Source organism: Lathyrus oleraceus, chromosome 3, assembly GCF_024323335.1.
Source record: "Lathyrus oleraceus cultivar Zhongwan6 chromosome 3, CAAS_Psat_ZW6_1.0, whole genome shotgun sequence".
Lineage (NCBI taxonomy): Eukaryota > Viridiplantae > Streptophyta > Magnoliopsida > Fabales > Fabaceae > Lathyrus > Lathyrus oleraceus.
The window spans coordinates 433155025-433227113 of record NC_066581.1 but is presented as its reverse complement, the minus strand read 5'-3'; the positions used below and the strand labels follow the sequence as shown (position 1 = coordinate 433227113).

General features: G+C 36.2%; 1 protein-coding gene and 1 non-coding gene across 2 annotated transcripts; one reads left to right on the top strand and one right to left on the bottom strand.

Annotated features, from left to right (window-relative positions):
* Positions 1 to 1084: 1084 nt before the first annotated feature.
* On the bottom strand, positions 1085 to 1190 carry LOC127133988 (small nucleolar RNA R71). The gene has a single exon (XR_007807773.1). It is a non-coding gene; the product is annotated as a small nucleolar RNA R71 (small nucleolar RNA).
* Positions 1191 to 20295: 19105 nt separating this feature from the next.
* LOC127128063 (proteasome subunit beta type-7-B) lies at positions 20296 to 33004 on the top strand. Its single transcript, XM_051057315.1, has 9 exons — positions 20296 to 20483; positions 20758 to 20918; positions 21350 to 21491; positions 21671 to 21767; positions 21848 to 21917; positions 22020 to 22124; positions 23358 to 23456; positions 23547 to 23634; positions 32824 to 33004. Exons 2-9 carry the CDS (start codon positions 20778 to 20780, stop codon positions 32895 to 32897), a joined length of 816 nt encoding a protein of 271 aa, XP_050913272.1. The 5' UTR covers positions 20296 to 20483; positions 20758 to 20777; the 3' UTR covers positions 32898 to 33004.
* Positions 33005 to 72089: the final 39085 nt, after the last annotated feature.

Below are 72089 nucleotides of genomic sequence, written 5' to 3'. Positions count from 1 at the left end.
TATACAAAGTAATTCAACGACAATAACACTTATGGTTCCACTTCTAACCATAAACAACATGCAATATATCATTCACAGTAGTCCCCACTTCTGAACTACCCACCTTAACACAAACAATTATAATTGCATCCACATCATATAATTATATTTGTAACATCACAAATCATAAATATAATCATAATTCACCATTTATAATCATGCAAATTAATTCAATTATTATTTAATCATCATAATAATTCACCTTATTCAATTAAATTCATCAAGTACACCAAAACAACGGCAAAACATCAACCGTACAAGGAAAAGACACGCTAAATTGAATCATACACAACACACTTCAATAACTCACCCTTACATGGACACCACCATGAAACTCAACATTAATTATTAAAAATTCATGTAAAATAATCAACAACACATCACTCAACATCTAACAGTGTTAATCAGTACCTAACAGACATGTCGATCTTTTTATTACTATAATATTTTCGTGCACTTGCAGACGTGATGAGTTTTTGGCACCGTTGTAAGGGACCATTAGTCAATATCGTGATTTCGTTGCTTCTACGTATAGACTAAGGCATTTACTTTTTTTATCCCCCCTCTTTCGGTTGTATGGCAAGTACCCACTCACCTGGGGACGAGTTAGACCAACCGATTGAAGAAATGAAGCGTTTTATCCAAATAAGACGTTGATTATAACAACTTCGCATCCAATTTACCATCCTTATGGCTGGAAACATTGAGCATCCTCTTAAGGACCATGCCATCCCATCCCATAACGAGCCTCATTCGAGCATTTCTCCCCCAAATATTCAAATTTATAACTTTGAGCTCAAACCCTCTCTTTTGCAAATCGTGCAACAAAATCAGTTCTCCGGAAGCACTACGGAGGACCTGAATCAACATCTTTATGTGTTTCTTCAGTATGCTGACACGCTAAAGAGTAATGACGTCAATCCTAAAGCCATTCAATTATGGATTTTTTCCTTGGCTACAATGCCTCCCAGCTAATTCTATTACTACATGGAATGAGCTTAAGAAGGTTTTCCTTGCCCGATATTTGTTACCGTCTAAAACGGCAATTTTAAGAAACCAAATCACTTATTTTAGACAAGTTAGTAGAGAATCTCTCATTGAAGCATGGGAAAGGTACAAAGAGGTGATGGACTTTTCCTGCATCATGGCCTAGAGCATTGGCTAATTATTCATGCTTTCTATAATGGTCTCCTCTATAACACGAGGATTACAATTGATGTTGCGGAAGGAGGGGCTCTGACGGACAAACCATTCTCTGAGTCCTCAACTTATTTAGAACATGGCCCAAAATCATTACCAATGGGGTAGAGAGTGCACCCATGTTAAAAAGTCTCAAACGAAAGGCGGTATGTATAAATTGAAAGGCCTAGATCATGTTTATACTAAGGTAGATGTCATTACACAGAAGATTGAGAACCTAACCATTACTCCTGCAGTTATCATAGCTGCAATGAATCCTCTCTATGTGATTTGTGGAGTCCAAGGACACATCACATCTGACTGTCAATTATTGTCTGAAGCTTTTCATGACCAGGAAAATTATGCGTATGGTAACCCCTACTCTAACACATATAATCCTGGATGTCAAATTTCATCTATAAGAACAACAATGCTCTTTTTGCACCAAGACCACTTCTTACTACTCCCCCTGACTTTCAGAATAATAAAGGAGCCCATGTATCTCCTTCTGCACCTAAGAAGTCTAATCTGGAGCTCATGATGCAGAATTTTATCATGTCTCAGACCCAACAAAACAAGAATTTTATGAACCAAAACGTTCATGCTAATGAGTTGATCAAATTATTGGCGAATAAGGTGGCGTCATGGTGTAGCGGTAAAAGTTTTGAGATTAAGTTATTGATTAACTTAACTCGCAAAGCAAGAGTCGCCATCGTGCTTTTATTATTTCCAAAGGAGAAGGGAAAAAGTACGAACAAAACCCAATGAAGTTTTAAAAGAAAACTAATAAAAAGAGATAAGGGTTTGGGGGTTAGTTAAGCAAAGGGAAGGTATTATCACCCTAAACACCCATGGTACTCCATGGGAACATCTTTGAAAATATGTACATTTTAATTTAAAAAGGTATTGTTTGCAAAAGATTAGAGAGATGGAAAAAGAAATATTTATTTTTTATTTTTTTGTGTTTGCCAAGACTTTAAGAGTCTCATGCCTACGTACCAATAAAGCATAACGGATGATCAAAACCTCGTATTCCATGGTAAAAATAACAAAGGTGTTTATTTTTATTCATTTTTAATGAAAATATATTTTGTCGTTTTAAGGAGAATACTCAACTAGTCACCCACAAGTATGAGAACTTTGCATCACCATGAGAAGGGCTTCAACTTGGATAAAGATAAACAAGTATGCCACTAGCTTTTTTAGATGGAAAAGATTTATCATCAATGCTATGGGGATAGGAGAATCATATCTTAACTATGGAAATAACTCACGTCTAAACTTTGAGGGGGAAAAGATTTAAAAGGAAAAGTGCACAAAGGGCACAAAATGATTTGAATGGGTTATGCATTTTTTAATTCTTTTGAAATTGGTTTGAATATGCTTAAGATGGATTAACATTTATTAAGAAAATGTTTTAAAAAATCACTTGACAAAATTCAAGGTTTATTGAGAAAATGGTTCAAGTTTAAAAATAAGAAGGTTTTGGAAAAGAGAGAAGATTTTGAAAATTAAAGAAGAAGAGAAGAAGAAGAGACTATCCTAAAGCATGAAGTAAAAGTTAGGAAGGAAAGATCTAACCAAGAGATAATAAGATTTATGACATAATTCTAGAAAGAATTCACTCCTTTGGATTAAGCCTCAAGACAGTCAAATAAGCAAAGAATAATTATGCATAAGATGAAATCAAAATAACCAAGCCAAGTCTTCACAAAGAAGTCTAAAGTCAAAGGTATCATATGAATCCCAAGGTCTCAAAGCATAAGCTCCCAAAGCAAAGGTCAAGATCATAATTCTAAGTCCATAACTACACAATAATGCTAAAGATAGTAACTACAAGCCCATGAATCAAGAGAATAAGTTCTTTTTAAGTTTTTTCTTTATTAATGTCTTTTACAAGGAAATGAAAGTCCAAGTGGACAAAGAACAAATAACATAAGTACAAATAATATGATATGAGATGTCAAAAAATAAAGCATAAAGTAAATGACATTACAATAAAAAGCATAAGATAAATGACATTAAAGTAAATTCAATGCAAAGATATGTTATTAAATGTTAGTGATCAAAAAGGTTTAGTCATTTTTTGGAGAACACTCAACTATTCATCCACAAGTATGAAAATATGAACCTCTACATTACTTATGAGAAGGGCTCCAACTTGGATAAAATCAACAAGTATGCCACTAGCTCTCATAAATGAAAAGGAGATAATATTTTCACATAATACCATGAGGAGTAGGAGACTTACAATCTCACTTATAGAAATGACTTGCTTTCGGGACAAATTTAGTGCTATATTAAGCAATCGTAATTGGACTTATGTAGAAGTCACAATTATATGAGGCCGGTCAATAATAATGTTTGTGTTAATACATGCTAGAGACATGATATGTAAATCATTCTCCTAAAGTCATGTCACACAAAAAGAAAAGAGGATGGATCAAGCACAAAGACTATGAGCATGGTCCATTACTTCAATCCATACTTCATAGTGATTATGACAAACTTATGCATCAATCCAAAGTACCATAAATGACCCATGATCAATTAGGAGGTAGATTTACAATGATGAAAGTTCATCAAGTACCAATCCATACATCATGAACAAAATGGACACAAATCATCCAATTGATCAAGGAAAAAAAAGAAAGGGATGAAAAACAAGGGGACAAGAGAAATCATACCCAAATTAGATCAAGGGTTTTATCAAATCATCATTAAAATAAATCATCCATTTTGGTGGATTAGGGTTTTCACCCCCATCAACACCCAAGATCCATTGAGTTTGATGAGACCTATAATTAAAACAACCATGATCCAAGGCCAACAGAAATCCACAAAGGTTAAACAAATATAAAATTAAATTAAATGAAATAAAAATGCAACAAAAGTAATTTTAAAATGAATTTTAAAATAGAAATAAAGTGAAAAATCCATAAAGTCCTTCAAAACACCAAATAAATGGCCAAAAAAATTATGGAAGGTTCGAAATAAAATAAGAAGCATATAATAAACTTTTCCGACTTTTAAAATGCAATAAAGTATTTTTAAACAAATTAAAACAAAGGAGAAAAGAGAAATTCCACGAAAAATAGAAAATCAATAAAATAAAATGTTAAAAAAATGAAAATTAGATGAAGAAAAATAAAAGAGAAATTTAGAAATTATTTGTATGCATATGTGTTTTTTTATACAAATGATATTTGCAATAAATAGAGTGGATGGATGAGAAAAGAATTCATTAATTATATTTTTGTGTTTGACAAGATCTTCGGGCTTGTGCCTACATACCAACATAAAAATGAGGAATCAAAACCTCGTAGTTCGTGGTATCAATTTTAAAATGAGTGAGTTGTTTTTTAACAAAATTTAAGTTTAACAAAGGCACAAGAGGCCTAAAAAGGTTTAGATGAGTGTTAGTTATTTTTGACTTTTGAAATTTTAAGTCAAGTATAGTTAATATCATTTACAAGTTTGTTTAAGAAAAAGAGTTTGAAAATGCAATGGCATAAGGCCAAAGTTTCTAATTTGCAATATGGTCAAAGTTTGAAAGAAAAAAAAATAAAGAAGATTTTTAAAAAAGAGGGAGAGATTTTGAAATTAAAGAAATGGGGAGGAGATGAAAAGACTAATGCTAAGCACAAATTTAAAAGTTGAGAGTTGAAAAGATCTGACCAATGGGCTGCAATCCAATAGACAAAAATGTCATATAGAAACCCAAATTTCCCTTGGACTTTAGAATCAAGCAATATCAATACACAAATAGCAAGATGAAGAGTAAGACATCAAATAAAGATATCCACATCCAAGCTTATCAACTCCATGATCTTCTTCAAAATTCTCCATGTATCAGATGACTTCAAAGATAAGCATTAGACACATGTTCAAAATAACAGCTTCAATATGATCATGTTGCAGATGAACTCAAATGGATCTTCAGTATTTGTATCAGATGAATGTTCACTTCATAAGCACTTGGTTTCATGAAAGTTGGCATTAGTCAAGTCCTTTGCATAGGGAGTGTTGCCTAATTCTAAGTCCAATGTCTCAAATCAAATCCAACAGTCCACACAAAATGTCTTTTAGGGTTTTTGTTCTTATTATGTACATTAAGACCAAAAGACCACAAACAAAAGCAAGTATATACAAACATAATATATTCACAAATTATGGCTCAAATGAGAATAGTGAAAATGACATTAAAGTAAACAAATTGAATGGTATGAATAATGACAAATGAATAAAGCTTGAAATTAAAGTGCATAAGAGTAAATGGCTTGAAATTAAATGTTAATTGTTAGTGGATTAAAAGTTAGTATTGCTTTTGCTTTTGTTTTGTTTAAGTCATTCTTTGGAGAATACTCAACCCACTATTCACAAGCACGGATCCTTGAACTAAGACATCTTCCAAAGGAAGGTAAAAAGGCCAAGTTTCCATACAATACCATGAAAGAGGGGAGACTTACAATCTCACTTACTAGAATGATATGTCTTTTATGTCACAAATTTAGTGTTATGTTAAGCAATTATAACTGGACTTATGAAGAAGTCACAACTATTTGAGGTCGGGCAATAGAAATATTGGTGTTAATGCATGTTAGAGACATAGTATAATGAACTATGCTCCTAAAACATACCACACACAAAAAATATGCAAAAGGGTGGATCTAATCTCATCCATACTCATGTTGATTTTGCAATCAACTAGCCTTAGGATCTAGAGATATCATAGGTCCATGACATGAATGAATAAAGAAGGGGAATGAGATGAATAGGGAGGGGAAATGGAATCAACACAAATTGGTCAAAGGAGGACTTTTATCAAATTAAGATCATTCATTCGTTTTGGAAGATGAAATGTACATTTCATCAATCCCCTAAATCCAATGATCTTAACTCAACAAAGTCAAATCAACCTTGACCAAGACCCAACAACACAAGTCAAACTCAACAAGTTAAAATTAGAAGCTTAACACAATTTATTTGACATTTAAGTAATTAAAATCAACTAAAATATGCATTAAATTAAATTATGGTTTATCAAATTCCTAAAACCTCATCAAAACACCAAAAAAATGACCATGACATTTATCATAGGTCAAACAAGGTCAAAGGACGTTGGAGAAAAAATTTCATAATTTTTGGAAACTTAAAACTATTTTTAAACAATTAAAAATAATCACAAAATCAATTAAATCATGAAAAATATTAATAATGATCTAAAAAATAATTTTAATTCAGAAAATGAAAGAGGAATTTATTTAAATTTTTTTGTTGAAACTCTCATATTTTTTGGATCAATATTAAAATTAATATGAATTAATGAAAATAAAACAAATAAAAGGAAAATTAGAAAATTAGAAAAAACATGGACCACTTGATCTCCCTCATTAATTGAGGTGGCATATCAAGTGGTCACGAACGCGCAATCTACCATGGACTTGAGTCAGTGCACCACAACAGTGGTAATTCAAACCAACGCTTAAGATTAAATCATTTCAAATGGATCCTGAGGACTGCCAACTCACCACCGGAGCCAAAGCTCTGGTCTCCTTCTCCGGTGAGCCTCACCGGACTGGTTCAGTTATAACCATCACCAAAATTAAAAAAAAGGACATGATTTTAAAGTAAAAATGGCATTGAGCTCGAATCTGGCCTCAATTCATCCTAACTCCAAGTATATTGAGAGATACAAGGAGTTGAAATTTGAGGTGCACGATCTGAGTTGCTTCGATTTGATCTCAAAGCAGCTCAATCTTGTTAGCCTACATTGGTAGGACTTCAGACAACCAAATATCCAAGAGAATTATGGAGAATTGAGTGAGAATCAAAGAGATGAAATTTTCTGGGAAATACCTTTAATGCAGGTCTGAATTCGATTGTTCTTGCTCTTGCTTGTGCTTGATCTTGCTCAAGATGCTTGCAGGAGTAGACTAGAATGATCAAAAGGCTTTGGATCCTTGGAGATTTGAATCTCAAAACAATGAGATTCAAACTCAATTTCAAATGGAAATTATCAAGGTTGTCCTCTCAAATGGAAGGGTTTGAATGCTTGGGATCAAAGTTGGCGTGCAGGGTCCTCAATTCTGAACTAGAGGTCTCTATTTATAGCCAACTCAATTGATATTTGCACACTTGAACATGGAATCCAAAAATAGAAATGTGTGATGCATGGGTGCATGGGTGTATACAGGCCCATGAAATCACTTCATCTGATCCATAATTGATTATAAGCAAGGCTGAGGTCATGTTGGAATGCTAGGCAAATGTGCATGGAAGTTTGAAGTTCAATCTTGCCAAATGATGATGCAATGTTCAATCCATGTGCAGCCCATTCAAATATTGTCCAAAATTGATGAAATTGAACTTTTTGGAAAGGTTAGATAAAGAGGAACAACTTTCATGTTGAACACTATTTCATTTGAAGCTTGTATCATGATGAATTTTGAGGTGGAAGTTTGGAAAATTAAACATATAAAAATATTCTAAGTGTCAAGCCATATGTTCACTTATTCCACCTTGGCTAACTTTTTATGTGAGCTTTAAATGAGAAACATTCCTTCATCAAAGTTGTATCTCTCTCAAAGTCCTTCAAAATGGTCACAAATTTGACCTTATTTGGATTTAATATGAAGGAGTTAGGCATTTCTGAAGTTAAGGAAAATCACTTATTCAATGGCATTGGTCCAAAATGACCTATAATGTATCCTCATATCACATGCTCATAAAAGTTGAATTAGATCTTCCTCCAAACATCAAAGTTTAAGTATACATATTGAATTTGATTGTGAAACTTGGAAATATTTCATCTCATAAAAATTGAGCAAGTTATGGTCTTGGTAAGTTGACCTCCAAATTAGGGTTTAGACAAAATAACCTATAATCTTTCACCATAAAAAATGACTTTCTAAGCAAACTTAGCTCTAGATCTCAACATAAAAGTTGTTTGGAATGTCATTTAAAGTAACTTTTATCTTGGAATAATTTTCATATGACAAATATGATAGGAGATAGGGTCTAGGGAACCCCATATTTGATCAGTTGACTTCCTCTGGTCAACCACCATGAACCAACTTGCTAGCTTGCAATTCTCTTGACTTTTGGGACTCATGGGAGATCATATATGCATAATATGATGAAATTTGAAGTATCCCTTTAAATATTTGATCAATTGTTGAAGAAGTTTGTTGAAGAAGTTACACAAGATACCTAGATGAACTAGGGTTTCCAAGGTAAACCAATTCCAAACTCTTGATGATTTCTGGATCAAAATAACACGTGGAGATCATGGGGATCCATATATGATGCCTATAGCCATTTGAAACCAATTCTTGATTAAGCTCCTTGCAATGAGGGTCTTATACCCTAGATATGAGCTTGATAGATCAAAGATGAGCATGTGCCTTACCTACAAAAGAGTTAAACAAATGCAAAGACATATTTTTAGTATTTTGGTTAGTAAAAATGATAAAAATACAAAGTATGATACAATCAAATGGTGCTTGGTGATCTCTCATAATACAAACCCAATGAATGAGGGGTAAGGAGGATGTCAAGGTGTGATCCCAATGCTAATGCATATGATGAGATAGCATGAGGGATCTTAGAGTCAAAATTGGGGTCTTACACATGTGCAACGTGTGCTGCAGCACAGGGCCTCACATGTTAGAAGGCCCCAAAATTTGAAAATTTCAATTTTTTATTATAAATATTAATAAAAATAAATAAAATATTATTAAAAAACTCAATAACTGAAAAAAATGTTATAATAAAAATTTAATACATACAAAAATTAAGATTGATCAAAACTTAAAATAATTATAATTACATTTATTTTTAATTAATACATAATTCTATTTTTGATTTTTTTTTAATTATTATAATTATATTTTTTAAAAAGTTTGAGCCTATTTTTGAAATTAGAACGGGGCCTCCAATATGATTGGGCCGACCCTGATGACTATACCACCCTCCTATCTTAGATTGCACTCAAGTTCGGGTTAGAACTTATCTCATCACACAGAGATCACCAAGCACAACAGACATAATATATCACACAAACAATATACACAAACAAACATAAAATATACAAATATACACACCAAAAAGTAGGCTAAACCCACTGAGGACTAATCCCTAGCAGAGTCGCCACTTAATTTCTAAAGTGATAAATTCATGACCATCAAGCTATGGATAAACCTGACGTCAATAAAACCAGAGTCGCCACTGCGCTTTTATTGTTTCCAAAGGAAAAGGGCAAAAGTACGAACAAAACCCAAAGATAAGAAGTTTTCAAATCAAAACTAATAAAATGCCAGAGATTACAGGTAAGGGGTTGGTCACACAGAGAGAAGACGTTAACACCCAAAGTATCATAGGTACTCCTATGGAGCCTTTTTTGTGTGCAAGTATTTTGGTCAAAATGATGTTTGATAAAAATATAGAGTGAGGGGATGAGAAAAGAATTCATTAATTACAATTTTGTGTTTGACAAAACCTTCGGTCTTATGCCTACGTACCAACATAAAAATGAGGGATCAAAACCCCGTAGTTCGTGGTAAAAATTTCAAAGAAGTTATTGGATTGATTTTAATAAAAGATTTTAATGAAAAGGGCTCAAAAATGGCCAAAAGATTTGAATGAAGTGGTTAATTATTTTTGTCTTTTCGAAATTAAGGTCAATATGATTAAGTTTATTCACAAGTTTGATTTAAGAAAAAATTTGAAAATTCATTGGCATAAGGCATAAGTTTTTACTCATTTAAAACATGTCTAAGTTTGAAATCACAAGCAAAGAAAATTTTTAAAAGAGGGAGAGATTTTGAAATTAAAGAAGTGGGAGAAGATGAAAAGGCTACCCTAGACAAAAATTAAAAGTTAAGAGTTGAAAAAATCTGACCAATGGAGAGCGATCCACAAGACAAGAATGTCATGTAGAAACCCATTTCCTTTGGACTTTTGCATAGACAATAAGCATAAGCAACATCCATGCAATCAATATGAAGATCAAGGCATCACATAAAGATGGCCATAACATCCATGCAAGCATTCCAAAAGCAAGCATTATTAAATATCTTCAAATATATCAGATGAAATACTCTTTGGCAAACTCTCAGAAATAATCATCAGACATAGACAATAATAATAGTGTAGAAATCAAGCACAGAGACAAAGTGACAGATAATCCCTAAAGTAGAAATCCCAAGGCTTGCATCAGATGAAAGGCACTGTCAAGGATGACTCTGTTTCAAATAGTGGCATTTGCCAAGTCCTTTAAATCATAGGGAATATTGCCTACTTCTAAGTCCAAGAGTTCATATCAAGTCCAACAGTCCACCAACATATTTTTTAAATTTTTTTTGTTTATTAAGTATTTTAAGGTCCTAAGACCACAACTAGAACAAAAATTACAAGCAACCAATATATGCAATCACAAGATATGGCTCAAATGAGCAAAGTGAAAATAACTGAAACATAAACATCTTGCATTAAATGTAAATAACAATGAATGATAAAAGTACTTGAATTTAAATGGCATTAAGTAAATGACTTGAAAGTAAAGTAATTTTAATAAGTATCCATCCATTCACAAGTATGAAGACATGAACTACGACATCATCCATGAGAAGGTCTCCAACTTGGATAAATCAACAAGTATGCCACTAGCTCTCATGAATGGAAAAAAGGTCAAGTCTTTATACAATACCATGAAGAATGGGAGACTTATAATCTCACTTACTAGAATGCTATGCCTTGTGAGACAAATTTAGCTTTATGTTAAGCAATCGTAATTGGACTTATGTAGAAGTCACAATTATCTGAGGCCAAGAAATAAAGATATTGGTGCTAATGCATGTTAGAGACTTTGTACAAAGAACCAAGCTCCTAAAATATACCACACATAAAAATAAAGATGGGATAAACCTATCTCAATCCAGCTCATGTTGATTCATCTGACACAAGGTCATTGATGAATCAACTAGCATTTGGACATTAGAGAAATCATTGGTCAATGATGGATTGGGGAAGAAGAGGGATGAAAATAAATAGGGGAGGGGAATAGAAACCCAAATTTATCATAGGAGAAAATTTATCTGATCAATACTATCCATTCATCTTGGGGGATGAAATGTACATTTCATCAACCCCCTAAATCCAATAGTATTGATCGAATGGAAGTTAAAATCAACCATGATCAAGGCCAAACAGAAAGTCAAACATCACAAAGTCAATCAAATGGCTCAACAATATTTTTAAACAATTAAACTATTAAAAATCAATTGTAAAATGAACTAAAATATATTTTTAAATGGACAAAACCTCAAATCCCTTCAAATCACCAAATAAATGGCTAAGAGATTTATCCTAGGTCAAACATGGTCAAAGGACCCTAGACAAAAAAAATAGAATTTTTGCAAAGTCAGAAGTATTTAAAAATATTTAAAAACAAGTCCAAAATCATTTAACTCACAAAAAATATCAAAATTAATCCAAAAAAATGATTTTAATTCAAAATATGGAAGAGGAAAATATTTAAAGGTTTTTGGTGAAAGTTCCATATTTTTTGGATTAAAAATGAATTTATTATGAATTAAATAATATAAAAGGATTAAACATAAAATCAGAAATTAAAATAAAATAAGAAAAAACAAGGGCCATAAGATCTTCCTCATTAGTTGAGGTGGCAGATTTGATGGCCACGCGTGTGCAATCTACCACGCGCTTCAGTCAATACGTTGCAAACATGGTAATACAAATCAAGGGCCAAGATTATAACGTGGGACAAGGATCAGATGGTCTAGGATGTTCCAGTGCAGCACCAGAGCCCTAGCTCCGGTCATCTTCTCCGGGGGACCTCACCAGACTGGTCCACCATGAACTTTAACCAAAATGAAAAGTGAGTATACTATTTTAAAGAGAAAATCACTAGGAATCCAAATCTGACCTCTAAATTCTCTAATTCCAAGTATATTGAAAGATACGTGGAATTGAAATTTGAGGAGTATGACTTGAGTTGCTTCGATTTAACCTCAAAGCAACTCAATCTTGTTGCCTACATTGGTAGGACTTCAGCCAACCAAAAATCAAGTGGAATGATGAAGAACTGAGGGATAATCGAAGAAGAAAAGTTTCACAAAATTCACCTTCTGTTTGCAGTGATGAAGCTAGATCTCGATCTCAATTTGCTTGGGCTTGCTTCCACTAACTTGCAGGAGATGATTTGGATGCAAAAAAGGCTTGAACCCTTGGAGTTTCAATCCCAAAACAGAAGGGGAATTAAAACTCGATTTCAAGAGAAATCCTCAAGGTGTTCTATCAATGGAGGATAGAAGTGTTTGCAGGTCAAAGCTTGTGCCAAGGGTCCTTGATTCTGAGCAGAATGAGTTGCATTTATAGACTTTTCAATTGATTTTCACACACTTCCATTCAAATGCCAAAAATAGCAACTCTAGTGTGCATGATTGCATAAATGTGTGATAGGCCCAAAGAATTATTAGAAAAGGTCCAAAATCATGCATGAGTGATGCTGAAGCCTTGACATGAGACCATGCAATGTGGAATTAAAATTGGTCATGAGAAACTTCCAAATAGGGCCATACAATGCAACCATGTGAAAGTCCTTCAAACTTATTCCAAATGCCATGATCTTGGACTCTTTGGAAAGGTAAAATGAAAAGGAACAACTTTTAGGCTGAAAAGTTTTCCATTTAGAGCTTGGATCATGATGAATTTTGAGATGGAAGTTGGAGAAATCAAACATAGTTGAAAATTTTCTAAGTATAAAGTCAAATGACCACTTTTTCCACCTTGAATAACTTTTGCTATGAGCTTCAAATGAAAATGGATCCTTCATAAAAGTTGTAGTTATTTCAATCCTCTTCAATTTTCTCATAAATATGACACCATTTGAATCTTTCATAAGGAAGTTATGGATTTTAGAAGTTGAGGAAAATTGTTTATTCAATGATGATGGCCCAAAATGACCTATAATGTTTCCTCTTGAAACCTACCCTTGCAAGTAGATTTTGATATTTCTCAAAGAATAAAAGTTGGAGAAGACATATTGAGGTTGAACATTACACTTAGATGGCCTTCATATCACAAACAATGAGCAATTTATGGTCCTTGGAATTTGACCTCCTATCTAGGGCACAAACAAAATGACCTATAATCTTTCACCATCAAAAATGAATTTCCAAGTAAAAATAGATCTTGATGACAGCATGAAAGTTGTTTGTAATATAATAAAGAGTAACTTTTATCTTTTAATTATTTTTATATGACAAAAATTGTAGGAGATAGGGTCTAGGGTACCCTAGTTTTGACCAGTTGATTTTCTTTAGTCAACCTCTTTAAACCAACTTGCAAACTTGAAGTTATCTTGATATTTTGGGCTTATAGAGGATCATATATGCTTATGATGAAGTAAAATGAAGTACAATGAAGTATCCCTTTATATATTTAACTAATTGTTGAGGAAACTTGTTGAGGAAGTCACATAAGATACCCAGATGAATTAGGGCTTCCAAGGAAAACAAACTTCAAACTCTTATGAATTCTTGATCAAATTAACAAATAAAGAACATGGGGATCCATATATGATGTTTACAACCATGGTGAACCTTTGTTTGATTGATATCTTGCATTGAGGGTCTCAAACCCTATACGTGAGCTTGATGAGGCACAAGTGAACATACACACACCTACAAAAGAAACAAAGCTACACATAGACATATTTTTGGTATTTTGGTTAGTAAACAAAATAAAGATAAAGTATGATACAATCAAATGTGCTTGGTGATCTCTCTCAGTGCAAACTCAATGAAGCAGGGACGAGGAGGATACCAAGGTGTGATCCCAAAACTAATGCAAATGATGAGATAACACGAGGAATTTTATGGTCAAAATTGGGATCTTACAAAGAGGTAAAAGAATTTAAAAAAAAACTAAAGGAAATAAAATAAAGAACAAAAATAAATAAATAAAGCAATAATAAATAAATAAATTTCTAAACAACCAAGTTTTTCAAATATATTTATAAAATAACCACTATTTCAAGTTATTTACCAATATAATAAGCCTTCTAAAAACATGCTCCAGTTGAAATGGTGCATGCATGTTGCCATTGAACTAAGGCGCCAATTGGAATGACGCATGTATGTAGATGAAGTCAATGCAATTGGCGTATGTTTTATGACATGAAGATCATGCGCCATTGCATGTCGCACATGCTTTGAATATTACTTTTTTTAATAAAATTTTTATGTTATATTTATATAAAATTGAAATAAATAGGTAAAATAAAAATAATTAATAATATTATGATATAAAGCTAAAATACATAACAATTGACAAGAAAATCAATGACCCGTCCAATTGAAAGGCCCCCTATTCCATATCCGGGTGCATTAGCCTGCCTTTGAGGTCTCCTACGATTTTCCTGAGGTGTTTGGGGTCTTTGAGTGGTGACATAATGCAATGATGACTGGTGTGAAGGTCTGGTGGAAGGTCCAACGGTATTTGACAAATTTGTCATCATTTCTCCCCAACAGCTGAGGGTGTTGCCACCAACGGTGCTATCGTAATTGAGTTCAGTGCCATATTGTCGTAGTTGGATCGTTGTGGTTGGGTTGATCGTGGACGATATGGTTTCCCGAATTAGGGCATTGAATCATTTTGGAAACGAAACAATAGTTTTTATGGTGTAAGAAAGTCAAACAATGGTTGGGTGTTGTGGTGATGAGATGTTTGAGTGTTCATAAGTGGGGGGCTATGGCGGGATGATGTTGAATCGTATGAATCATCGGCCTATAGACAAATGTGGTGGTCGCATATGTTTGTTGGTGGTAAGGGTTTAGTTCCTGGTTTTAAGTTTGAGTGTGTGGTATGAATTGGTTGCGAGGTTGGGTGTTTGGTGGTTGTGTGTATATGGTATGGTGATGATGTGAGGTTGGTCGTTGGGTTTGAGTGGGTTGACACTGTTCTTGGATTTGGTAAGGGTGTGAGGTTGGTTGTTGGACGGAGATTTGTTGTTGGGCGTATGATGACGAAACTCGTTGGCGTGGATCAATCAAATACCTTGGCTCATACACAAACTGTGGCGTTGTAACTGACTTAAACCAAACCATATAATGTTGAGTTGATCTAGCACCACATATGATTGGTTCGTTTAAGATGTGTTGACGTCAATTCCTCCAATGACGACACATCTCTTTTACGAAGTCTCTCCAATCAGAATAACCCCATTGACCATCAACTCTTTTGTTAATTCCAATCTCCCAAACACGTCGGAGGTTCTAGAATTTGTTATTTCATGCCAAACTGCAGTTTCACACGGTCACTCTAGTGCATCTCCACAATAGTGAACTAGATGGTTGGTGTTTTTGCTGTCTAAATTGCAATATCATCGTGTTTTTGCTGTCCAAACTGGTGCATCTTTTGTGAATATAAGGACACATATATGAAGACATTTTAAAGAAAAATGGAAGGGAAATGAAGAAAAATGGAAGGAGATAGTAAGAAGATATGTGAAAAATTATAGGAGGATGAAATTATATTTATAGATGGAGTGCATGAGCAGTAGCCACATGCATTGGCGCATCCACTGAGTGAAATATGCATGCGCCATTGCATGTGGCGTATAAGACATGCATGCCCCACTCCTAATGGCGACATGGACATGCATGCGCCAATACAAATGTCGTCTATGTACAATAGTTTCATTGCATGCACCAATGCAAATGACGCATTTGTTAATTTTTTTTGGAAAAGTAGTTATATTGATAAATATTTTGAAACAATGGTTATTTTGGAAATATATTTGAAAAACTTGTTTATTTTAAAAAAAATTCAAGATATAGTGTTGATTATATTAATGTAAGATTTAAAAGAGAAAAATTAAATGAAACAAAGAAAAAATTTAGTGAAATGAGAAAAATTAATGAATTATTTTTGAATAAGCCAATATAAATATTAATATATATATTTTTAAAATTTATAATTATGCGGGCCTAACAGACTATCCACGCACGGTCCATACGAGTTAGCCCTAATAGATAACAAGTTTTTGAAAATTTTACTTTATACCCCAACATTTATCTTTATACCCCTACATTTTATAAAAAATACCAATTTTATCCTTATATATTTTTAAATAATTTATTATTTTATTATTTTATTATTTAAATTTTATTTAAATTTTATTTTATTTTTCACATATTTTTTAACTTTTTTTTATGTACCGGAAGACTTTACAAAAGAGTTCCGGTACACAAAAATTAACTACCGGAACTCTTTTTTACAAAGTCTTCCGGTATACAAAAAAAAGTCAAAAAATATTTGAAAAATGAGTACCAGAACTCTTTTGCAAAGTCTTCCGGTTCACAAAAATTGACTACCGGAACTCTTTTGCAAAGTCTTCCGGTACACACAAAAACGTTAAAAAAATATTTGAAAATGACTACCGGAACTCTTTTGTAAAGTCTTCCGGTACATAAAATTTGACTACCGGAACTCTTTTGGAAAGTCTTCCGGTACACAAAAAAAATGTTAAAAAAATATTTGAAAAATGACTACCGGAACTCTTTTGCAAAGTCTTCCGGTACACAAAAATTGACTACCGAAACTCTTTTGCAAAGTCTTCCGGTACATAAAAAAATGTTAAAAAAATACTTGAAAAATGGCTACCGAAACTCTTTTGCAAAGTCTTCCGGTACACAAAAATAAAATTTTAAAAATATTTAAAAAATAAAATAATAAATTAATTAAAAATATATAAGGATAAAATTGGTATTTTTTATAAAAGATAGGGGTGGAAGGATAAATGTAGGGGTATAAGGTAAAATTTTCCAAGTTTTTTTTAGCACTAAGTTAAAAAAGTCCTGAAAAATATGAACTATAATTTGAAAATTTTACCTTGTACCCCTACAATTAACCCCATACCCCTACAAAAATTTAAAAATTTCCATTTTACCCTTAATTGGTTTTAATCAATTTATCATTTTATTTTGGAATTTTTACCAATATACCCCAGTTTTTCAATTAATTTCCCAAAATAACCCACATTTCAAAAAAATTCCCAATCTACCCCACATGCAGAAGGGAGGCGCCAATTGGATTGGCGCCCCCTCTTAAAAATTACAAGGAGGCGCCAATTGGATTGGCTAGGGCACCTGCCCTAGCCAATCCAATTGGCGCCTATGTGTTATTTTTAAGAGGGGGCGCCAATCCAATTGGCGCCTCCCTTAAAAAAGCCTCAAATGAAAAAACTTCCAACATGAAAGTTGTAGATCTTTTCAAGACAATGAATTTGGATATAAATTTTGCATCATTTGGATTTTTTTTGAGAAAGTTATGGGCAGTTGAAGTTGGACTTCTGAGTTTTTTAACTGTTATCTGAGTCATAATGTTTTGTATTATTGCATGTGTTTCTTTTAGGAATATGAATTTTTGTCCAACATAACAAGTGAAGTAGACATCCTAAATTTTCCAATGCACTTGGTCCCACCTCAAAATAATTAAAAATGAGTGAGTTATGTCCCTGCGAACTTGACCCAAAATTAGGGTTTCTTTCAAAACAAGTGTATGTGAATTTTGCCAAAAGGGACCAACTTCAAGCCCTTAAGTTTGAATGATAGAAGCCTCAAATGACAAAACCTTCAACATAAAAGTTGTAGATCTTTTCAAGATAATGAATTTGGACTAAAGTTTTGCATCATTTGCAATTTTAATGAGAAAGGTTTGGGCACCTGAACTTGGACTCTTTGACATTTTATCTGTTATCTGACCTATAATGTTTTGTATTATTGCATGTGTTTGTGTTAGAGTTATGAATTTTTGTCCAACATAACAAGTGAAGTATACATCCTAAATTTTCCAATGCACTTGGTCCCACCTCAAAATAATTAAAAATGAGTGAGTTATGTCCCTGCGAACTTGACCCAAAATTAGGGTTTCTTTCAAAACAAGTGTATGTGAATTTTGCCAAAAGGGACCAACTTCAAGCCCTTCAACATAACAATAACAAGTCCTTGAATTAGGGTTTCTGACCTATAAATTTTTGTTTTATGATATGTGTTTATTTTAGAATTATGAAAGAAAGTTAATGTTTGGAGAATACACAAAGATAAATTTGACATAATACGAATTGATATTAATAAAATTTGGATTTTACACAATGAATCCTAATGGTGATGACCGGGATCACCTAACCGACCTCCGGTCCCACATCCCCTAGCTACCCTAACCCTTGGCCCTAACCCACGTTGACGATTCTGCACCGGTGTTTGTTCATCTGATGGTCCAGGAGCGTCATTACCGCCTACAGGAGAAGATCCGTTGAGGTATTCAGCCACAGTATCTCAGAAATGACTTGCATGCTTGACACGGTATCTCAGACTAGCTTCAATGTGAGACACTGATACCATCTACTTAAGTGTCTTACTATCACATTCATCTGCACTTGCAAAATACTTTTCATCTCCAAAATAGTTTTCATCTTCAGTCACATTCCTCTGCACTTGCAAAATACTTTTCATCTCCAAAATACTTTTCATCTTCACTCACATTCATCTGCACTTGCAAAATACTTTTCATCTCCAAAATGTCATCTTCATCATTATACATTATCAACGTTCACTGCAACGGTGAAACTTTTGAGTCTGAGCTTCATGGTTTTTGTTTTAGAAACACTGATACCATTAGAGTTTCGATGAAGAGAAATGCAACCTTTTTGCATTTCAAAAAAAGAATACAATCCGCTATTAGTCCAAATTCATTATCTTGAAAAGATCTACAACTTTTATGTTGAAGGTTTTGTCATTTGAGGCTTCTATCATTCAAACTTAAGGGCTTGAAGTTGGTCCCTTTTGGCAAAATTCACATACACTTGTTTTGAAAGAAACCCTAATTTTGGATCAAGTTCGCAGGGACCTAACTCACTCATTTTTAATTATTTTGAGGTGGGACCAAGTGCATTGGAAAATTTAAGATGTCTACTTCAAATGTTATGTTGGACAAAAATTCATATTCCTAAAAGAAACACATGCAATAATACAAAACATTATGACTCAGATAACAGTTAAAAAACTCAGAAGTCCAACTTCAACTGCCCATAACTTTCTCAAAAAAAATCCAAATGTTGCAAAATTTATATCCAAATTCATTGTCTTGAAAAGATCTACAACTTTCATGTTGGAAGTTTCTTCATTTGAGGCTTTTTTAAGGGAGGCGCCAATTGGATTGGCGCCCCCTCTTAAAAATAACACATAGGCGCCAATTGGATTGGCTAGGGCAGGTGCCCTAGCCAATCCAATTGGCGCCTCCTTGTAATTTTTAAGAGGGGGCGCCAATCCAATTGGCGCCTCCCTTCTGCATGTGGGGTAGATTGGGAATTTTTTTGAAATGTGGGTTATTTTGGGAAATTAATTGAATAACTGGGGTATATTGGTAAAAATTCCTTTTATTTTTACCATTCAGTTGAAAATTGCAAAAATTACACTTTCACACCCCTCGCACCGGAACTCTTGCAAAAAGACTTCCGGTATGTATTTTTCCAAACCGGAAGACTTTAGGAAAGACTTCCGGAACACAAAAAAAGCAAACCGGAACACTTAAGGAAAGAGTTCCGGTTCAGATAAAAAAAAAATTCAAAAAAATTTGCAAACCGGAACACTTAAGGAAAGAGTTCCGGTTCAGATAAAAAAAAATTCAAAAAAATTTGCATACCGGAACTCTTTGGAGAAGTGTTCCGGTATGCATTATGTGTGTTCCGGAAGTCTTTCCTAAAGTCTTCCGGTATGTTTTTTTTTTTAATTTTTTTTTTTTTTTTTAATTTTTTTTTTTTTACAGAAATGAGGGTATTTTGGTAAAAAAAAATTTAATGTAGGGGTATGGATACAATTGTAGGGGTATAGGGTAAAATTTTCCTATAATTTTAAGACGAAAACCCTATAAATTTTTGGATCGGGCGGACCAACCCATATAGGTTAGCCCATTTTGATATCTAAATGTGGTGCTTGTTCTTTACTGTGAAATTATTTTGTTTGAAAAATACATATTTCTATTAATTGTGGTGAGGAAAAAAAATCTCAATAATACACTCGAGGTATAAAAATTACTACATATTCAAGTATTTTTTACACACGCTAACTAGTCTTGAGAAATACGAAAACCAACTAGTATCATATACTCCTAGTAACTCTTGAACCAAGTTCGATAGTCCAATCAGCTTATCGGATTCTTTCACATCTTCATTTCCTCCGGTAAGCCCTCTCTCTTGCTCTATCCTCTGTAAAACCCTTTCCCTATTCGGTTTCCGCTTCGGATCCTGTTTCTACATTTTCAATTGTTAGATCTCAAACCCTAATTTATGTATTGCATACTGATTGTGAAGCATTTGAAAATGTAGTTTGAAGTTTGCTAATTGAAAACCCCTTTGCGGCCTTTTGTTGTTTGGTGACGTTAATTTTTTTTAGCATTTGTTTGATTTTGTTAACTATTATTATTATTATCTTTTTGGCATCACTTTATTTCCAGGTTCAATTCGTATATAGAGTATGACTAAGTCATTGGATCTTCCTCCTAAGGGAGGTTTCAGTTTCGATCTCTGCAGAAGAAATGATATGCTTGAAAAGAAGGGTCTCAAACCCCCTTCTTATTTGAAGACTGGAACCACTATTGTTGGTTTAGTTTTTCAGGTCTGAATAATAATAATAATTAATGGTTTTAATTTCTGTTTTATGTTTTTTATGTTGTTTTCTCAAGTATTTGTTTTTACTCATTTGCTTGAATCTTTATCTTGAGTTCTGTCCTTATTGGATTGATGGATCCAAAAGCTGAATGTGAAATTTAGTCTTAGATTAGACTCTAGAGTGACTTGAAATATGCTGTGCTATTGTGAAATTTCACAATAGCTTTTTGAACTCGATTACTAGCTGTGAAATTTAGTCTTAGATTAGACTCTAGAGTGACTTGAATGTGAAATTTGAATTGTACCATTTGACATCTATACTCTTCATGAATTTCCTTGGAACTGTCACCCATTCCACATGCTTTGTTGTAACTGTGCATTTATTTTAATTTATATAGTTTTTGAATGTTGATGTTTCTCACAATAAATTTGCTTCAGGATGGTATCATTCTTGGAGCAGATACCAGGGCAACCGAAGGACCCATTGTTGCTGATAAGAATTGTGAGAAAATTCATTATATGGCTCCTAACATATATTGTTGTGGAGCAGGCACTGCTGCTGATACAGAGGCAGTAACAGGTATCTTTAATAATGCACACATCTTGTTGCCCATTTTTTTGCATTCCGTATGAAATTTTGCATATGGTTAGTCTTTCTGTTTCATCTTTTTTGTTTTTGAAAACTCGGTATCGGGTCTCGGTTTCATCTTGTTAACATAGTAGTAAAACCATTGAAATAAGATGTGTTATTTATTGCAGACATGGTTAGCTCACAGCTGCAACTACATCGCTATCATACCGGTAGAGAATCAAGGGTTGTTACTGCACTAACTCTTCTTAAGAGACACCTTTTCAAGTTGAGTTTCAGAACTTCTGTTTTAAGTGATTTTACTCCTTGTATTGACCACTAAATCTGACTCTTCAAAATATGTGCAGTTATCAAGGTCATGTCTCAGCTGCATTAGTTCTTGGCGGAGTTGACATCACCGGACCACATTTACATACTGTTAGTTCATTTTTTAAATTTAAACTTTCCTTTAATATTTAAAATTTTATTATTTGGAATTCATAACTGGATTTCTCATCTATTTATGTTCATCTTTTGCAGATCTATCCACATGGGTCAACTGACACCCTTCCATTTGCTACAATGGGATCTGGTTCACTAGCTGCAATGTCTGTATTTGAGTCTAAATACAAGGAAAGCTTGAGCGTAAGTAAACATATTAAGGAAAAAAATATGCCTGCTTCAGTTTTGCTCTAAAATAATAGCTATATTGCAAACAACCGTGTGCTGTTAAAAAAACAAGCTCCCATCCAATTCAAAATTTTTATTGTGTAACAACCAAACCTAAATACCAAAAATCAAACAAACTGAAAAATTGAAAATTCCCAAAATCAAGAAGTTTTTTTTGGTAACGATTTGGATCAATTTTTTGTTCCTATGATGCAAACCAGTCCAATCCAAACCTAAAAATTAATAAATTATACTATTGATACCATGCTTTTTTGATACCCAGAATTATCATACTAAATGAGTGGTCATAATGTATTACCTACCATGCTTTTTTGTTTTGTTTTTTATGGTCTTAAAAATAAGTTGTCCTAAAAAATAGTAAGCAAAATACTTTAGACCATAGTCAAAACTGAAAACAATCCAATCCTAACTGAAATAATTGGGGTCATATTTTATCATATTTAATTTTAAAATCAAACTAATTTTATGTTCTAATAACAAAATCAAAGGGATTGTATCAGTTATTTCCTCTCCTCTTAACCAGTCCAATCCAATTTGCAACTATCCTTGCTTCCAATAATTAGATGAAGAAAAATCAATGATGAAAAGAAACAGATAAGTGGGCGTGTAAAATTAGTGGAGATTGGTAGTAGTCTCCTTGGCAGTTTTGTTTTTGTTGTATATGTAGACTATATGGAAGGACACCCTTTAATATTCTGTCAAATTTTGTTGTATTTACATTCATTTTTAATTGGATGAAATGAAACTAATATCAGTAGTGTCTATATATAGAGGTGTACTCTAAACTTGAATATAAACAAAATAAAACTGTACTTTACTGGATGTAATTATAAGCAAAATTTAACTAGACCTATTTAATGTCATTATTCCAAAATTATCCTTTACATAATTCAAGACAAGTAAAATGTGAGATGCCTCTACATCAAGTACCATTAAGGGTAGTTTAAGAGATGCATTTCATTATTTTTTGTAAACGAATTTAAGATAATTAAATCAAACTTGACTAACATAACATCCTTAATCTGTGTGTAGGTAGTTTAGTTTTGCTTCTGATTTAGTCCAGAAGGAATACACTGTAATTGTTGTAAATTGTAATTGATGCTGATGGTGTTTGCAACTTCAATCATGTCTTGATTTTACAACTCGATAGAAAATTTCATTTGCTTTGAACATTTTGATCTGGTGCAGAGGGATGAAGGAGTTAAGATAGTTGTTGAGGCAATATGTGCTGGTATATTTAATGACTTGGGAAGTGGAAGTAATGTTGATGTTTGTGTGATAACCAAGGTTAGTTCCTTGGTGCCAAATCCTACATGTTGTTTGAAGGGATGCATATAAGTCTAATTTATGTACTTATTATTCATTAATGCTGCGCAGGGACATAAGGAATATCTAAGGAATCACCTCCAGCCAAATCCCCGTACTTTTGTCAATCCAAATGGCTTTACCTTCTCCAAAAAGACTGGTTTGTTTCAGACTAACTTATTTTACATTTGAGACGGCCATAGCATGATAGAGACAGTCGTCAATATTGAGAGTGAATATAGTGTGACACTATATATGTGTCTTATGGTACATAGTGTTTTCAAATAGCCACACTATGAAAATTGCAACACCATCCAAGTTTTGCTATTCCAGTTTCTGCCAGCTGATGTAGTGACAAATAGCTGAAAAAAAGAGAACTTTAAGATTTCTAAAAATAATAAAAATGAAATATCTGCATGCGTGCCAAACATAAAAAATTACTCTATTCACCATAATACATAAATGTAACGCCATTAACTTTTGAATGTATTAGATTAAATATGTTGTAACTTACTAGTTAACATATAATTTTAAATAATTTCTTTTAAGAAAATTATCTTATCAATATTTTCTTCTGTAACAATCCCTTTATAAATTTTAAAAAATAATATAATTGAAAAAATAATCTGAATGAGAATGGAGTAATTTCTTAGATAGATGAAAATAGGGGGTAGTATTAGTTAACATATAATTTTAAATAATTTCTTGTAAGAAAATAATCTTATCAATATTTTCTTCTGTAACAATACCTTTATAAATTTAAAAACATAATATAATTGAAAAAATAATCTGAATGAGAATGGAGTAATTTCTTTGATAGATGAAAATAGGGGGTAGTATTGGAAAGCACAATGACTTTCACCAAGACACAATTTGCACAACTTGCTAATTGAAAGGAGAGGAGAGGAGGGGAAGAAACTTCTAGGCCATAGAGAGAACTAGAAAGCAAAAGTGGGAGTGGGATAAAAATAAGAAGTGACACATGTGATGCTGCCAACGAAGGAGTAACACTTCAGAGAAGCAAAGAGTTGAGGGAATTTTTTTTTTGGGTACCAAAAAAGGGGAAGCTTTTGGAAATCCAGAAAAAAAATTAAGGGCTTGAGAGAATAATCTTGCAAAATAAAGTAAGAGGGTTGTGATGTGGTGTACTGAAGGAGGAGACGATGAATATTATTGAGTATCTATAAATTGTAATAGGGAAAAAGCTCCAGTATGCAATTTTACAAGTTCAACCAAATAGACATATGAGAAGACTTGCTTGCTGTAGATAAAAATAGAAGAGATGGATCACATAACTCACAGTTACTAGATGTGAATCTGAGTGAGTAGAGAACTTTTCAGCCTTTTTAAAACAGGCATTGAGAGCTTGTGTCAGGCCATAAAGTGGCTTGTGAAATCAGCATACCGAACTTTTATTTGCTGCTTTAGACCATTGGGGCTGCTCCATTTATACTCTCATCCATTTAAAACACCATTTAGTAAAGTGTTATTCACATCATTTGGCTTAGAGGCCAACTGTGAGAAAGAGAGCTGAAGTGTGAGGATGATTCCTAGGCTTAATAAATACAAGAGAAATTTTCTGTGTGATCAAACCTTGTCTGTTGGTGAAACCCTTTTGCTACTTTGCAGGTTTTGTACTTAATTATCTCCCATGTTTGTCCTCTACTTAAACAAAGTCACATCTCTTGCTATTTTTCATCTAATAATATCTGTATCGTTTTCATCTCCCAAGCTCTCATCATCCAAAAAATACTTAGCTTTTTAGTCTAGTATCAAGAGACAACTTTGCCAATTCAAGAAGTCCACCATCATCATCAAGCAATAACTTTTTTGCATATGAAGAACCATTTTGTTCCTACATTTTGGGGCATGTGTCATGTCAGCGATGAGGATTCAACACATAATTATTATTGTGGGAAGGGAACTGATGTATTGTTGAGTAGAAGAAAGTGGAAAAAGAGCAAACTTATGGTACTGAGATAATCTATCAGTATTGGAAGGTGATGGGTTTCCTGATCTATACACATAGGCTCAGTTATCCAGGGCCCACTTAGAGGGATAGAGAGTGAGTTAGTTATAATATGGAGCTGGGTTCTAGGAATTCGGCTAGAGAGAAGGGAATATATTTGTGGCCGAGTATAGTGAGAGTAGATCAGATGGAGAGAAGTTAAACAATTAGAGGAAGAGGAAGATCTAGAAAGACTATAAGAGAAGTTATTAAGAAAGATCTCGAGATTAACGCTTTGAATAGAAATATGTCCCTGATAGAACATTATAGCGAAAGTTGATCCATGTAGCTGACCCTAGTTAGCGAGAGTATAGTGAGAGTTATTGAATTAGGAGAGACTAAGAGACATTTAGGTTAAACCGCGTGTTTTAAAAGCACTACGGAGACTTTATTATATATAGAGAGATTACAACTAATTACATGATATAGTCGATGTGGGACTATTCTATATACAAATATTCTAACACTATGTATTTACAAATATCAACACTCCCCCTCAAGCTTGAGCATATAAGTCAAATGCACCAAGCTTGTTACATATATAATTAGTTCGGGGACTTCTCAGAGATTTTGTAAACACATCTGCCAATTGATCATTAGAATTGACAAAGCTTGTGACGATGTCACCTGACTCGATCTTCTCTCTAACAAAGTGACAGTCTATCTCAATATGTTTGGTCCTCTCATGGAAGACTGGATTTGAAGCAATGTGCAATGCAGCTTGATTATCACAAATAAGTGTCATTGGTCTTGCTTCTTCAATTTGAAGTTCCTTGAGCAACTGCTTTAACCAAATAAGTTCACATGTTGCCATTGCCATGGCCCTATACTCTGCCTCGGCGCTTGATCTTGCAACTACGTTTTGTTTCTTACTTTTCCAGGATATAAGGTTTCCTCCAACAAATACACAATACCCAGAGGTGGATCGTCTATCAATGGGTGACCCTGCCCAATCAGCATCAGAGTATCCAATTATCTGAGTATGTCCTTTATCTTCATACACTAAACCTTTTCCTGGAGCACATTTGATGTATCTCAGAATCCGGATAACAGCATCCATGTGTTCTTGACAAGGGGAATTTAAGAACTGACTTACCACACTAACCGCAAAAGAAATGTCTGGACGTGTGACTGTGAGATAATTCAACTTTCCAACCAATCTCCTATACCTTCCTGAGTCAGATAGAGGCTCCCCCTGATTGGGTAGTAGTTTGACACTTGGATCCATAGGAGTATCAGCTGGTTTGGCATTCAACAAACCTGTTTCTTCCAAAATATCCATAGCATATTTCCGCTGAGAAATCACCAAACCATCTTTAGATTGGGCTACCTCAATACCCAAGAAATAGCGGAGTTTACCAAGGTCTTTTGTCTGAAATTGATTCGAGAGATGTTGTTTTAACTGGAGTATACCCTGCTGATCACTACCGGTTATGACAATATCATCTACGTACACAATAAGATAAATACACCCTTGGGCTGAGTGACGAAAAAAAACAGAATGGTCAGCTTCACTACGGACCATACCAAACTGTTGTACTACAGCGCTGAATCTGCCGAACCAAGCTCTCGGAGATTGCTTAAGACCATAAAGAGACCTGTGTAACCTACACACCATATTCAATGACTCCCCTGAGCAACAAATCCAGGTGGTTGCTCCATATATACTTCCTCTTCAAGATCACCATGTAAAAAGGCATTTTTGATGTCAAGTTGATGAAGAGGCCAATGCCGAATGGCTGCAATGGCTAGAAGAAGTCTAACAGATGCCATCTTGGCTACAGGCGAGAAGGTATCACTATAATCCAATCCAAAAATCTGAGTGTATCCTTTGGCTACCAAGCGAGCTTTAAATCGATCAATCTTACCATCTGGACCAACCTTCACTGTATAAAGCCAACGACAACCTACTAAAGATTTCCCAGGGGGTAGAGGAACCAGTTCCCAGGTACCACTGCTTTGAAGAGCACACATTTCATCAATCATTGCTTGCCTCCACTCAGGGTGAGATAATGCTTCACCTAGAGTTTTAGGAATAGAAACAGAAGACAAAGAAGACAAACAAGTATACTGCAAAGGAGAAAGACGATGATAACATAAATCAATATAATGTGGAGACGGATTTCGTGTTTGACGTATACCTTTTCGAAGGGCAATCGGAAGATCGGACTCAGGTTGCAGGATCGGATCCGGTGATGGCGGAGGCGTCGGAGGAGAGTCTGCAACGACCTCAGGGACAGGTATGACCTCAGGGACGGGGACGACAGACGTTGGGCGACGACGCTGATATGTTTGAAGTGGTCGAGACGTAGGGGGGTCAGGAGCCATAGACTGGTGGGGGATAATGGTAGGCGGGACATTAATAACTGCCGGAAAAGGTGTGGAAGTACTTTCTTGAAGAGGTTCCGGAGATACTGGATTGGACCCGAAATATGGAACAGACTCGAAGAAGGTAACATCGGCCGATATGAGGTATCGTTGTAGAGTATGAGAATAACAACGATAACCCTTTTGGGAACGATGATAACCAAGGAAGACACACTTTAGTGATCGAGCTGCTAGTTTATCAAGACCAGGGGAGAGATTGTGTACAAAACACGTTGACCCGAATACTCGAGGAGGAATTGGGTGGAGAGGAGAATTTGGAAACAGGATTGAATGAGGGATTTTATTATTAAGGACAGATGAGGGCATGCGATTTATGAGGTAACATACTGTGAGCACCGCATCCCCCCAAAAACGGAGAGGAACATTACCATGGATTAGTAGGGTCCAAGTGGTTTCTACAAGATGCCGATTTTTGCGTTCGGCTACCCCGTTTTGTTGGGGTGTATGAGGGCAAGATGTTTGGTGCAAAATACCATTGGATGACATAAAAGTTTGAATCTGTTGGGATAAATATTCACGTGCATTGTCACTTCTTAAGGTACGAATAGACAAACCAAATTGGGTTCTTATTTCTCGATAAAATTGTTCAAAAATAGAAAAAAATTCAGATCTGTTCTTCATTAAAAATAACCATGTGCAACGTGAAAAATCATCAATAAAAGTTACAAAATATCTAGACTCAAAAGTCGACACGGTACGCGAGGGACCCCAAACATCGGAGTGAACTAAAGCAAAAGGGGACGCAACCCGTTTATTGACTCGATCAGGAAAGTGACTACGAGTATGTTTCCCTAACTGACAAGACTCACAATGTAAAGTGGACAATTTAGATAGACTAGGCACCAACTTTTGTAGCTTGGGAAGACCTGGATGACCTAACTGTGCATGTATAATGAGTGGAGAATCTGTGGTGGAGCATGTGGTAGATGACATACAGAAGTAGTAGATGCCCTGAGACTCACATCCGACGCCAATCGTCTGTCCCGAACTCCGATCCTGCAGAGTAACATTACTATTAGTAAAGGTGATAGAACAATTTAGAGAACGAGTTAAACGACTGACTGACAGTAAATTAAATGGGCAATTAGGTACATATAGGACAGAAGTCACAGAGAGAGACGGTAAAATTTGAACAGTACCAATCCCTTGGGATCGGGTTTGAGAACCATTTGCGGAAGTTATACTCGGTAAGAAACCAGAGGTAGAGAGGGAAGAAAAAAGACCTTTATTACCGGTAACATGATCAGACGCACCAGAATCGAGGACCCAAGGACCAATAGGAGATGATTGAGAGAAGCAAACAGATGAATTACCAGTGTGTGCAACCGAAGCCGTGGAACCAGAGGTCTGATTATTCTGACACCACTTGAGAAAATCCTCGTAGCTTGGCGTAGGGCTCTGAAGAGAAGGTAAAGTTTGCATAGTATCTGGATTATCAATTTGAGCTGCATTTACCTGGCGTGGAGGTCTGCCATGTAACTTCCAGCAACGGTCGATAGTATGTCCAAGCCGGTTACAATGGTCACACTTGGGACGAGGTTTGGAGTTGGATGACCCTCCTCGAAGGCGATTCTGATTGTTGCCAAGAGATGCAAGGGCAGCAGTGTCACCTGGTGTCGGAGCAACAATAGATGGAGGGGAAACCGGACCAAATGCATGAGGTGTAGCCAAGCGCAACAGGTGTTCACTAACTGCATCGTAGTTAGGAACAATAGTACCTGATAAAATCTGATTACGAACGGACTCGAGTTCTGGTGGTAGTCCCTTAAGTGCCATGACCATGAAAAATTTACTTTGTTGTTCGGAATGAGCTGTTGCATCTTTTGCATAAGGCATGAGAGTTTCGAAACTCGCTTTCAAGGCATCAAACTTACTCAGATAGGCTTGCATATCCATATTTTGCAACTTCAGTGTGTCGAGTTTGAGGATGACGCTGTATAGACAATGAACGTCGTTGGAGAAGACTTTCTTAGCCTTTTCCCAAACCTCATTGCAAGTGGAGAAGGCTTGATACTGCGCTTGGAGGTTGGGTGCGATGGAAAACCATAACACAGTACAGAGAGAGGCATCCGTTTTCTTCCATTTAGCGAGTTTTGCGTCGGCAACATCAACCAATTTTGTGGTTAGGTGATCTTCATATCCCTGACCATGAAACCACATATCGACAGCACGAGCCCATACGTTGTAGTTGGCTGATCCGGTTAGTTTTTCACATGGGATAAGCGGAACTTTAGTAAACGAGATGGAATCAACATCTCCCATGGTTTAAAGAAACAAAATCGGGGTTGTGGAGACCAGATCTGTGAGCGATGGAGGGAGCCGAGTGGGGCGGCTGGGAAAACCGGCCGGATCGGGCAGCAAGGTGGTTTTACCCTAGAAAACCGGAGAAGTTAGAGGCAAAACCGGAGAAGTTAGAGACAAACCGGAGTGATGACACGATTTGAGAAAAAAAAATTATCACCGGAAGACAGTGGGTCAACCGGGTAAAGCACGACAAAAAGTTGTCTCTTAGTAGGCTCTAGATACCATATTGAATTAGGAGAGACTAAGAGACATTTAGGTTAAACCGCGTGTTTTAAAAGCACTACGGAGACTTTATTATATATAGAGAGATTACAACTAATTACATGATATAGTCGATGTGGGACTATTCTATATACAAATATTCTAACACTATGTATTTACAAATATCAACAAGAGTAGATCAGATGGAGAGAAGTTAAACAATTAGAGGAAGAGGAAGATCTAGAAAGACTATAAGAGAAGTTATTAAGAAAGATCTCAAGATTAACGATTTGAATAGAAATATTTCCCTGATAGAACATTATAGCGAAAGTTGATCCATGTAGCTGACCCTAGTTAGTGAGATAAAGCTTGGTGGTTGTTGTTGTTGTAGAGTATAGTGAGAGTCATACTGGTTAATTGTGAAGAGTTAGGAGAATTGTTTCTCTGGTAGGGGCCTGAAGCTCTACACTATCCTTGCTGTAAGAGCCGTTGTGTTCCTTAATTCCATATACACTCATCCATCTAAAACACCATTAGGAATATTCAATCCATTTGGCTTTGAGGTCAACTGCAAGAAATAGAGCTGAAGTGAGGATGATTCTAACAGCAGTAGGTTTAAGTTGAGGGGAATTTTTGTGTATTTAAACCTTGGCTGTTGGTAATTGTTACTAAGCAGCCTTTGTACTTGTTTTTCTTCATTATTTGTCCTATTTAAAAGAAGTCACGGCTCTTTGCTATTAATCATCTTATACTGACTGTATCATTTTCATCTCCCACATTCTCATTCTCTCAAACCACTTATATTCTAATATGTATAGTATCTCAAACCACTCTGCCAATTCAACTAGTCCACCATCACCATCAGTGTAGTCAAGATCGAATACTGGGTCTCAAGATCTTACGATCTTACGTGCTAAAGTTGCCTTTTAGTGCTACGATTTGAGAAAAAACTTTTTTCGTGCAATTTGTGGTCAAGATCGAGTGCTAGGTCTAAAGATCTTACGATCTTACTTGCTGAAGTTGCCTTTTATATAACTATCATAATATGAAAATACATGATATCTTAGATGATTAGACTTGTATGTTAGACTTATGTTTTTTGAGCTACTTATTTTGAACAAAGTCTTTTGAACTTAAATTATAGAATGATAATTATGAGTTATTAATTAAATTGGTTGAATTTTGTGATTTATAGGTTATTTTGTCCATGTATTATAATTTTCATGTTTTTGTGTCTATATGTATGTTAAATTACCATTTTACCCTTCCGTAAGATCTTAAATACCGTGCTATGATCCTAGTTTTAGGATCTTTCACGGACCGTCCAATCCTACTTAAGATCGAGCAAATTGTGCACATCTCATTTAGTATATACTAATATACTGCAATTCCACTTATGAACCATATTTTATAAGAACTTTTTTGCATATGAAGAACCATTTTGTTTCTTCCTAGAGGGGCATACGTCAATGGCACATAATTATTGTGGTGGGACAAGGAAACCATTTATTGTTAAGTAGAAGAAAGTTCAAAAAGAATGAGCAGTCTATTTATGGTACTTCATAATCTATAAGAATTGGAAGGTCTGATTGTGTACATTTTTAGGAAGCTACCCAGGTATTTCATCTGGTTCCATTCACATTGAAAGAGTGTAGCCCAATACAAGGAGGCTAATTGAACTTCACCATATGTAGGGGTGGCAATGTAGGGTGGCAAACGGGCAATGCCCGCGTCGTATAAGCCCGCAAAAAAATATGTCGGAGTAAGCATAGTTGAGGGTGTGGGTCTAAAATCTTGGCCTACCTGCAAAGTGAGGGCGGAGCGGGGCGGGCATGTGGGTACTATACTTTTTTAAGTTTAAAAATATAAAAATTTATGTTAATGTCCACGCCCGAAAAAAACGTGGTGGGACAGACACATTAGAGAGTGTGGGTCTAAATTTTGCCCTGCCGCAAAAAAAGAACCGGCCAAACGGGCGCCCGGCAGATTGTGCCCGTTGTGCCATCCCTTCTCCGCCGCTGCCTTTCTTCTCCCTTTCTTCTCCGTCGCATCTGCAAAACAACCAAAGAAAAAAAGCAAAAGTGGATAAACCGCTCCGCCCAGGGTGCAACCCCCGACCCGCAACCTGCGTTTGCGGCGATCTCGGCCGTGTTTTCAAACGCCGCTCCACCACTCTCTTCTCGTGCGGCTGGTGACCGCTCCGGCTGGACCGCACGGAATCGCGCCTTTCGCGGCCGCGATTGATATCTCTGGTTTAGCATGGATGATATACATGCATGCCATTATTTAAATTTGCATGCCATTATTTAAATTTGAACAAAATAAAATTCTACTGTAACTTTGAGAAATCAGAAAGAAATTGATAAGTCTGATTGTTTCCTACTTTTCTTGTTGCTTAAAACAGAATACACCTTTTGAAATTTTTGATGTTGTTAACTTCTATTGCAGAGGTTCTCTTGACAAAGATTACTCCTTTGAAGGAGAAGGTTGAAGTAATTGAAGGGGATGCTATGGAAGAGTAGCAAAATAGGTGTCTGAAACTTGTGATGTTATAATTGTACTTTCAGAAGCTTTTTTTAACCTACAATGATTTTCATTTAATTAGATTATATGAACCATCTATTTCTCATTTGGAAGTTCTCTTTGTCATCTCATTTCTAGTTTTGGCTGTGAAAGCTTGACATAACTTAAAACAAAGTTAAATTAAAACCAACTGGTCTTTGAACCTAGTCGGGTTTGATTTGGGTCGGACCCCTTATAATTTTATTTTTGGATACAAGAAATCTATTTACAATGTTAAATGCAAGATTCACTGAATGACAAACACAGTATGAATAGCTGAAGCTATTTACAATTTGATCGAATGAACTATAAATTTTTTTACTGGCTTTCAAGTCTTATATTGCTGGATTCCAGTATAATTGTCTCATGTGATTTATATTTTTCTCAATTTAATGTGATACTCATTGAGCCAACTGAATTTATTCAATACAATTTATTGAATTAATTAGTTCACTGTATTTTGAGTATGACAATTGTGAGAAAGTCAACAAGCTTAAGAATATTGCTATCAACCAAGTTCATAATAGAAGTCACCAAATATGACATGTAAGGTTCATACCCATTATTCTAAACTAAATGATAGAAAGTTGAAAATAACCTAGAAAAAACTACAAAAGAATATTGCAGATTTGATAATATAAGAAAAGTGTAAAATAAAAAAAAAAGGTTTAATATATTTCAACCCCTGCCATATGGAGAATCCGAAAAAGGCCCTATAAAAAAAGACAAATCCATTTTAAGACTCCTCTATTTTGTAGTCAAAGGTGTTGAAACCATAACTTTGAGCATGCATAAGGGGAGCCTACCACTAAATTATTTGGTTTTTATGATTTATTTTCACCTCAAAATATATATATTACATAATATTTATTTTCAAAATTGATTTTATTGAAATAAATATTAAAATATATTGAAAGTAAATGTATTTTAATATTTATTAATAATAAACTGAAAATATAAATATTTTTTAATAACAAATTGAAAGTAAATAATAAATTAAAATTAAATATATTTGAGGAGAAAATAAATAGTACTCATGTAAAATATATAATAAATACTCCCTTCGTTTTTTATTATAAGTTGGTCGTATTACAAATTCACATAACCGAAAGGAGAGAGAATAATAAATATTTAAAGGTATAAAAGGAAAAATAACATTAACGATTCATTGATATTATAAAATGACTTATATTTATATTGTGATACAAAATATTTTTTCAAAACGACTTATAATAATAAACGGAGGTAGTACTCATGTAATAAGTTGAAATCAAATATACATAAAAAATAATACTTATGTAAAATCCATTATATATATAAAGAAACTAATAAAAATTAAAAAATCCAGTACACATCAAATTACAAAATATAAAAAGAAACTAAAAAAAAAAGCCAACAAAACAGTGTCAGTCACCATTCTATTAACCAATCCACTGAGTAAGGGGGACAAATAGAAAAATCTTAAAATAGTGTTTTTTTTTTCGAAAAAATGGTAGGGTTCTCAATTTTTCTTGCCAAGTCATATTAGATGCATCTGGATATTATTTATCGTAAGAAAAGAAAATCATACCATATTATACTCTTTTTTTACTAGGAAAATCATGCCATTAAACTAAAAAAAAATAGCAACCGAATGATGTATACAGCATCATTAGGATAAACAAACACTACTATTATATTCATTCATCCATGGATCTACTGGACAAGCAGATGGTTGACAAGCCAAAACTCATTTCCATTTTCTTTCTAGAAATTATTTCCTCCCTACTTTCTAATTATAAGACCCTCTAAACAAAATTATCAATATTAATAAAATTGTAATTATAATAATAAATATGTAAAAAATTTGTTGTTTTTACATGGCTCATAAAAGAGAGAACAAATTGTAGTTTTTAATGATAAATTAAATTCGGGCATCTTTACTAATTCTATTCAAAACTAAAATAAAAATTAGGCATTTTTATAAAAAAATAGTGAATTCATATGACAGAAGAAAAAGGCATCGCTTATTGCACCCTGGTGAAATAAAATAAATATTTATAAAATATGAAAATGTATTTTCGAACGAATCAAAGTCTTATAATAAAATTGGAACCGTATTTTTTAAAATGACTGTGTTTGATAAATCAGAAACAAATGCAAAATAAAAAAAAACTACATAAATTAACATCAATTATTGTTATACATAGAAAAAAATATAATATTACATCGATAATTGTTAATATAAATTTAACATTACATTTCATCATCAAATGATGACTAATGATGTTTTAATATCTTCAAAATATCTTCAATCGATCACACAACCTTCACACCCACCTCAATTAGATCTTTTGTTTCGTAACAGTGAAATCTACTCCACATAATAATTAAATCTTCATCCATCTTCGGCTCAAACTTGTTGAACCGTATCTTCCTTTTATTGTCAATCGAGTGTGAACAAAAATAGAGCTTCAAAAATCTTCGATTTTCTGGGTACACAACAGATTCTCTAGTGTATATTTCAGACCGGCAAGACGAGTGATCTCTGTAGACCTAAATTCAAGATGAGGCCTCTCGACGTTGAAGTAGACAAACGCGTGATATGAATATTAAGACATTTTGTGTGTGATTTTGCTAACAATATGAGAGGGCACCCATATTTATACAAGTTTTAAATCAATATGGAATGGAATTCTATTCCTCAGGGGACAAATGTTGGACACGATGTTGGAACAACTGGTCCAACGAGATATATCAGTATGATAACAATGTATAATATCCTAGTTTAAATAAGATGATGAACCATAAAAGAAACAAAGAGAACACAAGAAATTGGTAACCCAATTCGGTGAAATCACACCTAGGTCTAAGGAGGTACTCTACCCAAGAAAGGAAATTCACTACTTCGAACTATAACAATTAGTCTTATAAGAACCTTCAAACTCTATGAAATTCTATGCCTCTCCCTAATCCTAGTGATTTTCTATTTAGGTATCCTCATAAATATAAGAACCCACTCATTTGTTTTCAACCACTAAACACCTAGTGATCAATCTCAATAACAAGTATATTGATTGTTGAATTGATAATTCAACTAAGACAAACCAACTATGCTAAGTTACTGAAATACATTAGTGCACAACAAAGATTCAACATTAATCCAATTATGGCATTAATGTGGAATACAAGAAACACTCTGTCCTCAAGCTTATAGACTTAGCATCTTGGAACAAGGTTTACAACTCAATTAATAGACCAAACTCTACACCTTAAGATATGAAAGGAGGCTCTAGAATGACGCACAAACAAAGACTCAAAAGATAAACCCTAAAACTAGGTATCTTCAAAACGTGCACACTCAAAAGTGAGGTTTGAGTCTCCTTAAATAGCAATGAAATTCTGGGATTTTGTCCTTTGGATTTTTGATCTAATATCGTCCAAAATAATAGTAGATATTTTTGGATTTGATTTGCTCCATAAAGGCCTCCAACAAAAGATATGATTTATTATTAATTCAAATTCAAATTTAAATCTCCATTTAAATTGATTTGATCTTCAACAATTGTCAAACAAATCACGCAAATGCATTGCACAAATATAGCCACAAATATGATTGAATCTTAACCAGATTTTCGCTCCAAAAATGCAACAACATTGACCTGCTGAACCCTGACCAGATGTTGCACACATGTTAGAACATCATGTTCCACACGTGTCCCTTCTTTACTACAACTGCACTAACATCTGTCTGTTGACATAGACCAAATATTACAACACACCCTTATTAACTACAACTGCACTTAACATCTGTCTGTTGACATAGACCAGATGTTGCAGCATACATGTTGGAACATCGTGTTCCACATGTTACAATAGAACATCCAAAATAACTTTCTTTATATAAATCTTCTTAGAAGAGTAAACCTTGGACCAAAAATTCCTTCAGGGTACATTCAATCAAATCTTCTTTGACTGAAAAAAATCCAAATCTTTTCTAATTGATTTTTGATAGACATCACATGCTTCTTCCCAAAAGCAAACTTATGCATCTTGAAGAAGTCAACACCTTAACACTTCTGAGGGACATCTGAAGATAGTCAGAACCCAAAACTTAAGCCTATTTCTTAACTAGTTCTATCAAGAACTTTAGCCAAACAACTTTTGCTTAGCTAGTTTTGTCAAGCACTTTGGTTGTATAACTCTTCTTGGTAAAAAACTTAGATGTTGGAACACATGCTGTCACATCTTATTCCACATGTTGCCTAAAATACATCTTGTTTGTATGCTGTTTTTACCTAATTTAGCCAATCCAAAAGGAACAACATGAACCTTAGAAACTCAACACTGTCTTAGAGGATATTTCAGAGATGTACTTTTGAATTTACACTATTTTGTTTAGTAAAATCATGGTGTATACGAAAATGTTGTTCCAAATTAACCCAAGGAATAAGAGATTCTTGAATTTCATTGAAATATTTTCTCTCCATTGCCAGACCGCTAACAAAAGGAACAAGAGATTCTTGAATTGCATCAAAATATTTTTTTCCCATATATCATTGTGAATGATTCCTTATGCGCCTTTAAATATTTGAGAAGTTGTTGGCAAACAAGTGTATGATTCTTCTCTCCTTTACCAAGCAAAGCTGAAACAACGTGAAGACCACAATTAGCGCCACCTTAACATATACAATCTTTTCAATGTATTTACGCATAAAAACTGGTATCTTTTCAATGTGTATAATTTTTGGTAAAGGCGGTGAAGGATATGGTTTGCTAATGCGAACACCTTTGAAAACACTCTTTTGAGATTTTGAAGTCGGAGAATCCAGAAAAAAGTGTGTCAACATATTCGAAATAGGACGGAGACCGTATCATTGAATTTTCTTAGGAGCGCCCTTTGTTTTTACTAGTTGCGAGGGTGGTTTCAAATTTGTGGTTTCTGGATAAGCAATCTTCCTAATTTCTCTTTGATGCTCAATTTCATATTATCAACATATTTTAAAATTCTATCTTGAATCACTTCCCATTCAGTCATGATAGATATATTCTGTTTACCATCCTTCATCACACCATCATCATCAAACCAAAACCTTTTTCAGCGCGTGTAACTCTCATCCGTTTGTATCGGTATGTCAAGTTTCATCTTCTTTGAAATTAAACAAGCACGTGGAAGAATGTACGTCTTCATATGTGCACAATAACACTTTGAGTTATCTGAACCTAGTTTTTCCACTCGTTTAGCTTCGTAATAAGTAAAATCCAATATCCCTCGAGATATATTTCCCACCAACTGTGGATAGAGATCACTGTCTCTAAATCAGTGTTCTAATACTGTAATGTTGCGACAAAATGATATTTATATCTCTTTATGCTGATTTTAGATCATTTAGTTCATAAAGTTCTAATCTCTACATAAATCACCTTTACTATTTCCCAACCAATTCTTCAATGTTGTATGAGAAGATTCAATTCTGCTAGTTGTTGTATTTCCAAAGTGTCTAACCTGATCGGTCCAAGCCCAAACGATTTTCTCCTTCACATGGTCTAGACTTGTACTTTTAACATATTTCAAGAAATTCAGATATTTCTGTTAGGTCCGTGCTTTTATGATTGGAAACAATTTTGTTAAAACATGTATCACACCAAGATGTTGAGCAAGATGTTGTGACATGTTGATCAAACATCTTTGCAAGTTTTATTTTAGTTCTTGGAAGACTTATTTTATTATGAGATATCTGAAGATTCTCTGAATATTCAGCTATCATATCTGACTATCCAAGAAGGTTTTTTTAGGAACTCTTGTTTCGTTTCCAGCTGTGCACTTGTTTCATAAAAAGGGATGTTGAGACATTTTAAGGAAACATTAGACCAGGTTTGATTTGATTATGCAGAAGATTGTGCAGACTGGATGTTGAAACAGTTAAGGAAACATTTGATTTGATTCTGCAGAAGATTGTGCATACTGGATGTCGAAACATTTAAGGAAATATTTGATTTGATTATGCAGAAGATTGTGCAGAATGGGTGTCAAAACATTTAAGGAGACATCAAATTTGATTATCCAGATTGAATCTTAAAACATTTAAGGAGACATCAGATTTGATTTGATCAAATATTATGGAGAACAAATGTCAAGACATTTAAGGAGACATCATATTTGATTTGATTTGTTTCGAGTCTGCTGATTTTTATGTCTAAGCCTATGCTTATGAAAGGCTATTTAAAGATGACGTTACTAAACCTAATTGACAGAAGAGAGAGCTACACTTAAGCATTGGAAAATTAGGGTTTTAGTTATTTTTATTATTTGTGAGCCATTATAGTATCTCCTTGATACTTGAATTGGACTGAGTTTATTGAGTTATAATTGTGAATCACTCATGAGCTTTTAAGAAAGAGTGTATTTTGTATCATTGAAAGTGTGTCTTCTGTTCTTTGATTGTTTTCAGTTGTTATCACTGGTGTGTGATTAAAGGGAAGTGAGAGGGGTCTCATATCTAGGAGAGTCTTAGATAGAAATTCCAAGGGTAGTGATTAGGTGAGAAGTTTGTAAAACCATAGGTTATTTAGAATTTCAAACTAATACTATTATAGTGAATTTCCTTCCTGGATTGGATGCCCCCAGATGTAGGTGACGTTGCACTGAGCTGGGTTAACAATCGACTTGTATTATTTACTTCCTACTTTTTACACTATTATTATTGTGTGAAGTCCCGATATTAGTGTCGTGACATCACATACGACATTTGATATCTGTGTACCAGAATTTCAATTGGCATCAGAGCAAGACCCCTATTTTGTTTCGGGTGAGCTTCAGGGAGATACTTTCTGGTACCATGAAATGATGATTTGTTAACAGACCAACCATCTTAGATGGCACCAACTATGGCTATTGGAAGGCGCATATGGTGGAATTCCTAAATCTATGGATAACAAGACTTGGAAATATGACATCAAGGGTTGGGGACATCCTGTTGTGAAGGACATAGATGGGAAGACTACTACTACCTTGAAGCCTGAAGAGGACTGGTCTAAGCAAGAAGATGAACTGAATCTTGGAAACTCCAAAGCTTTGAATGGTCTATTCAATGGAGTTGATAAAAACATATTCAGGTTAAGAAACACATGTACTATGGCCAAAGATGCATGGGAAACCTCAGAACTATCCATGAAGACACATCTAAAGTGAAGATGTCTAGACTTCAGCTTCTCACTACCAGATTTGAGAATGTAAAGATGAAAGATAATGGGAGTATTCATGATTTCCACATGAATGTTCTTGAAATAGGAAATTCATCTAGTGCCTTGGGAGAGAAGATGTTAGAAGAAAAGATGGTTAGAAAAAGTCTCAGGTCCATACCTAAGAAATTTGACATGAAGGTCACAACTATTGAAGAAGCCCAAGACATTTGTAACATGAGAGTGGGTGAGCTTATTGGGTCACTTCAAACTTTTTAATGGGCTATCGATGATAGATCTGAAAAGAAGAACAAAAGCATAACTTTTATCTCCAATACTGAGAATGAAGAGGATCAATGTGACTTGGAGACTGATGAAGGAATTTATAATGCCATTGTACTTCTTGGGATGTAATTTGATAAGGTGTTGAATAAAATAGATAGAAGTCAAGACCCAATGTCAAGAACATGTCATTCGACATCATTAAGAACAATGATTCTCAGAGAAAAGCAAGAACAAAATAAAAGCCTAATAAAGGAAAAGGTATTCAATGTCATGAATGTGAGAGTTTTGGTCACTTTAGATCAGAATGTCCCACATATATCAAGAAATAAAAGAAGGGCTTGTATGATGATTTTGAAGGTGAAACTGATGATGGAAATGCTAAGCATGTTACAACTTTCACTGGTATATATGAATTTGATGAAGATTCTTATGATGAGTATGTCTCTTGGCCGTTTCCTACAAAGAGATTTGTGTCAAAAGTGAAGAGGTGTGTAAGACAGGGGAAGAGTAAAAGAGAGTTATAGCTCAACTACATGCTGAAAAAGAGAAACTTTTATCTACTGTCACTGATCTTGAAAATGAGGTAACTATATTGTCTTCTAAACTTGAAAACATGACTAAATCCATAAGAATGTTGAACAGTGGGTCTGATATGCTAGATGAAATTCTTCAAGTTGTAAAAAGGGGCTGGAAACTTAAAAGGTATAGGTTTTAATTACCAATATAAAAATAAACTAGGAAAAACCCTCGTGACAAAATTTATTCCTCCAGAAACGAAGAATGAGCCCATGATGTCCGACTAAATGATATAACATCCTACCAGACATCATGAAACTCAAACTAAAGTCAAGTTTTTGCATTGGAAATATCATTACTATGGTAAAGATGGACATATAAAACCTTTCTGCTGCAAACTGTATGGTTATCCAAAACATCCAACATATCTTAGGGCTAATCATGTAGTGATTAAAACTAGAAAGGAGTGGAAACCCAAGGTTGTTCCACATGAAACTACTTGCTCTTCCATATGCCTAATGTCCAAGGAAGATGAAGTCAAGTTGTGGCACCAGAATCTTGGACATATGAATCTCAAAGCGATATCTCTTGGTTACTCTACAAACAGTAGAGCTTACAGGTTATTTAACTCCAAAACCATGGGCGTGATGGAATCCATTAATGTTGTGGTTGATGATTCAATTATTGTAAAAGGGACTGATGTCAATAAAGATGTTGGAACATCATCTCCACAGATTGATTCTTTAGAAAATATGGAAGACATTGAGTCAAACATTGAGCCAACAAGGAATGAATCAGATGCTACTGCTAACATTTGAGCTGTTTGTGTTTCTGTTTGATTTTGTATTTTCTTGTGGGCCTTTTCCCTGAATATTGCATATCTGTGTCCCATGGTATGTACCTGTAACTCACATGTTCTACTACTGCTTTGATCTATTATTTTGTTGCCATTGATGAATGTCTGCTTGGTTTGTCATATTCTGACTAAAAATGGGGAGTAGATAATGTAATGTTGTGCTATTGATTTATTTTATTCTCTATGTGAACATTGTTTCTTTGAGTGGGAGTATGTTTCCTATGTGACAGGGGGGGTTATTTTTATGTTGTTGATCATGACATTCATTGGGAGTTTGATCTGTTGTGTACTTGCTGGGATGTAAGATATAATGTATTGACATTTTGTTTAAGAGAATTTTGTTTGTGCTTAGGCTGTTGTGTGCTTGCTATGATGTTAGACAAAATGTATTGACATTTTTCTTAGAGTGTGAGAGTTTATTTCTGTCTATGTATTTTTTGTGAGACTGAGTTTCAACTACTTATTTCTACTGCGTGTGCCTCTGATATGTCTTGGTGTTATACCAAGTATTTTGTTGTTTGGTTTTTGTGCTTGTGATTATTGCTGCTGTTTTATCTTTTCTCCAGCTATATGATGCAAAGGTTGTTTTAGCCGAAATTTTCCAAAGGGGGAGATTGTTAGGTCTGTGCTTTTATGATTGGAAGTTTTTTGGTTAAAATATGTATCATAATAATATGTTGAGAAAGATGTCGTGACATGTTGATCAGACATATTTGCAGGTTTGTTTTACTTCTTGGAAGACTTATTTTATTATGAGATATTTGAAGATTCTCTGAATATTCAGCTATTATATATGACTATCCAAGAAGGTTTCTTTAGGAACTCTTGTTTCGTTTCTAGCTGTGTACTTGTTTCATAAAAAGGGATGTTGAGACATTTTAAGGAATTATTAGATCATATTGATTTGATTCTGTAGAAGATTGTGCAGAGTGTATGTCGAAACATTTAAGGAAACATTTGATTTGATTATGCAGAAGATTATGCATACTGGATGTTGAAACATTTGATTTGATTCTGCAGAAGATTGTGTAGAATTGATGTCAAAACATTTAAGGAGACATCATATTTGATTATGTAGAATGGATGTCAAAACATTTAAGAAGACATCAAATTTGATTTGATCAAATATTATGCAGAACAAATGTCAAAACATTTAAGGAGTCATCAAATTTGATTTGATTTGATTTGTTTTGGATCTACTGATTTTTATCCTTAAGCCCATGCTTACCAAAGGCTATTTAAAGATGACGTTACTAAACCTAATTGATAGAAGAGAGAGCTACACTTGAGCATTGGAAAATTAGAGTTTTAATTCTTTTTGTTATTTGTGAGCCATTCTACTATCTCCTTGATACTTGAATTGGACTAAGTTTATTGAGTTGTAACTTTGAATCACTCATGAGCTTTTAAGCAAGAGTATATTTTGTGTCATTGGAAGTGTGTCTTCTGTTCTTTTATTGTTTTTAATTTTTGTCATTGCTGTGTGATTAAAGGGATATGAAAGGGTCTCATATCTAGGAGAGTCTTAAATAGTAATTCTAAGGGTAGTGATTAGGTGAGAAGTTTGTAAAACCAGAGATTGTTTAGAACTTCAAACTAATACTATTATAGTGGATTTTCTTCCTGGTTTGGATGTTTCCAGATGTAGGTGATGTTGCACCGAAGTGGTTTAACAATTGACCCGTGTTATTTACTTCCTGCTTCTTACACTATTATTTTTGTGTGAAGTCCAGATATTAGTGTCGTGACATCGCATACGACATTTGATATTTGTAAGAACAAAACTGGTTCTACAATAGATTTCTAAGATTTTGATGATAACAAAGGATGAAACCAAAAATGGCACTCTAACGAGATTTTTTCTAAGTATGCAGGACTCTGAACATTCATGCAGGAATCTGAACATTCACGAAGGAATCTGAACATTCACGCAGGATTCTGAACAAGTTATGAAGGACTCTGATCACATATCAGATACAAACGTATGTCAGATACAAAGTATTAAAGGATCAGACGCCGCTAAGAAAGGAGTACGTCCAAGAAGTTCTGATTCTAATCAAAGAAAGACAGCAAAAAGAACCAGAAGCTTCAACAAACGACTGGTCTTAGACTCTGTTACTTAAGAAGACTAGTACTCTGAGAAGCTCTGACGAAGTCAGACGTGATCATCCTCTGAAGAATAACTCTGGTACATCAAAGACTCTGATAAAGATGCACAAGTCCAGAAAGCATAACGGAAATAATTCTCACTATGGAAAGAAAGTATTTTAAGAAAGAATTTAACCGACAGACAAAAAGGTTATAGAAAGAAACACAGAAGTAATGACATTGAATACTCATCAAAGACCAAGATTTTGTCATCACTCCAACGGTCCTTCTCAACTACTATATAAAGGACAGTTTACCTCACTAGAGAGACACATCTGCAACGCACAGAAACTTCATTCATATTCTCTCATTTTTTTTCACGAGCTGCTGCTCTTACGTGAAAAACTCTTTTTCTAATACTTCTTTGTAATACTCGCTTACTCTTATAAGCGCTTTACATTACAACTCTATTTTGCTTAAATTATTTTGTTCCTCAAGTGACTCCGCGCAGTCTGTATACTTGAGAGGGCTAAGAGATTATTCTCTTAAGACGATTGGTTGTGTAATCTTTCAAGATTAGTGGATTAAGTCCTTTTTGAAGGCGAAATCACCTTGGCCGGGTGGAGTGGAGTAACTTTGTTTTCTAAGCGAACCAGTATAAAATTCTGTGTGGTCTTATTTTTGAAAAAGCTTTTATTTCCAAAACAATTCAAACCCCGCTTTCTTGTTTTTCTCACCTTCAGTTGGTATCAGAGCTTCGGCTTTGTTATTGATTTTCTAATCAAACACTTAACATTGTAGAGAGATCCAGAGTGAGAAACTATGGCCAACACCAATGAAAGAGATAGTTACAACGCTAAACCTCCAGTCTTTGATGGAGAGAAGTTTGATTATTGGAAAGACAGAATTGAAAGTTTCTTTCTGGGCTACGACGCTGATCTCTGGGACATTGTCACAATTGGCTACATACCACCTGTAACAGATGCTGGAGTTGCTATTCCCAGAAGCAAAATGTCAGATGATCAGAAGCGTGAATTCAAGAACCATCACAAAGCCAGAACGATACTTCTCAATGCCATTTCCTACAATGAGTATGAAAAAATCACCAACAGGGAAACAACTAAAGAGATACTTGACTCCTTGAGGATGACTCACGAAGGAAACTCTCAAGTTAAAGAAACAAAGGGTCTGGCTCTAATCCAGAAATATGAAGCCTTCAAAATGGAGGACGATGAAGCTGTAGAGGTAATGTTTTCTAGATTCCAAACTTTAATTGCAGGAATCAAAGTGCTAGATAAAGGATATACAACTGCGGACCATGTCAAGAAGATCATCAGAAGCTTGCCAAAGAAATGGAGATCTATGGTCACAACCTTAAAACTATCAAAGGATCTGAACAACATCAGCCTTGAAGAACTCATCAGTTCACTCAGAAGTCACGAGATAGAACTGGAGGAAGATTAGCCTCAGAAGAAGATCAAGTCTGTAGCACTAAAGTCCATATCAGAAAGACGCAAGTCTGATAGAAACAAAGCCTTCCAGGCTGAAGAAGAAGTCATTGATGACTCTGAAAAGGAAGACTCTGACGATGAGGAAGAATTATCCCTTTTAACCAGAAGAGTAAAACAACTCTGGAGAAAAAGGAATAACAACTTCAGAAGACCAAGATCCAAAGGAGATCGATCAGAACCAACTTCAAAAGGTAAATCTAACAAAGATATAATATGTTATGAATGTAAGGAAATAGGTCATTACAGAAACGAATGTCCCAAGTTGAAGAAAGAAAGCTCCAGAAAAGAGAACTTCAAGAAAAGTTCCTTCAGAACCAAAAAGGGACTGATGGCTACCTGTGATGATAGTGGATCTGACTCATCAGAATCAGACTCTGATGAACAGGCAAATGTGGCACTCATGGCTACCACCTCCAGGAATACTTCAGATGGAGAATCTGAATCCGAAGAGGTATTTTCTGATCTTTCTCGCTCTGACCTCGAATCGTGCCTATCTGAAACTCTAAACTCATATTAGAAACTTAAACAAAAATTCAAAGCTGTAAAAGAGGTGCTTGAAGAAACCCTCGAAGAATGTGGTAAACTTGAGATAACAGTTTCAGATCTAAAAGATGAAAACCGAATTTTGACATTAGAAAGAGATTCCACAAATAAACAATTCTCAAAACTTGAAGAAGCGTTATCTCAAGCTCCACAAACTTCAAACACAGTAATTTATGAATATGAAAAATCTTTTCAAAAGTTTCTGAAGAATGGGATAGAGAGAAGCAGAATGGCTCCATGATTTATGGGGTCAGTCAGAACAATTGAAGAGGAATTGGGTATGATCGTAGTGAAGATAAAACTTCTACTAATGACAAACCTAAATCTCCGTTTTCCTATCACTATACACATACACAAGCACAACGCTTTGATAATGCTAGAAAACCCAAAGTGTTAAGAAACTCTGGAAAACCTAATAACAAAGGACCCAAAAGATTCTGGGTACCAAAGGATAAGATTGTTTATGTTGCAGATATCTTATGCAGAAGAGTTAAAACACCAGTCATGGTACCTGAACTCTGGATGCTCGCGACACATGACGGGAAGAAAGTATATGTTCCAAAACCTGGAACTTAAAGATGCTGTATTTGTAGGTTTCGTAGGAAATCAGAAAGGAAAGATCAGAGGCTCCGGAACTATTGGTAATGGTACTCTTCCCTCTATATCTGATGTTCTCTATGTAGAAGGATTAATGCATAATCTGTTATCAATAAGTCAATTAAGTGATAACGGGTATGACGTAATCTTCAATCAAAAAACATGTAAAGCAATTAATCAGAACAATGGAACAGTCTTATTCACTGGCAAGAGGAAAACAATATTTGTAAAATAAATCTTTCAGACCTAAAAGAACAAAATGTAAAATGTTTAATGTCTGTTCATGAAGAGTAATGGGCATGGCATAGACGCTTGGGCCACATTAGTATGAGAAAGCTATCTCAGCTAAATAAACTCGAGCTAGTCAGAGGTCTACCTAAACTGAAGTTTTCTTCAGATGCTCTATGTGAAGCATGTCTGAAAGGAAAATTTTCAAAATCATATTTTAAAAAGAAAAATATTGTTTCTACCTCTAAGCCTCTGGAACTTATTCACATTGATTTGTTTGGTCCTGTTAAAACATCATCAGTCAATGGGAAGAAATATGGATTAGTTATTGTTGACGATTTTAGTCGCTGGACATGGGTAAAATTCTTAAAGCACAAGAGTGAGTCTCACTCTGTTTTCACTAGCTTCTGTTCCTAAGTGCAAAACGAATTTGACTCTAAAATCATCAGAGTCAGAAGTGATCATGGTGGAGAATTTGAAAATAAATTTTTTGAAGAATTATTTGACTCTAATGGAATATCCCATGATTTCTCCTGTCCTAGAACTCCACAACAAAATGGAGTTGTAGAAAGGAAGAATAGGACACTCCAAGAGATGGCCAAAACCATGATCAATGAAACAAATGTGGCTAAGCACTTTTGGGCCGAAGCAGTAAATACAGCGTGCTATATTCAGAATAGAATCTCCATAAGACCTATTCTAGAAAAGAATCCCTATGAACTGTGTAAAGGAAGAAAACCCAGCATTTCTTATTTTCATCCGTTTGGATGCTCTTGCTTTATTCTGAACACTAAAGAACATCTGAACAAGTTTGATTCAAAAACACAAAAAGGTATTATGTTAGGATACTCAGAACGCTCTAAAGGCTACAAAGTATACAATACAGAAACCAAAATTATGGAAGAATCAATTCACGTCAGATTTGATGATAAGCTTGACCCTGAAAAGTCAAAGCTAGTTGAGAAACTTGCAGATCTGGAGATTACTCTTACAGGTTCTGACGAGAAGATCAAAGCACCAAAAATATATGATATACAAAGTTCAGAAGAATCTAAAGCCCCAACGATCCAAAAGAAATCATCAAGTCGCCCCAATATATCTGAAGAGTTGATTCTGGGAAACAAGGATGAACCTATCCGAACTAGGTCAACCTTCAAAGTACCTGAAGAAACCCCTCTGGGACTAGTATCTCTGATCGAGCCTACTTCCTATGATGAGGCACTTCAAGATGATGACTGGGTTCTAGCCATGCAAGAAGAGCTAGATCAATTCTCAAAGAATGACGTCTGGGATCTTGTTCCCAAACCCAAAGGCACTCACATTATTGGAACCAGATGGGTATTCAGAAACAAGCTAAATGAGAAAGGCGAAGTCGTCAGAAATAAAGCTCGACTGGTGGCTCAAGGGTACAGTCAACAAGAAGGGATTGACTACAATGAAACCTTTGCCCCAATCGCCAGGTTAGAATCTATTCGCTTACTTGTTTCATTCTCTGTAAATCACTCTATCAAACTATATCAAATGGATGTCAAGAGCGCATTTCTTAATGGCTATATATCAGAAGAAGTGTATGTCAATCAACCTCCAGGTTTTGAAAATTCAAATTGTCCATAACATGTTTTTAAACTTAAGAAATCTTTATACGGACTAAAACAAGCTCCTAGAGCTTGGTATGAAAGGCTAAGTAATTTTCTTCTGGAACATGATTTTATCAGAGGGAAAGTTGACTCTATACTCTTCTGTAAAAACATTAATAATGACCTCATGATATGCCATATATATGTTGATGACATCATTTTTGGTTCAGCTAACCCCTCTGTATGCCAAGAATTCTCTGAGCTAATGCAGGCAGAATTTGAAATGAGCTTAATGCAAGAACTAAAGTTCTTTCTAGGAGTTCAAATCAATCAAGCTTCAGAAGCCACCTATGTTCATCAAAGTAAGTACATAAAAGACATTCTGAAGAAATTTGAAATGGCGGAATGCAAACCTGCTAAGACACCCATGCATCCAACTTGCATTCTGGAAAAAGATGAAGTTAGTCAAAAGGTTTGTCAGAAGCTCTATCGTGGTATGATAGGCTCTCTTCTCTATCTAACTGCTACACGTCCTGATATTCTGTTTAGTGTATGTCTCTGTGCCAGATTCCAATCAGAACCTAGAGAATCTCATTTAACAGCTATTAAAAGAATACTCAGATATCTGAAAGGAACTCCTAACATGGGCCTGATGTATGAGAAAACATCAAAGTATAGACTTTCTGGTTATTATGATGCAGATTACGCAGGGGACAGAATGGAATGTAAAAGTACATCTGGAAATTGTCAGCTCTTGGGAAAGAATCTGATATCCTGGGCCAACAAAAGAAAATCAACCATAGCCTTGTCCATTGCAGAAGCATAATATATTTCAGCATCATTATGCACTACTCAGATGCTCTGGATGAAGAATCAACTAGAGGATCTTCAAATCTTTGAGAGTAACAATCCTATCTTCTGTGACAATATTGCTGCCATCTGTTTAAGTAAGAATCTTATTTTGCACTCTAGAGCTAAGCACATAGAAATAAAACATCATTTCATTAGAGACTATGTTCAGAAAGGGGTAGTAATGTTAAAATTTATTGATACAGACCATCAATGGGCTGACATCTTCACCAAACCCCTTATTGGAGATATATTCTTCTTTATCTTAAAGAATCTAAATATTCAAAATTATCCTGAATAAAATGTGCCTATGAGACAGCAAAATAAGACTCTGAAATAAACAGTTGGATTCTGTATCTGACTCCGATGCTACTACCAGTTAGAAGTCATATGAGTTAGAAATCTCCAAGAACCAACTCTTTGGTATTCCTGAAGATCAGATAAAGTAACATGTGAAGCCTCATGCGTTTGACCTTGGAACTTCTAGACAACTGTCTAGCAGTAATCAAGAAATAGTCTCTTAAGATCTCCTCGAGCAGTGTGCTGGTTTTGGGATTAGACATCATTTATGAGTTGTAATCATTCTCCCTCTAACATGCGTACTTGGTTTTTGTGCTAAACTCTGTTTGAAAAGCTGGAAGTGTTGTGTGAAACCTTGGTGGATTTTGACAACATGAGAAGAAATGGTGTCGACCTCACTGATGAACTGAAGAAGCAAGGGTGGGAAAACTACTTTCAACGTCTCTATGGCTCAGTCTACACTAATCTGGTAAAAGAATTCTTGAGGTTCGTTGACACTGACGATCACTACATTGTCTCCTACGTTCTGGGAGTCAAGATAGTCATCACAGAGAAATCAATTGCTGCTCTTCTAAACATGGAGAAGACTGGAGGAAGACGCATATAAAACATCAATCCTAGGGCAAAGTATCTTTCTCATGAGATAAACCCTACAATTTTTCAACAGAGTGCTGAAGGCAAGCATTTCAAGAACAAGGAATTGCATCAGAACCTCCAGGTATGGATGAAGATCATCTTAGGCACCATCCATCACCTCCCAGCCTCCAACTCCTCAGATTACATCAACACAGACCATAAATGCATTCTGTACTACATTCACAAGGGTCTGAAGCTCTGCCTTCCTGCAATCCTGTTAAAATATCTCAGAGACTCCGTGAAAGATACCAGAAACAACATGAAGACAAGAAATTGCATTCCTCTGGGGAGACTTATATCTGATGTGCTGATTGAAAGTGGCCCCGTGGACCATCTGATATAGCTCAGACTCATGGAAGACATGATGATAGATACTGGAAGACCTCTGAAAACTCGCAATCTGAAGAGCATGGGAATTATTAATCAAGTCAGGGTCAAACCAACTTTGGACACCTCCTGGGAAACACTTAAAGATCAGAGGGAGATCCCAAATGGACTTTATCTGTTCTTAAAGATCGACCCTCCAGAGGTAGTTGCATACTATTTAGAGGATCTGCGCAAACAAGGAGTATACATCTCATATTTCTCCTTAGACTGGCTGCCTGAATTTCCTCCAGATTTCATGAAGAGGACACGAGAATCTTCTGAGAAGACAAAGCAGGCAAAGAGAGCAAAGCTGGGAGAACCATCTGGATCAAGACCTCCAGTACCTCTGGTTGGATCACCTGGTAAATCTGTACCTCTCCCTCCTTCTATAAAAATTAAACCAGTTGCTTCCTTACTCCCTCAACCTTCGCCCGTATACACAACCTCTGAAACTCCTCCCTCAACCTCTAGACCCTCTAACTAACCTTCTCAAAAATTCAATCTTGCCACCACATCTCTACCTGTTTCAGAATCAAAAATGCTGAACGAAACCACCTCACCCTCCTCATCACCATCTCCACAATCCCCACCTTACTACACTCTCTCATCTGACACTAAACCTTCTGACCCTCACTCTCCAACTCTGGCTCAACTCCAAAACCGTGCTCTAGCCTCTCAACAGCCAACCCACTCTAACCCCGAACTAGAAGTTACCTCTCTATCCCCAGAAAACCCAAACACAACCACCTCTGACCCTCCACCATCAGAACCAATCCACTCTGAATCACAACCATCCCAACCACAACACTCTGAAATACCCCAACCAACTACCTCCGTTGACCCACCAACTCCCACACTTCATTTAAGCCCTCCCACTTCTCCCTCCCAAACCTTTGAACTAGAAACCACCCTTCTGACCATTGAGGAAGCAATTAAAGTTTTTGCAGAATCTTCAGTTGACAAGGTCAGGTCTCTGACCATCAAATTTGGCATCAGTGATGATCCCTCCGCTGTAAGGACTCACTGGAACAGAGTGATAAGTTGGATGATTTCTGAAGCCTTCAAGCTGAAAGGCCTCTCTGAACAAGTCCGCAATGACTTCATCAGAGACACTGAGATCAGACTCGAGGAGCGTCTAGCTAGAGAAGCTAATGAGCAGGCAAGAAAGGAAGCTGAAGAGAAAGCAAGGCAAGAAGAACTTCAGAGAATCAAAGAAGCTGAAGCCAAAGCTCTTGCTGATGTTGCTGCTGCTGAAGCTGAGGCAAAAGCCAAAGCTGCCGCTGAAGAAGCAGCTCGCCGTGCTGAAGAGTCTGTTTCCAAGGTCAGAAATGATGCACTAACCCATGGGGAGTCCTCCACCTTCGTCCCTCTGGTCCTGAAGACCCTTGAAGAGCTGCAGAAAGAACAACAGGTAGTCCGAGCCAGACTGGACCAACAAGATTCTATCAATGTCAACATTCAGAACATGCTGTCCAAGCTGCTCCAGAGGATGCCTCTTCCTCCAAACCCTTAGGCACCTAGGATTTTTTCCTTCTGATTTGCTTGTTGTTTTATCTGCTCTTCTTGTTGCTTTTTGCTTCCATGTTTGCTTTCGGCGTTTCTGGCTCCTGTAAATGTTACTTGTCGATATCAACCTTTTGCTAATATCTTTTTTGCTAAGTCTTTTTGATTCTGACAAAAAGGAGGAGAACTAAAAACAGCTCTGATGAAAACATATTTAATTCCTTTCAAACTCTACAAATATTATGACTTAAAGATATGCAGGAAAGTAACTAGAAACACCAAATCATGGAAGGTCCGGTAAGAACTTCTGAACTCCCAGATCTAACTTAGGGGGAGCTCACTACAAATCTGATCTAAGACTCTTTTCTGAAAATGTTTCATCTCTAAATTAAACTGTTTTGTCATCATCAAAAAGGGGGAGATTGTAAGAACAAAACTGGTTCTACAATAGATTTCTAAGATTTTGATGATAACAAAGGATGAAACCAAAAATGGCACTCTAACGAGATTTTTTCTAAGTATGCAGGACTCTGAACATTCATGCAGGAATCTAAACATTCACGCAAGAATCTGAACATTCACGCAGGACTCTGAATAAGTTATGAAGAACTCTGATCACATATCAGATACAAATGTATGTCAGATACAAAGTATTAAAGGATCAGACGCCGCTAAGAAAGGAGTACGTCCAAGAAGTTCTGATTCTGATCAAAGAAAGACAGCAAAAAGAACCAGAAGCTTCAACAAATGACTGGTCTTAGACTCTGTTACTTAAGAAGACTAGTACTCTGAGAAGCTCTGACGAAGTTAGACGTGATCATCCTCTGAAGAATAACTCTGGTACATCAAAGACTCTGATAAAGATGCACAAGTCCAGAAAGCATAACGGAAATAATTCTCACTATGGAAAGAAAGTATTTTAAGAAAGAATTTAACCGGCAGACAAAATGGTTATAGAAAGAAACACATAAGTAATGACATTGAATACTCATCAAAGACCAAGATTCTGTCATCACTCCAACGGTCCTTCTCAACTACTATATAAAGGACAATTTACCTCACTAGAGAGACACATCTGCAACACACAGAAACTTCATTCATATTCTCTCATTTTTTTCACGAGCTGCTGCTCTTATGTGAAAAACTCTTGTTCTAATACTTCTTTGTAATACTCGCTTACACTTAGAAGCTGTTTACATTACAACTCTATTTTGCTTAAATTATTTTGTTCCTCAAGTGACTCTGCGCAGTCTGTATACTTGAGAGGGCCAAGAGATTATTCTCTTAAGACGATTGGTTGTGTAATCTTTCAAGATTAGTGGATTAAGTCTTTTTTGAAGGCGAAATCACCTTGGCCGGGTGGACTGGAGTAACTTTGTTTTCTAAGCGAACCAGTATAAAATTCTGTGTGGTCTTATTTTTGAAAAAGCTTTTATTTCCAAAACAATTCAAACCCCCTTCTTGTTTTTCTCACCTTCAATATTTGCGTACCAGAATTTCAATTGGCATCAGAGTAGGCACCCTATTTTGTTTTGTGTGAGCTCCAGGGAGATACTTTCTGGTACCATGGAAGGAGGATTTATTAACAGACCACACATCTTAAAGCTGTGCTAAAATTCTAAGTTTGGGGTAACCCCATAAGTATATGAAAGTAAGATGAGTGAATAATAAGAAAAACGACCATCGAAAAAAAAAAAAAAAAAAGGAAAAAAAATCTTCGATGGTACGAGAAAAGCTCTCACCGAATGAGAAACACTCAGTTGAGAAAAAGAGAGAATAGAAAATCAAAGAAAAAAGGAGAACGAAGCAATACAAACTGAAAAAGAAAAGAATTGGAAATGAGATGTAGAACAAACACAGTGAAAAAATAATGACATTGGCTCTAAACCCAAACCACTTATTTTCACTTTTGTTTGTATTTACCCCACCGTAACCCAAGCCCCGTTACAACCCAAAAGATCTCAAAAAGTGTGTGTTGTGTGTAGTTGATACGAAAGGAGAAACTATTCAAATTTATGAGTTGATATTGCATATTCTGAAATGTGAGTTTATACACTTTAACCAAAAAATACTTGGAGAGAGTGTGATATAAGCTGACAGGTGAAGCGGTACATAAATGTGGAAGTGTGGTAGAAAACTCATTAGGAAAAGCAGGGACTATGAAAGGGAGAATGAATGCGTTGGCGAAAGATCTCAGCAGTATTGTGGTAAGAATTCAATTTTGGAAAGTGCACACTTTGTCGTGTAGAACATTACTTGAGGACACGTAATAAGCTAAGTTTGGGGTTGTGACCGGTCACCATTTTAATTTTGTTTTCATTACTTATTCGACAAGAAACCAAGGATTATGGAACACTATGTGCACATTATGGCACCTTTTAAGTTAGTTTTCATTTCCGTAAGTTATTTAAGCATTTTATCAATTTTTAGTTTTATTTTGTGTTTTCGGGATTTTATGCTTTGGTTTTCTGTGTTATGCCCTCCAGGTACACATAGAAGATCCAACGGACTCAATGCGAAAAAGTGGAAAGATTCGGAGTTCGAGGAAAGGAGATTTTTCAGTACAGGAGGCCTGACACGACCACCCGTGTCTCCTAACATGGGCCATGCCAGGAGGAAGGCAAAGTAAATACAAGAAATATCCAAGACAGGGGCCTGACACAGCCACTCGTGTCAGTTGACACAGGCCGTGCATCCCAGGCGCAAAATCTTCCAATTTTTGGGCTTTTTGCCCGGGCTTGAGTTACAAGGACGTTTTGGGGATTTCCAGCCTTTCCCAAGGGATTTTTTCACTATTTTAGGAGAGTTTCTATGAGAGAAGAAGATACTTTGGAATGAAGAGAACACATAACACATAGAATTGTCAGACGATCAAGAATTACAGAGATCAAGGAATTCAGAGAGCGGAAGATTTTCATGAGCGGAAGCAATTAAGGATACAAGTCATCCAATTACTTGTAATGTGTATTTTTTTATCTTGAATCAGTTTTGAATAATATGAGTAGCTAAACCCCCCAATGCTAGGGGGTGTCCCTGATTTAGATCTGTAATGACTTTGAGTTTACGATTGCATTGATAATATTGTTTTTACGGTAATCTTTTGATGTGTTTAATGCTTTCTCTTTTAGACCAATCGAGTTTTTGTTGTATGGTTATCAATTAGGCTGGACCGCCATTGGTAAGGTTTTCATAAGATTACTCTGCAGTAGATAGCACCTAGAACTTGGGATACCCTGTATGAATCAAAGCATTCTTGATATAATAAGACTTAATTTCACCGATAATTTCCTATGGACATAGAAATTAGGGTTGAATGATTAAAGGTTTTCTCACCAAGGACTTGGGAGAAAATACCCTTGAGAACAGATAGTAATTGATATTTGTTGATGCAATATTGACTCAGAGTTGTTACAGGGACAAATTATACACCTCCCCTGGCATTGTTCCTCTTCCCTTGCAACCCTTAATTTACAATATTAATTTCTTTTGCGTTTATTTTTATAAATCTGATTCTAAAGCTCCCGACACTAGTTTTGTTTAATTGAACGATGATTTGAACTCGATATTTACTTGCAGTCCTTGAGATCAACATTCGGGGATTTTCCACTTTACTACTACAAAAGGGAAAATAACACACTTGCTATTTTTCCGATTATAGATATCAGATGTCGTATGCGATGTCACAACACTAATATCTGGACTTCACACAACAATAATAATTTAAAAAGCAGGAAGTAAAGAAAGAAATACACAGGTCAACTGTTAACCTAGTAAGGTGCAACCTCACCTACATCTGGAGGCATCCAAGTCAAGAAAGAAATACACTATAATAGTATTAATTTTAAGTTCTAAACAACCTCTGGTTTTACAAACTTCTCACCTAATCAATACCCTTGGAATTTCTATCTAAGACTCTCCTAGATATGAGACCCACCTCACTTTCCTTCATTCACACAACAATGATACCAACTGAAAACCCAAAGAATAGAACACACACTTCTAATGACACAAAATACACTCTTGCTTAAAATCTCACGAGTGATTCACAATTACAACTCAATAAACTCAGTCAATTCAAGTATCAAGGAGACACTAGAATGACTCACAAATAACAAAAATAACTAAAACCTAAATTTTCCAATGCTCAAGTTTAGCTCTCTCTTTTGTCAATTAGGTTTAGTAACGTCCTCTTTAAATAGCCTTTGGTAAGCATGTGCTTAGGCATAAAAATCAGCATATCCAAAATAAATCAAATCAAATGTGATGTCTCCTTAAATGTTTTGACATCTGTTCTACATAATATTTGATAAACTGAAATATGATATCTCCTTAAATGTTTTGACATCCATTCTGCATAATCAAATCTGATGTCTCCTTAAATGTTTTGACATCCATTCTGCACAATCTTCTGCAGAATCAAATCAAATGTTTCCTTAAATGTTTCGACATCTAGTATGCACAATCTTCTGCATAATCAAATCAAATGTTTCCTTAAATGTTTCGATATTCAGTCTACCCAATCTTCTGCAAAATCAAATCAAATATGATCTAATGTTTCCTTAAAATGTCTCAACATTCCTTTTTATGAAACAAGTGCACAACTGGAAACGAAACAAGAGTTCCTAAAAAAAACCTTCTTGGACAGTCAGATATGATAGTCGAATATTCAGAGAATCTTCAGATATCACATAATAAAACAACTCTTCCATGAAGTAAAACAAAACCTACAAAGATGTTTGATCAACATGTCATAGCATCTTGCTTAACATCTTGTTGCGATACATGTTTTAACAAAATTGTTGCAATCATAAAAGCACGGACCTAACAATCTCCCCCTTTGGCAAATTTTGGCTAAAATAACCTTTGCATCATATAGATGGATAAAAGATAAAACAACAACAATAATCATAAGCACAAAAACCAAACAACCAAACACTTGGTATAACACCAAGACATATCATAGGCACATGCAACAAAAATAAGTAGTAGAAACCCAACCTCACATAAAATACACAGAGAGAAATAAACTCTCACACTCCAAGCAAAATGTCAAGACATTTTGTTTGACATCACATCAAGCACACAACAGCCTAAGCATCAACATAATTTTCTAAAACAAAATGTCAAGACATTTTGTCTAACATCGCAACAAGCACACAACAGATCAAACTCCCTCTGAATGTCATGATCAGCAACACAAAAATAACTCCCCTTGTCACACAAGAAACATACCCCCCTCAAAGAAACAAACTTCACATAGAGAATAAAATAAATCAAGAGCACAACTAACACAACTCTACATTATTTACTCCCACTTCTTAACAAGAATATGACAAACCAAGAAGACATTCATCAATGGCAACAAAACAATAGATCAAAACAGTAGCAAAACATGTGAATTAGAGGTACATACCATGGCACACAGAGGTGTAATATTTAGGGCAAAAGCCCACAATAAACATAAAAAATCAAATAGAAAAAGAAACAGCTCAGATATCAGCAAAATCATTTGATTCATTCCTTGCTTGCTCAATGTTTGACTCAATATCTTCCACATTTTCTGAAGCATCAGTCCACTGAGATGATGTTCCAACATCTTCATAGACATCAATCCCTTTTACAATAATTGAATCATCAACCACAATATTAATGGATTCCATCATGCCCTTGGTTCTGGAGTTAAATACCTTGTGAGCTCTACAGTTTTTAGAGTAACCAAGAGATTTCCCTTTGAGATTCATAAGTCCAAGCTTCTGGTGCCACAACTTGACTTCATCTTCCTTGGACATTAGGCATATGGAAGAACAAGTAGTTTCATGTGGAACAACCTTAGGTTTCCACTCTTTTCTAGATTTAATCACTTCATGATTATCCCTAGGAGATGTTGGATATTTTGGATAACCATATAGTTTGTAGTAGAAAGGCTTTATATGTCCATATTTACCATATTAATGATATTTCCAAGGCAAAAACTTGACTTTAGTTTGAGTTTCCTGATGTCTGGCAGGATGTTGTATCATTTGGCCGGACATCATGGGCTCATACTTCCTTTCTAGAGGAATAAATTTTGTCACATGGGTTTTTCTTAGTTTATTTTGATATTGGTAATTAAAACCTATACCTTTTAAGTTTCCATCATGTTTTCCAGCTAGAAGAATTTCATCTAGCATATCAGACCCATTGTTCAACATTCTTATGGATTTGGTCATGTTTTGAAGTTTAGAAGACAATAAAGTTACCTTATTTTTAAGATCAGTGACAGTAGATAAAAGTTTCTCTTTTCAAGCCTGTAGTTGAGCTATAATTCTCCTTTTCTCTTGTCTTGTCTTGCACGCCTCTTCACTTCTGACACAAAGCTCTTTGTAGGAAGCGGCCAATTCTTCATAAGAGACTTCCTTATCATAAGAATCTTCATCAGATTCATATCTACCAGTGAAAGTTGTAACATGCTTAGTAGTTTTATCATTAGTTTCACATTCATAATCATTAAACAAGCCCTTCTTTTGTTTCTTGAGATACGTGGGACATTCTAATATAATGTGACTAAAACCCTCACATTCATGACACTGAATACCTTTTCTTGATTGGGCGGTTCTTCTGTTCTTGCTTTTCCATGAGAATCATTGTTCTTACGGATGTCGAATGACATGTTCTTGACATCAGGTCTTGACTTCCTATCCATTTTCTTCAACACCTTATTGAATTACCTCCCAAGAAGCACAATGGAATTAGAGATTCCTTCATCAGTCTCCAAGTCACATTGATCCTCTTCATCCTCAGTATTGGAGGCACTTGTTCTTCTTTTTAGATCTATCATTGATAGCCCATTCAAAAGTTTGAAGTGACCCAATAAGCTCATCCCAGAGAACCTACGCAAAGTCAGAGTGATAAAGACATACCTGAATATCGCTCATGATGACAAATGTATTTGGCTTTTTATGCACTCACCATGTTAGGTAAAGCTTGACATCGTCCACAGTACTTCTAGTATGGTGCGGCTTCTTACTCAACTCAGAATGAACAAGGAACCTACGTTAGTCGAGCTTGAGAAGTTGCGTCTGATTTTTTCTTCAATAGTATTAACTTTTGGGGAAGATCCTTCACAACAAGCAATAGTAAGTGGAGTGATCATTTCATCCACTACCATTAATGGTCATCACCTAATGCCACAATAACACCAAGAACCTGAAATACATGCAGCAATTGATACCCAATAGTAAAAACAAACCAATTGTAAAACAACAAAAATGGGAAATACTAAAATTAAAAACATAAAACAAAAAGAAAAATACCCCTCCCCCTCCCCCCCAGACACACTTGAACTAAACATTATCCTTAATATTGTGGAATAAGATAGAAGGAGGGTGACACATAGTGCCATATTGAGGAGGCTGGGGAGAAAAGTCCAACATCACTATTGCATCATCAGGTTCATCTAATCCAAAATCGCCCATTGCCGAGCCTACTCGATGCCTTGTCTTGATTGCTCGGTCCTAAGGTCACCGAGCTCAGTTTGTACCCATGCCCATTGGCCGTGATTCATGGATGATGACCCGGTGCCCTGATGGGATGGCTCTTGGGACGGGGGTACAAATGACTCCTGATGCTGTTAATATTCATTTATCTGTTCACCTGCAACCTTCTCACCTACAACCAAATTTTCAGCATCGTAGCCTTCCTCTATATCAGGGCCAACACTCACATATAACCAATTAGCATAATCAACAATACTTACTCTTTTCTAATTAGGAAGTGCAATGACAAATATTTTATGAATCAAAACAAGATAGTAATTATGTGCAACAGAAATCATACCTTGTTGGATGAGACCTGCCATATCTATTTTTGTCTTACCTGCCACTGGGGTGTCTTCAAGCAAAATTGCATGACAACCAAAATATTCAACAATCTGGGTAATCATGCCCCAACAAAAATACCACCAGAGTCCGCCCGACCAACTCTCCCTAAGTAATCAACTCCAAAGGCAACAACATTGATGGCCCGATTCAGTGCCATCGAGTACAGGAAGAACAATTTCCGCTGAGTTGCCACTCCCATGCTCTCACCCCGTCCAAACAAAGTATACACCATACCTTTTTGAGCATAGCGGAAGCACGAGTTCTGGATGCCGGATGCTTTTGCACCCTTGGAGGTGTAATCAGTTTTCCTAGTAATAGTAGTCCAGAAATCTTATGGAGAAAACCCATCAGGGACCGCACCCAGTCCGTACAATGGGAGTCAGAGAATACCCGCCAACTCCTCCACCGAAAGCTCGTGATAATTATTAAAAAGGAGGAATCAAAGAGTATCATAGTAGTACCTCGTCGTGTTAATCCACCACTTCTCCAATTGGAATTCAAGTGTGCTCAAAAATTCAAGCGTGATGCACTCATAGGTCGGCGCTTCGAGACTCATGAATTCGAACAGACCCAACACATGGAATATCCTGTCATCTTCAATCTTTAAGCCTAAATCATGAAGGGTTTATTTGCACATATACCTGGTGAGGGTGAGATTTCGCTTTCTATCAACTGAGTACCGTTGCTCCTGCTCCGGATTGTCAAAGACAATGTTGTGTGGGTTCGGATTTCGGCTGCTCGTTTTCCGTGGCCTTGAGGCTCGACCATTTGTTGCTTCCCTCGCACAATCCTTCTTGGGGGCATTTTCGTACTTAAAAAAATGACGAGAAATCCAAAATAGGAATTAGAGAAAACAAACACTGTGGTTGGGATGAGGGCGAAAAAGGAGAAGGATTCGTGAAGGGAGTTTGTGATTTGGGTTTGTTGTGGTGGTAAAGGTGGAAGATTTATGTTGTGGTTTAATGGAGGTGAGGGTTTTTGAGAGAAAGATGGGGGAAAAGATGAGATTAGTGGGGGATAATGAGTGGAAAGTGAATCACGTCAGATTTTTGGGAAGGGTTAATTGGGTGTAATGAATGGGTAATGGGTTTTAATGATGGGTGAGGCCCACACAAAGTACAACTTTTTCCAACATTTTTCAAATCCGCATGCCTGACACGGCCCATGTTAGCTGACATAGGCGGCTGTGTCAGGCTTCTGTCTCTCAAAACCTCAAGGCATGAGCTTCAGTGGTCCTGACACGGACGGCCATGTCAGGCTTCTGCCATGTTGATTTTTCATCATTTTCTTCAGTGCTCCTGACACGGGCGACCGTGTCAGGATGCTTTTATTCTCAATTTGAAGCCCTTTATTATGGCCCTGACACGGGCCATGTTAGGCTTCTGGTTTCTCATCAAGAAATTTTTCTCTCTCTTCTTTTCACATACGGTTTTTCCTCCCGGTACAACTCCCGCATTTATGTGAGTACCTTCGCCCTTTTATACAAGGCAATGCAAACCTAAAATAATAAACAAAGATAAACAATAATTAGAAAGAGCCTCCCACGAAGCGCTTCATTTAACGTCACATGACTCGACGATCGTCCATCTTATCAGGTAAGACGAACCTTATCTACCAGTCCACTCTCTTGTCCTTGGTGGTATGGATTTACTCTCTGCCCATTCACTTTAAAAGTGTCCACCTTCGCTGGATTTTCGAGCTCAATTACTCCATGCGGGAATACCTTCTGAATTACAAAAGGTCCCGACCATCTCGACCTCAACTTTCCAGGGAATAACTTCAACCTAGAATTAAATAACAACACCAACTGTCCTTCCCAAAATTCTTTCTTCTGAATTCTTTGGTCATGCCATTTTTTTGTTTGCTCTTTGTATACTTTTGAGTTTTCATAAGACTGATTTCTAAACTCTTCTAGCTCATGTAGTTGAAGAATCTAGGATTCCCCATCTTTTGAAAGGTCATAGTTCAGGAATTTGGAGGCCCAGCATGCCCTGTGCTCTAGTTCGAGCGGTAAATGACATGCTTTACCGTAAACCAATTGAATAGGGGACATACCTATTAGGGGTTTGAACACTATTTTATACACCTACAACGCATCCTCCAACGTGATCGACCAATCCTTTCGAGAAGCACTGACAGTCTTTTCTAGAATCTGCTTTATCTGCCGGTTCAATACTTCAACCTGTCCAATTGTTTGAGGATGATACAATGTGACAATTTTATGCTTGACATTATATTTCCTTAACAGATTCTACATTAACTTATTTATAAAATGAGTACCTTCGTCACTGATTAGTGCTCTTGGTACCCCAAACCTAGAGAAAATGTAGTTTTTTAGGAAATTGACCACCACTTTAGCATTATTTGTGGGTAATGCTACAACTTTTACTATACTTTGAGCATCTTTGAACATTGTAGGCCAGTACAACCCATATTAGAGGACTTTTGTTGCGGTTCTATCGCCACTAAAGTGTCCTCCATATTCTGAGTCATGACAAGCTTTGAGGACGTCCCTCTGTTCTTTCTCTGGAACACACCTTCGAATTAACCCATATATTCCTTTTTTTTGTACAAGAATGGGTCATCCCACAAATAAAACTTGCAATTATGCAAAAGATTTTTCTTTTTGTTAGAATCAAAATCATCAGGTATTAGTCTACCTACCAAATAATTTGCACAATCTGCGAACTATGGAACACCAGTGACAGCTAGGATTCTTTCTTCGATGAACTCATCCTTGATTGAGTGTTTTTCTTCTATTTCTTCTATCGGGGACATTCGAGATAAGTGATCAACAACAGTATTTTGACACCCCTTTTTGTCTCTGATTTCCAGATCAAACTTTTGCAGAAGTAGAATCCATCTCAGCAACCTCGATTTAGATTCTTGTTTTGAAAAAAGATATTTCAAAGCAGCATGGTCAGTATAAACAATTACCTTTGATCCTAACAGGTAAGACCTGGATTTATCAAACGCATACACAAACACAAACAATTCTTTTTTAGTGGTTGCATAATTCATTTAGGCGGGATTCAACACACGAATTGCATAATAAATCACATGCAAGAGCTTCGCCTTTCGTTGTCCTAGCACTGCCCCCACTGCATTACCACTTGCATCACACATGATCTCAAAAGGGAGAGACCAATCAGGGGCAATCACTATAGGAACAGACACCAACTCCCTCTTCAGGATCTCAAAAGCTTCGCTTCACTTTTTGTAAAAAAAAAAGGTGTGTCTCTCACAAGTAAGCTTGTCAATGGTTTGGCGATCTTAGAAAAGTCCCTGATGAACCTGTGGTAAAATCCTGCATGTCCCAAGAAGCTTTTGTTGCCTTTTTCATTCACTGGTGGTGGTAAATTAGCTATCACCTTCACTTTTGCTTTGTCTACTTCTATGCCTCGGTTGGAAATTTTGTGTCCAAACACGATCCCTTCACGTACCATAAAATGTCACTTCTCCCAATTTAGGATCAACTTTATTTACTGGCATCTTTCTAGCACAAGAGACAAGTTAGTCAAACATTTATCAAAAGAAGAACCGAAAACAGAAAAGTTATCCATAAACACTTCCATATGTTTTTCCAGTATGTCCGCGAATATGGATGTCATACACCTCTGAAATGTGACAGGTGCGTTGCACAACCTAAATGGCATTCTCTTGTATGCGGAAATACCATAAGGACATGTGAAAGTTGTAGGTGTTTAATTGGCTGCATTATATGGTAAAACACTAGCTGGATTCTAATGTCTTGACTGATGTCATGACATGGTGTGTATGTGTGACTGCATTGTAGGTTAGAATATCTAACTGTACTCTGATGTCTTGACTGATGTCATGACACACTTGAGTAGTTACTGCAGGATTAGCTAATACAAGATTTATTGAATGTCAAACTGGATGTTGTGACATTCATTCCTGTCAGCAGATACTAAGGAATAGAACAACTTGTGTTCTGTTAGAACTTAGTATTTATTTCCAGTCTAGTTATCAAGGAAATACCAGACCTGGCATAAGGCCTACTGACTGAATGTCAAACTGGATGTTATGACATTCATCATTGACAGCATATACTGAACAATAGACAGAGTGGTGTCCTGGTACACTTCAGTATGTTTCTTAGTTTGTTCTTCAAGAGGATAACAGAACTAACTTTAGGCCAAATGTGTAAATGTCAAATTGGATACTTTGACATTTATTAATGTAAGCTGTTACTGTAGAATGGTCATTTTGGTCATGTACAGGTCAGCAAAATTGTACAGTCTGTTTTCTGGAAAAACAGACTTAGCATATGATCCTTGATGTCAAGCTGAATGTCGTGACATTCATTCCTGACAGCATATGCTATATTGTAGGTTGTTCAGTTTTCTATTTCAGCTTTTTCTCAGGCTATTCTTCAGGGATTCAACAACTGAGAGAAAATCCAGGAAATCAACAACCAAGCTACATTTAATGAACCTAACAAATAGCCTATTTGTTAGTAACCTAGATGTGGAATTTAGGGGAACTCGCGTGACCTTAAATTCAGGAGAATACAAGTGCAAAGGCCCAAGTACTGCAATATAAAAGGAAGTCGTTCCTTCATTCAGAACTGGGGATTTTGAGGCGTGAAGATTTAGTGTGTCCATCATACTTCACTGCTGTATTTTTGTGAGTCTTGTATTAGACATATCTTGTAAGCCAAGCCATTATCACGTAGATGATTGCTTTGGCATAGGGTGTTCATTGAGTTGTAAGTGTTGTGTCGCTCAAAGCTTTTAAGCGTGAGTGATGTGTATCTTGATTAAAGCTGTAAAGCACAATCAAGAGTTGTTTGAAGTGTGGCTTCAAAGTTGTCTTTAATATTGATTAAAGGTAGTAATCACTGAGGTGATTAAGGGGGAGTGAGTAGGAACTCTGATCTTAGTGTAAGATTGAAATTGCATTGGGTAGGGATTAAGTGACAAGTTGTAAACGGGTGAGTTTAGCTTTGAATTAATACTACTGATAGTGGATTTCCTCCCTGGCTTGGTAGCCCCCAGATGTAGGTCATGTTGGACTGAACTGGGTAAACAATTACTTGTGTTATTTACTGCACTTACTTTTAAGTTCTGCATAATTCTTGTCTGTGCAGAATTGGATGTCATAACATCCCGTGTGACATCTAAAGTCTGATAACTAGAATTTCAATTGGCATCAGAGCAGGCACCCTGCCTGTGAATTTCTGGGTGAGATCTAGGGAAGTTACTTTCTAGTACCATGGACAAGGATATAGGACACTCAAATAGACCACCCATGTTGGATGGCTCTAATTATGATGACTGGAAGCTTCGTATGATAGCCTTCTTAAGGTCTCTAGATAGAAAAGTCTGGAGAGCTGTCAACAAAGGATGGGAACATCCAACGAAGACAAGTGAAGATGGAGTCAGTGTGCAGATTCCTGAAGAAGAGTGGGACAAGGAGCAAGAGGCATTAGCTCTTGGAAATTCCAAGGCCTTGAATGCATTGTTCAATGGAATCAGTAAGAACATCTTCAGGCTGGTGCACCACTGTGAACTAGCTAAGGAAGTTTGGGATACCCTCAAGGTAACTCATGAAGGTACTTCCAAGGTGAAGATGTCCAAACTTCAGATGCTGACCACCAAGTTTGAAAATCTGAGGATGAAAGAGGATGAGACTATTCATGACTTTCACATGAATATTCTTGAAATTACAAACACCTCTGGTGGACTAGGTGAGAAAATGGCTGAAGAGAAACTTGTAAGAAAGATTCTCAGGTCCTTGCCTAAGAGATTTGCTATGAAGGTCACAGCCATAGAGGAGGCGCAGGACATCTGCAATATGAAGGTGGATGAGCTCATTGGTTCTCTCCAAACCTTTGAAATGGGCTTGTGTGAGAATGCTGAAAAGAAGAACAAAAGCGTAGCTTTTGTATCTAATGCTGAAGAAGAGTCAGAAGCAGGATATACTGAAGGTGATGAAAGTATATCAGAAGCCTTAGCCATGCTTGGGAGACAATTCAACAAGTTCGTGAAGAAGATTGATCAAAGAGGGAGACCTAATGTCAAGAACATCCCGTCTGACATCAGGAAAAGATCAACTTCTGAAGAAAAGTTCAACCAAGGCAAGGGAATCCAGTGTCATGGTTGTGAAGGGTATGGACACGTCAGAGCTGAATGTCCTACTTATCTCAAGATGCAAAAGAAGGGGATAACTATCACATGGTCTGAAGGAGATTCTGAAAGTGAATCTGAAGGAGAATCTGCCAAACATGTCACTGCACTAACCAGTGTTTGTGCCTCTGATGATGACTCAAGTGCAGATGAACTGACCTTTGATGAACTTGCTGCAGCCTATAAGAAGCTGTGTACCACCAGTGCAGAAGTCCGTGCACAAGGAGAAAAGCAGAAGAAACTCATCAAGGAACTGGAAGATGATAGAGAGAAGCATCTGACAGCCATAGAGGGTCTAAATGGTGAGATAGCCTTGCTGACCTCCAAGCTGAATCAGATGACTAAATCCATCAGAATGATGAACAATGGAACTGACACCTTGGAAGAGATTCTAAAGGTGGGACAGCAGTCTGGAACCAAATCTGGCCTAGGATTTGGGAAAAGATCCTTAGCTGAACACAAACGCCCAAAGGCTAAAGTTCAGAAGTTCAAGCGGAAGTCAAAGCCAATGTCTCAACATCGGGGAACTAGGATGAATAATCATCAGAAGAGGAAATACCAGGAGTGGAGGTGTCACCACTGTGGTAGGCTTGGACATATAAAAGCCTTCTGTTACTGGCTTCATGGTTTCCCTAACCAAGCCTCGCATGTCAGGCCTAAGCATAAGACATATAAGCGCTATGTCCCCATCAAGAAGCAACAATGGTATGCTAGGTTAGCACACACAGCTCTAAGGGCTTCTACCAGAGAAAACTGGTACTTTGACAGTGGATGCTCAAGACATATGACTGGTATGGAAAATCTACTGGTGGATATTCAACCTCACACTACCAGCTATGTGACCTTTGGTGATGGTGCCAAAGAAAAAATAAAAGGTGTGGGTAAGCTGGACTGCTCTGGAGTTCAAAAACTGAATAATGTGCTGTTAGTAAGAGGACTAACTGCAAACCTTATCAGCATAAGCTAGCTGTGTGATCAAGGGTTCCATGTTCAGTTTACTAAGGAGCTATGCATTGTGACAAATGGTGACAATCAGGAAGTTATGAGAGGAACCAGGTCCAAAGATAACTGTTATCTGTGGGAACCTAAAGTCTCTAACTTTTCCACAATATGCTCCTCAGCCAAGGAAGAACAGGAGGTGAAGCTGTGGCATAGACGTCTTGGACATCTCCACTTACGGGGAATGAAGAAGATTATATCCAAGGAAGCAGTCAGAGGAATTCCAAAGCTGCTTATTGATGAAGGAAGAGTCTGTGGAGAATGCCAGGTGGGCAAGCAAACCAAGATGTCACATCCGAAGCTGGGACATCCTACAACCTCCAGAGTTCTGGAACTGTTGCACATGGACTTAATGGGACCTATGCAGGTTGAAAGTCTTGGTGGGAAGAGATATGCTTACGTGGTGGTTGATGACCATTCCAGATACACGTGGATAAGCTTCATCAGAGAAAAGTCAGATACATTTGATGTCTTCAAAGACCTGTGCATAAGACTTCAAAGGGAAAAGGACAGCTGTGTGGTCCGGATTAGGAGTGATCATGGTACGGAGTTCAAGAATTCCAAGTTTGATGAGTTTTGCTCGTCTGAAGGAATAAGTCATGAGTTCTCCTCCCCTATAACTCCCCAGCAGAATGGGATAGTTGAAAGAAAAAATAGAACTATTCAAGAATTTGCCAGAGCAATGATTCATGCAAAGAAGCTCCCCATGCACTTTTGGGCTGAAGCAATGAATACCGCGTGCTATGTTCACAACAGAGTTACCTTGAGAAAAGGAACCTCCTCCACTCTATATGAAATATGGAAAGGCAGAAAACCCACAGTGAAGTACTTTCATATCTTTGGAAGTAAATGCTACATTCTCACAGATCGTGAATAGAGAAGGAAGCTGGATCCCAAAAGTGATGAGGGTATATTTCTAGGATACTCCACTAACAGCAGAGCCTACAGAGTGTTCAACTACAGGACCAATGTCTTGATGGAATCCATAAATGTTATTATGGATGATAAAGAGGAAGGAATCAATGTGATAGAGGATGTTGAAACATTCCTTGACAGTTCAACTGACATTCCAGTCAAGTCTGAAGAAGTACAAGAACCTCCTCCTGAAAGTGAAGTAGATGCAACCACCAAAATGCCATCTATCAGAATTCAGAAAGACCACCCTAAGGATCTTATCATAGGGGATCCTAATAGTGGTGTGACTACCAGGTCACGAGGAATAAGCTCAAATTCTTGCTTTGTATCCAAGGTTGAACCAAAGAATGTGAAAGAAGCCCTGACTGACGAATACTGGATCAATGCCATGTAAGAGGAACTTGAGCAGTTCAAAAGGAATGAAGTATGGGAGCTAGTTCCAAGACCTGAAGGGACCAACATCATTGGTACTAAGTGGATCTACAAAAACAAATCTGATGAGAAAGGAGTAATTACTAGGAATAAAGCAAGACTAGTAGCTCAAGGATACACTCAAGTTGAAGGGGTTGATTTTGATGAGACATTTGCTCCTGTGGCTAGGCTTGAGTCCATCAGATTGCTGTTAGGGGTAGCATGCATTCTGAAGTTTAAACTATTCCAAATGGACGTAAAGAGTGCATTCTTAAATGGCTACTTGAATGAAGAAGTCTATGTGGAACAACCTAAAGGGTTCTGTGATCCTAACCAACCTAATCATGTATACAAGTTGAGGAAAGCCTTGTATGGGTTGAAACAAGCACCTAGAGCCTGGTATGATAGGTTGACCGAATTTCTGACCTCAAATGGATACAGAAAAGATGGAATAGATAAAACCTTGTTTGTGAAGGATGAAGACGGCAAAATAATGATTGCTCAAATCAATGTGGATGATATAGTCTTTGGTGGTATGTCAGAACAAATGGTAACACATTTTGTTCAACAGATGCAATCTGAGTTTGAAATGAGTCTGGTTGGGGAACTAACCTACTTTCTTGGAATGCAAGTCAACCAAATGGAGGACTCTATGTTTCTCTCCCAAAGCAAGTATGCCAAAAACATCGTTAAGAAGTTTGGTATGGATAATGCTAGGCACAAAAGGACTCCTGCTCCTACTCATCTGAAGTTAACCAAAGATGATGGAGGGCCTAGTGTTGATCAATGCTTGTATAGAAGCATGATAGGCAGTCTACTATATCTAACTGCAAGTAGACCTGACATTTCTTATGCAGTTGGAGTGTGTGCAAGATACCAAGCAGAGCCTAAGATGAGCCACTTGAATCAAGTCAAAAGGATTCTTAAGTACATCAATGGGACTTGTGACTATGGGATGCTGTACTCACATGGGTCTGAGCCCGTCCTATTTGGGTACTGTGATGCTGACTGGGCTGGAAGTGCTGATGACAGAAAAAGCACATCAGGAGGATGTTTCTTCTTGGGAGACAATCTCATATCTTGGTTCAGCAAGAAGCAAAACTGTGTATCCCTGTCCACTGCAGAGGCTGAATACATAGCTGCTGGAAGCAGTTGTTCCCAATTGGTGTGGATGAGACAGATGCTCATTGAGTACAATGTCACTCAAAATGTCATGACATTATTCTGTGATAATCTCAGTGCCATCAATATTTCCAAGAATCCCATCCAACACAGCAGGACCAAACATATTGATATTAGACATCACTTCATCAGAGATCTGGTGGAAGACAAGGTGATCACTTTGGAACATGTAGCCACTGAACTGCAACTGGCTGACATATTTACAAAGGCTCTGGATGCTACTCAGTTTGAAAATTTAAGGGGCAAACTGGGAATATGTCTCTCTGAGACCTTATAGCAACCAATGATGTTTGGAATATATTTATTGGAACTATGTTCTGATTGGTCAACAGATCATAGCTATACCACTTGCAACAAGTGTGGCAACAAGAGGGTAAGGAGACACCCTAACGTGAGAAGGCCTATGCACCTGCAGGAATTCAAGGACGCTGTTCATGCAGGAGTGGTTCTGGATGTCAGAAACAAAGTCATGGCATCTGATATGGCTGTACCAACAGTAAAGCAAAAGTGGGTGATTACTTGATCAAAGCTGTGAAGCAAGATCAAGTGGGTGCCAACTTGGTTGAAACTGTGAAGTAAAACCAAGTCTGTAAGTCTGTCATTTGTTTCTGTTGTTGGCTTTGGCAACATTTCTGACAAAAAGGGGGAGTAACAGTGGTGATACCCCAGACAACAGATTGGTCTGTTAAAAACAGACGTTCATGACAGATTCGAAGATTCCCTCCCCTGCAGCTGATGTGTGCTGCAATTAGAAGTTTTTATTTAACTTCTGTATGTGTGTTGTTATGTGAAGTTTTACTTAACTTCCATGTGTGTGAGTGTGCTGCCGCTCTGAGTGTATTAGCTAGGTTTATTTCCTGCTAGATGTGTGATTCCGCTGCTATGAACTCTGTTATGGGGATCAAAGTGTTTTAGCCAAAAATTTGCCAAAGGGGGAGTTTGTAGGTGTTTAATTGGCTGCATTATATGGTAAAACACTAGCTGGACTCTAATGTCTTGACTGATGTCATGACATGGTGTGTATGTGTGACTGCATTGTAGGTTAGAATATCTAACTGTACTCTGATGTCTTGACTGATGTCATGACACACTTGAGTAGTTACTGCAGGATTAGCTAATACAGGATTTATTGAATGTCAAACTGGATGTTGTGACATTCATTCCTGTCAGCAGATACTAAGGAATAGAACAACTTGTCTTCTGTTAGAACTTAGTATTTATTTCCAGTCTGGTTATCAAGGAAATACCAGACCTGGCATAAGGCCTACTGACTGAATGTCAAACTGGATGTTATGACATTCATCATTGACAGCATATACTGAACAATAGACAGAGTGGTGTTCTGGTACACTTCAGTATGTTTCTTAGTTTGTTCTTCAAGGGGATAACAGAACTAACTTTAGGCCAAATGTGTAAAGGTCAAATTGGATACTTTGACATTTATTAATGTAAGCTGTTACTGTAGAATGGTCATTTTGGTCATGTACAGGTCAGCAAAATTGTACAGTCTGTTTTCTGGAAAAACAGACTTAGCATATGATCCTTGATGTCAAGCTGAATGTCTTGACATTCATTCCTGACAGCATATGCTATATTGTAGGTTGTTCAGTTTTCTGTTTCAGCTTTTTCTCAGGCTATTCTTCAGGGATTCAACAACTAAGAGAAAATCCAGGAAATCAACAACCAAGCTACATTTAATGAACCTAACAAATAGCCTATTTGTTAGTAACCTAGATGTGGAATTTAGGGGAACTCGCGTGACCTTAAATTCAGGAGAATACAAGTGCAAAGGCCCAAGTACTGCAATATAAAAGGAAGTCGTTCCTTCATTCAGAACTGGGGATTTTGAGGCGTGAAGATTTAGTGTGTCCATCATACTTCACTGCTGTATTTTTGTGAGTCTTGTATTAGACATATCTTGTAAGCCAAGCCATTATCACGTAGATGATTGCTTTGGCATAGGGTGTTCATTGAGTTGTAAGTGTTGTGTCGCTCAAAGCTTTTAAGCGTGAGTGCTGTGTATCTTGATTAAAGCTGTAAAGCACAATCAAGAGTTGTTTGAAGTGTGACTTCAAAGTTGTCTTTAATATTGATTAAAGGTAGTAATCACTGAGGTGATTGAGGGGGAGTGAGTAGGAACTCTGATCTTAGTGTAAGATTGAAATTGCATTGGGTAGGGATTAAGTGACAAGTTGTAAACGGGTGAGTTTAGCTTTGAATTAATACTACTGATAGTGGATTTCCTCCCTGGCTTGGTAGCCCCCAGATGTAGGTCATGTTGGACTGAACTGGGTAAACAATTACTTGTGTTATTTACTGCACTTACTTTTAAGTTCTGCATAATTCTTGTCTGTGCAGAATTGGATGTCATAACAACCCGTGTGACATCTAAAGTCTGATAACTAGAATTTCAAAAGTGGTCTTCTCTTGATCTTTAGGGGCCACAACAATCTGATTGTACCCCGAGTATCCGTCAAGGAAACAATAACAATCATGACCGGCTAACCTTTCCAACATTTGATAAATGAATAGAAAATAGAAGTGGTCCTTTCTTGTTGCAATATTCAGCCTTCTGTAGTCAATGCACACTCTCCAACCTGTAATAGTTCTAGCTGGGA

Excerpts from the sequence above, each read along its gene's own strand:
- LOC127128063 (XM_051057315.1), top strand. The coding sequence starts at position 20,778 with ATGACTAAGTCATTGGATCTTCCTCCTAAGGGAGGTTTCAGTTTCGAT. Across the intron at positions 21,492-21,670 it reads TGATACAGAGGCAGTAACAG|ACATGGTTAGCTCACAGCTG; the intron begins GTATCTTTAATA and ends TATTTATTGCAG. Across the intron at positions 21,918-22,019 it reads CCGGACCACATTTACATACT|ATCTATCCACATGGGTCAAC; the intron begins GTTAGTTCATTT and ends CATCTTTTGCAG.